This window comes from Dreissena polymorpha, chromosome 16, assembly GCF_020536995.1.
Source record: "Dreissena polymorpha isolate Duluth1 chromosome 16, UMN_Dpol_1.0, whole genome shotgun sequence".
Taxonomy (NCBI): Eukaryota; Metazoa; Mollusca; class Bivalvia; order Myida; family Dreissenidae; genus Dreissena; species Dreissena polymorpha.
In genome coordinates this window covers 49,364,540-49,430,191 of record NC_068370.1, presented here as the reverse complement: position 1 = coordinate 49,430,191, position 65,652 = coordinate 49,364,540, and the positions used below count along the sequence as shown (strand labels likewise).

At 35.7% G+C, this 65,652-nt stretch overlaps 3 protein-coding genes and 1 long non-coding RNA gene across 4 annotated transcripts; 1 reads left to right on the top strand and 3 right to left on the bottom strand.

Moving 5' to 3' along the window:
- Positions 1–12,877: 12,877 nt before the first annotated feature.
- LOC127861616 (ribonucleoside-diphosphate reductase small chain-like) lies at positions 12,878–16,967 on the bottom strand. Its single transcript, XM_052400274.1, has 8 exons — positions 16,773–16,967; positions 16,459–16,488; positions 16,159–16,203; positions 15,723–15,980; positions 15,360–15,493; positions 14,831–15,059; positions 14,345–14,563; positions 12,878–13,568 (listed from the first exon to the last, which is right to left on the bottom strand). Exons 1-8 carry the CDS (start codon positions 16,851–16,853, stop codon positions 13,407–13,409), a joined length of 1,158 nt encoding a protein of 385 aa, XP_052256234.1. The 5' UTR covers positions 16,854–16,967; the 3' UTR covers positions 12,878–13,406.
- A 360-nt stretch (positions 16,968–17,327) lies between these two features.
- LOC127861617 (O(6)-methylguanine-induced apoptosis 2-like) lies at positions 17,328–45,606 on the top strand. Its single transcript, XM_052400275.1, has 9 exons — positions 17,328–17,563; positions 19,481–19,602; positions 22,099–22,197; positions 23,546–23,731; positions 25,762–25,876; positions 33,094–33,197; positions 34,456–34,520; positions 40,292–40,485; positions 44,290–45,606. Exons 1-9 carry the CDS (start codon positions 17,476–17,478, stop codon positions 44,355–44,357), a joined length of 1,041 nt encoding a protein of 346 aa, XP_052256235.1. The 5' UTR covers positions 17,328–17,475; the 3' UTR covers positions 44,358–45,606.
- Positions 45,607–52,018: 6,412 nt separating this feature from the next.
- LOC127861628 (uncharacterized) lies at positions 52,019–53,097 on the bottom strand. The gene is made up of 2 exons (XR_008040301.1): positions 53,037–53,097; positions 52,019–52,347 (listed from the first exon to the last, which is right to left on the bottom strand). It is a non-coding gene; the product is annotated as an uncharacterized LOC127861628 (long non-coding RNA).
- Positions 53,098–62,452: 9,355 nt separating this feature from the next.
- On the bottom strand, positions 62,453–64,873 carry LOC127861623 (neurensin-1-like). Its single transcript, XM_052400285.1, has 2 exons — positions 64,727–64,873; positions 62,453–63,602 (listed from the first exon to the last, which is right to left on the bottom strand). The coding sequence occupies exon 2, from the start codon at positions 63,568–63,570 to the stop codon at positions 62,851–62,853; it is 720 nt and encodes a 239-aa protein (XP_052256245.1). The 5' UTR covers positions 63,571–63,602; positions 64,727–64,873; the 3' UTR covers positions 62,453–62,850.
- Positions 64,874–65,652: the final 779 nt, after the last annotated feature.

Genomic DNA, 65,652 nt, shown 5'->3' with positions numbered 1-65,652 from the left:
CATTGCCCGGAGCAGGTTTCGAACCAGTGACCCCTGGAGTCCTGCCAGAGTCCTGAAGTAAAAACGCTTTAGACTACTGAGCTATTCCGCCGAGTACACACTTTTGACGTATTTTATACCTTATATAAGCAATTTTCGTAGTTTCACAAAATTTAACGACAAAAACAGAACTCTCCAAATTATTCAATCGTTTCGCGTTGCAACGCTTTATAATTTTTAGGTTTTAAAATCGTCAAAAGATGCATATAATATATATAATATAATATATTAGAGCATGGTTAATGTTCAGTATTACTGTTTCCTCACAAATATCATAACTAAAACGAAAACTTACGAATCTGAAACAACTTTTTTCAATTTTGTCAATTTACCAAAGCGTGAAAAGATCCCTTTAAGGTAAACGCGCACCAACAGTGCGTACGTATGTGCACTCATGTGCTCTCGTAGGACGTTCTTCACGCGTACATATCAACAGGGTCAACCACGTATTAAAATGCGCTTGTATTCGCTGACGTTTCGCAATAAAGCGCTAACAAGTTTCTAATAATACTTTTAGTGTGCGCACGAAGTATTCTTTCGTCCAGGAATGTTCAGGAATGTTCGCATAAATCGCCTTTCTTGCGCTGTATTTGATATTGACGGAATATCCTGTATTAGTCTAGTAGGAACGGAGGTCCACGATGCACGATTGGAACTTTTTTTCAAATATGCTGATGATGTTCTACATTGTCTTGGGTAAAAGAACATTTTTGTTCCCAATAAAAATTTCATGCCCACGGGGTCTAAATCCAAGATGGCCGCCAAGATGGCCGACCAGAAACATAGGAAATGCCGTTTTTTCGCAAATGACACAAACAACATATATTTTCCATGATTTTGGTAAGCTTTTTAATTTATGCCATTGAGAACATATTATTCTTATTAAACAAATAAGTTTTTTTGGTGAAAAATTAAACATTGTATGAAAAAAATGACTATATCAATTAAAGGGGCCTTTTCACAGATTTTGGCATTTTTTTAACTTATTCATTAAATGCTTTATATTGATAAATGTAAACATTGGATCGTAAAAGCTCCAGTAAAAAATCAAGAAAAAAAAATAAAAAAAGGAAAAGAACATTGCCCGGAGCAGGTTTCGAACCAGTGACCCCTGGAGTCCTGAAGTAAAAACACTTTAGCCTACTGAGCTATTCCGCCGAGTACATATCCATGACGTATTTTATACCTTATATAAGCAATCCTCGTAGTTTCACAAAATTTAACGACAAAAACAGAACTCTCCAAATTATTCAATCGTTTCGCGTTGCAACGCTTTATAATTTTTAGGTTTTAAAATCGTCAAAAGATGCATATAATGGCTATATTAGAGCATGGTTAATGTTCAGTATTACTGTTTCCTCACAAATATCATAACTAAAACGAAAACTTACGAATCTGAAACAACTTTTTTCAATTTTGTCAATTTACCAAAGCGTGAAAAGATCCCTTTAAAAAAAGGTAAAAAAAAACAACATGTGTTTTTGTCGTTATAACATGTTTCAATTTGTATCTGAAAAACAGTTTAGATACAATTATTATCTTAACTACATTTATACACACCTATGGGACTAAGAAATATAAATATATAATATTTCTTGTGAATTTTATTATATTAATGTGATTTGTAAGACGACAAGAAAAGTGGGTGGGGTAAATGACAAATATAAAGAAAAAATGCCTAATGTGCATATTGATATATTTTGAGATATACAAGGCTTGTTAACTTGTTATGTTTATGTATTTGGATCTTTTTGATACGTTTTAGTGTATGCACATTGTTATGATACCGGTATGGTGGCATATAGCAGTTGAACTGTCCGTCAGTCCGTCCGTCTGTCTGTCAGTCCGTCCGAAAACTTTAACATTGGCCATAACTTTTGCAATATTGAAGATAGCAACTTGATATTTGGAATGCATGTGTATCTCATGGAGCTGCACATTTTGAGTGATGAAAGGTCAAGGTCATCCTTCAAGGTTAAAGGTAAAAAAACACTGCATGATTCTAAGATTTTATTTGAAAATGCTGATGATAATCTACATTGTGTGGGGTAAAACATTATTTTTATTCCCACTAAACTTATTGATCACATGGTTTCTAAAGCCAAGATGGCTTCCTAGATGGCTGCCCATAAACCTATAAAATACTGTGTTTGCACGAATTGCGCAAACAACATCTAATTTCGACCGTTTTGATTAGCTTTTTAATTTAAGGAATGTATGACATATAATTAAAAACTTATACAACAATAAACTGTTTTTGATGAAATACATGAATATTTTATATGAAAACATGATTAAATACACGTTAAATTGGTACACAAAATGGTTGTTTTTGCGAAGGACATTTTCAAGTATTATCTGAAAGCTTTTTGGATGAAATTAACATGTCAACTGCATATATGAACCATAAAGAGACTTAGGAATAAAATGATATATTATTTTATGTAAATATAATCCATGATTATTATATATGAAAATAAACTTGGATGAGGCAAATGAAAATCTGAAGAAAAAATGCCTAATGTGCATGTAGATGTATTTTAAGATGATAGATCGTTTTTTAATTTGTTATGTTCACGGACATATGGGTTTATTTTCGTACTGATTAGTGCGTGTACATTGCATGTAAGTAGAAGCTAATTATACTAACTCATCAAAGTATTGTTAAAAAAGAAAAACAAGATCATATAATTGTATGCACATAGCATAAGCATTAAAATCCCTCAAATGAAAAACACTGTTGTAAGATGTCATTTAAATAATCCAATAAAACACATTGTTTCGAAGCAAAGATTGTTATTTTTACACGCACAAAAATCTGCTTAAGATGTTTATATTTTTTTATTTTTTGGGAGGGGATGAGGGTAAAGTGTCAATGCTGTTTGCTAAAACTGAAACACTGCATAATACACAATGGCGAGACAAACTCTTAGTCTTTACTAAATTATGAAGTTTCTTTGTTGTTCTTGTAACGTATACTTTCCTTTCTATGTGAGTATAGGAAACATATTGCATTCAATCAAGTAAGTAGATTAAATCTCATTAAAGGGGCCCTTTTCATAGATTTTGGCATGTTTTGAAGTTTGTCATTAAATGCTTAATATTGATACATGTAAACATTAAACTTTAAAAGCTCCAGTAAAAAATCAGATATAAACTTTTAAAAAGGAAAAAATAAGTAGCCGCAGCAGGGCTCGAACCACTGACCCCCGGAAACCTGAAGTAAATACGTATTAACCAACTGAGCTATCCTGCCAAGCATACATAAATGCGTATTTTATACATTATATAAGTAATCTTCGTGGTTTCACAAATTTTTAAACGACAACAACAGAACTCTCCAAATTATTCAATCGTTTCGCGTTGCAACGCTTTATAATTTTTAGGTTTTTCAAAAGATGCATATAATGGCTATATTAGACCATGGCAAATGTTCAGTAATACTGTTTCCTCACAAATATCATAAATGAACCGATAAATTGCGAATCTGAAACAACTTTTTTATGTTGTCAATTAACCAAACCGTGAATAGATCCCTTTAAGTTGAGCAACCAACCCAGTTGTGCCTGTGTGTTTTTTGAAGTTTATGAAGTCCTTCCGCGCATGAGGTTAAATAATGTGTGGACCCGGAGTTGGTTCCATAACTTCTACTAAATGAACTCACTAGACTGTCCTTTAAAAATCAAATAGGAAACTAATAATAAATTGTAAACAGAGCTAGATTTGTATGTGAATTTATTGTGTATCTCTGATTTAGAAGAATGGTATGCGTCGTGAGTGAAAAGCGGTCATCGTGCCATGTTCAAAACATGCTTTTTGCGCCATACATGCACCGTTCATCGACCGCATGTAAACGTTCCCTTGTAACACAGATGCGCATCTACCACAGGGTCGATTATAGGCCTTAATGGTCGGTCAAAGGCTTCAATCATATTTAAAAAAAGAAACACATGGATATTTTGAAATATTTCTTTAATTTCTGTCTGCAAGATCCATGTTGCAGGGAATGGAAGTTGTTGAAAATGTTGCAACCTCTTGAAAGTGATAATGTTTAATAAGTTGTTTTTATTTTTATAAGATCATGTCTTAAACTTAAAATTAGGCAATTGAATGAAATTCTACGAATATTTCTGTATACATTAATGTACAAAACCATACAATCACCTTCAATATGGAAATGTGAGCAGTTTTTTTAAGTTATGACCGTGTGTAGTTTTGAAACAAAGAATCGCAACCCAGTTGAAAACATGCGGACCTTTATACGTTATGATGAACATCGAAGCAGGGGATCACTATTTTTGCCTATGTGAAGAAAACAATCCAGCCAATTATATCTGAGTAATGATATCAAGCAGTTGCTTTCAAAACATTCAAATCGTAATATCAACTCAGACATTGATTTATTACCGACCTACAAGATATGTTTGCATTTTCCAAAAGAGCGGGAGCCTATTCCAATGAGGTGACGCTAAGAACAGAAAACAAAAATAAGTTATTCCATAATTATACAGAACATACATACTTTCCATTAGAATAAGCGAGTTTTAATAAACAATGCCCCCTCTCAGTCAAACCAAGTCAGCATCCTGAATAAAAAAGACTGTTCAATATACAATCAATAACTGAATCCCGAATATTTTTAAAAAAAACGTTATGCATCTGTTCTTTAATAAGACTGTTTATGACAAAAACATGCTACTTCTCTCTGACACGAATATTTTCATACCTTATTCAAACGGCCATTTTACGAAATGGCACGATTAAGTAAATCATAATTGAGTAATAAGTACAAAACAACATTGCAAAAATATTTTTATCAAAGAGTGCAAACGTCATTCTTTCAATTAAGACCAATATTAAAAGCACATTTACCATATATTTCGTGTGTTTTTTTAGTGTTGGGGGATTAGGGGCAGATTTGCCCTATAAATACGTTTAATTCATGCACAAACCTTATGATATATATAGTCTATTGTTAAACAGTTGTTGATGATAACGAAAGATAACACAAAAATAACAATTTACTCAGCCAATGAAGTACGCGTTTTCTGGATCATCTTGTACACCAGCATAGATGTGACATGAGCATGTTTTTTTGTAATATTTACGTTATAAGAATACCTCAATATATCGTTCTTACGTCTTTTTAACTTGTGAGATCAAGATTTCTTGCTCGAGAAAATGAGTTAGTAAGTTGCGGGAACAACAGAGCTAATTTTTGGTAACAGCATTACCATTTGTGAAAAAGAAATAAATGGTTCCATTAAGGTATTAATGTTAGACAGCTAGACAATCAGAACACTTGTAATTTGTTTAACGTATGTATAAAACGACTTGTACAAGGAAAACTGTCATGACTCTGTTACTGTATGATATGAATAGACTAGGCTCGTATATTTAAAATGCTTTTCAAACTGCGTGTATGGTGATTGGTCGTTACCAAGAGTATGTTATCTCAATCATTAGTGTAAGATATATCATTCTAAACAACTTATTAAGTTGTTCCCGTGAGTCAGCTATGTCGTCACCACCACAAAGGTACTCCTTCCCGAGACTGGATAAGTCGTTCCCACAAGTTTGTCTCCTTCCTCGCATTATTATTGAAGCTCATTTCTCACATTATTTCATGTATTGAAGCATTTGAAGAAATATACTGATAATCGGATAGGCAATGATTTGTTAAATAGTGTTAATTATCTCGAAGAAATAAGCTTTACAAAATGTGAATACTGACATTTAACCACTCGAGAGTACTAGTATTTGTTATATAAGAATTTGCTTAATAAATTCCGTATTAAAATAAAGCGACATGGTTTTATCGACTGTATTTGAAAATGAGTGTCTTGTTTATGCATACAATTCAATAAACACCCGTTCGAACGAAGACGCCAGACATTGTGTTATGATGTCTTTTCTTTCTTATTATAAAGAATAAAGGTATTATCATTATAGGCATTGTCGGCAAAACACTTTGTTCGGAATACCTGTATGCCAAAATCGACTCAAACATAACAATATAAAGAAGTGAAACTCCAGCTGCTGGAGCAGTATTGAATTTTCATTAAAAACGATTAGTTGGTCATTTATTTAAGGCAAGTGAAGTAGAATAAGTAGGATGATTTTAAACATACAAATGTACCACATGTAAATTGGACATGTGTGCCTCCTCCGGTTATAAGCGCCATATCCGTAATACGGGCTAGTCTTTTGGAAAAAAAATGCAAACATATATAGTGGATCGACCAGAAACCACATTTTTTGCTGACTTTACAAATTGTATATGCTGATGTAATAGGTGGGTTGCAATTTCATATTTCTGTGCACTTAAAAGATAAATGAATCTTCGCTGAATTGCAAAACATTGACGGACTTACACATAAGGTGCCATATGTTGAAAAATAAACAAGACACTGTACTCATGTCATTGATGCCTAAATTATAAAAAAGGTATTATCATTATAGGCATTGTCGGCAAAACACTTTGTTCGGAATACCTGTATGCCAAAATCGACTCAAACATAACAATATAAAGAAGTGAAACTCCAGCTGCTGGAGCAGTATTGAATTTTCATTAAAAACGATTAGTTGGTCATTTATTTAAGGCAAGTGAAGTAGAATAAGTAGGATGATTTTAAACATACAAATGTACCACATGTAAATTGGACATGTGTGCCTCCTCCGGTTATAAGCGCCATATCCGTAATACGGGCTAGTCTTTTGGAAAAAAATGCAAACATATATAGTGGATCGACCAGAAACCACATTTTTTGCTGACTTTACAAATTGTATATGCTGATGTAATAGGTGGGTTGCAATTTCATATTTCTGTGCACTTTAAAGATAAATGAATCTTCGCTGAATTGCAAAACATTGACGGACTTACACATAAGGTGCCATATGTTGAAAAATAAACAAGACACTGTACTCATGTCATTGATGCCTAAATTATAAAAAAAATCACAAACTTAGCGACACCTTGGAAGTATAATCGGCTTGTGGATTTAACCATCGGAAAAGCCTGTGATCAACGACTTTCATAGTAATCCGAATTAGTTAATGCACATCATTGCTGTGTGTGATCAGCTGGACAGGCTACGGTTGTTCAAAACTTTAAGATAAACGTCTGTTAAGATATACTTAAGTCCCAACACATATTTTTTTTAAGCAATGCTTTTTTCAAATATTTTCAAATAATTCCAGAAAACAAATTTGCTACAAATTAAAATATATATTGAATAGTTAACAAGTTAGTCACATTTATACTTTCATGGAACAATCAATGGCAGTAAATTTGTTTTTTGAGCTACTTGTCCATGCATAGAGAGCAGAGAAATAGGAGATATGGCGACATAAATTTCAAGGGAATGGTACCGGTTAATTTTGGGGAAAGCAACATTTTTTTTAATTTATGGTTGTTTACAGTTTATTATTAGTTTCCTATTTGATTGTTAAAGAACGGTCTAGTGATTTAATTTAGTAGAAGATATGGAATCAACTCTGGAAAGTATACGTTACAATAACAATAAAAAAACTTCATAATTTAGTAAAGACCAAGAGTTTGTCTCGCCATTGTGTATTATGCAGTGTTTCAGTTTTAGTAAACAGCATTGACACTTGACCCTCATCCCCTCCCAAAAAATAAAAAATACACATCTTAAGCAGGTTTTTTGTGTGTAAAAATAACAATCTTTGTTTCGAAACAATGTGTTTTATTGGATAATTTAAATGACATCTTACAACAGCGTTTTACATTTGAGGGATTTTAATGCGTAAGCTATGTGCATACAATTATATGATCTTGTTTTCCTATTTTTATTAACAATACTGTTATGAGTTAGTGGAATTAGCTTCTAATTACATGCAATGTACATGCACTAATCAGCACGAAAATAAACCCATATGTCCGTGAACATAACATGTTTAAAAATGATCTGCTGTCTTAAAATATATCTACATGCACATTAGGCATTTTTTCTTCAGATTGGCATTTGCCTCATCCATGTTTATTTTCTTGTATATAATAATCATGGATTATATTCACATAAAATAATATATCATTTTATTCCTAGGTCTCTTTATGGTTTATATATGCAGTTGAAAAGTCCAAAAAGCTGTTCAGGTAATACTTGAAAATGTCCTACGCAAAAACAACCATTTTGTGTACCAATTTATCGTGTATTTAATCATGTTTTCATATAAATTATTCACGTAATATATTTCATCAAAAACAATTAATTGTTGTAGTTTTTTAATAATATGTTGTACATTCCTTAAATAAAAAAGCTAACCAAAACGGTCGAAATTAAATTTGTGTGCGTATTTCGTGCAAACACCGTATTTTGTAGGTTTATGGGCAGCCATCTTGGAGGCCATCTTGGATTTAGAAACCATGTGATCAATAAGTTTCGTGGGTACAAAAATAATGTTTTACCCAAAAAAAATATAGATTCTCATCAGAACTTTTAAATAATATCTTAGAATCATGCGGCGTGAGCCCCTGAAACTACTAGAGCTCATTGTGAAAGATTTTATACCCATTGTTGATAAATGATTTTTATCTTTATTTTTCCAATTATAATAAAGAGAACGTGAAATTTATGTTTACAAACAAGAAATGTGTTTGTCAGAAACACAATGCCCCCCCCCCCCGTACTGCGCCACTTTTGTTTAATTATTATTCTATCCATTTAACAAATATTACTTCCCTTGTGAAAATGATCTGTACCTGCCAAATGATAAATAGAAATTATCTCCCTTTAAAGCTTGTTACTTTCCTTGGTGTTTTTTACCTTTAACCTTGAAGGATGACCTTGACCTTTCACCACTCAAAATGTGCATCTCCATGAGATAAACATGCATTCCAAATATCAAGTTGCTATCTTTAATATTGCAAAAGTTATGGCCAATGTTAAAGTTTTCAGACGGACTGACAGACAGACAGACAGACGGGCGGACGGACTGACGGACAGTTCAACTGCTATATGCCACACTACCGGGGGCATAACAATGTGCATACACTAAAAAGTATCAAAACGATCAAAATACATAAACATAACAAGTTAACAAGCCTTGTATATCTCAAAAATATATCAATATGCACATTTGGGCATTTTTCCTTATATTTTTCATTTACCCCACCCACTTTTCTTGTCTTGCAAATCACATTTATATCATAAAATTCACATGAAATATTATACATTTATATTCCTTAGTCCCATAGGTGTGTATAAATGTAGTTAGGATAATAATTGTATCTAAACTGTTTTTCAGGTACAAATTGAAACATGTTATAACAACAAAAACACATGTTTTTTTTAACCTTTTTTTCATTGATATAGTCATTTTTTTCATACAATGTGTAATTTTTCACCCAAAAAACATATTTGTTTAATAAGAATAATATGTTCTCAATGGCTTAAATTAAAAAGCTTACCAAAATCATGGAAAATATATGGTGTGTGTCATTTGCGAAAAAACGGCATTTCCTATGTTTCTGGTCGGTCATCTTGGCGGCCCTTTTTGATTTAGACCCCGTGGGCATGAACTTTTTCTTGGGAACAAAAATGTTCTTTTACTCAAGACAATGTAGAACATCATCAGCATATTTTACAAAAAAGGGTTTCAATCATGCACCGTGGACCTCCGTACCTTCTAGACTATATGGTCAATCGATTAGGCATGGTTTGATTCTAAAGCCGATAGTAATTGACATGACGATTGCGATGATGCGACAGTACCATGACGATAACGTGACAACGCGTCAGCATGATGACATTAGCGCGACAGTACGATGCGTAATGGGCGACACTACGATAATTACCGTTATATCTCGTAGTACGCATACAAGTACATTATAGAACGACAGTAGAGTGATAATAAGGCGAAACAAATTCGTATTGCCATCATCTGGTTGTCGCATTTTCGTTATCTATTACGACGGTGTTGACGCGTTATCATCATCGTAGTATCGGAAGCCGGTACCTCTTTGTACAATGTCATCGGAGTTTTTCTCATCACAAAAGTTTGTAAGAAATGTCAATGTGATCATAATTGAAAAGCGCGTGTACAACTAGCTATGCCTATCAATGTCATTGTTAGCGCATGTGAACTTCTATCGAGTGCACATTTAATCCTCATTACGTTAGCACGCGAGCGTATGTCAGAGTTTATTTACAGGTTATAGCTGAATAATCACCTCCAGGGACTACCTTATGTGCTTACCTAATGAGTTCGACCATGTCATATTTATGTGCGCACTTGAACGTACGTGTGCACCTTAGCTTATGTGCACACGCACTTTTCCGCACTTGAGCTAGTTAATGTTAGCACTTGAACGTCCTTACGCCCACAATAAACTTGACGTGTGATGTCGACATGAGCATTTTAACATGCGCACTTTGACATCTCATTCACTTGAGCGATTTCACGGGCACTCGCTATTTGTAGCGATCACTACGTACATAAACATTACACCAGCAAGTAAAATTCTGAATGTATGCACTTGAGCGCCCTTTTTCTTCACAGTTCTTTTTTAACCAGGTTTTCCGAAGGAAAAAACTGATTATTAGATTAACGAATGTCGGCGGGCGGGCGGGCGGAACAAGCTGGTCCGGGCCATAACTTTGTCGTTCATTGTGAGATTTTAACATCATTTGGCACATTTGTTCACCATCATTAGACGGTGTGCCGCGCGCAAGAATTGCGTCGATATATCCAAGGTCAAGGTCACACTTAGAGTTCAAAGGTCAAAAATGGCCATAAATGAGCTTGTCCGGGCCATAACTATGTCATTCATTGTAAGATTTTTAAAACATTTGGCACATTTGTTCACCATCATTGGACGGTTTGTCGCACGAAAGAATTACGTCAACATCTCCAAGGTCAAGGTCGCCTCGACTAAAAATAGATTTATTTTGAAACAAATGTGGTTAATTATAAACAATCAGTTCAGTTTGAGTTGTCCCCCTTTATCAGACTTTTTTTCTAATTGAAAACCTCGTTTTGTGACAATTTTCTCCCTTGTCTTAATGATTCGATTTGAACGTGCACGTTTGCGTAAAGCATTCGTGTCTTAAAGGTTGGACGTGTAAACTTTACTATTTCGGAATAATCTATTTAAAAACAAGAGCTGTCACCATAGGATGACTTATGCCCCCTATAAACGCTTGGTAGAAGTTATGAGCGTTTTTCGAAACCTAAACGCGGATTTCGAAACCTAAACGTACAAGGTCACAGGGGTCAAAATTTGTGTGCGTATGGAAAGGCTTGTCCATATACACATGCATGCCAAATATGTAATTGCTATCTGAAGCGACATAGAAGTTATGGGCATTTTTCGAAATCTAAACGCAAAGTGTGACGGATCACTATTTGCCCTCCTTCGGGGGCATAAAAATGTCTTAGAATATCAAAATAAATCAGAAAGCCCGTGACCTAGTTTTTGACCCAGCATGACCCATATTCGAACTTGACCTTGATATTGTCTTGATACAACTTCTGACCAAGTTTGGTAAAGATCAGATGAAAACTACTTCAATTAGAGAGCGGACACCATGCTAAATCCGTGAAATGACCCCGTGACCTAGTGTTTAAACCGGCATTACCCATATTCGAACTTGACCTAGATATTGTCTTGATAAAACTTCTGACCAAGTTTGGTAAAGATCAGATGAAAACTACTTCAATTAGAGAGCGGACACCATGCTTAATCCTTCAAATGCATTAAGTGACCCCGTGACCTAGATTTTGACCAGGCATGACCCATATTCGAACTTGACCTAGATATTGTCTAGATACAACTTCTGACAAAGTTTGGTAAAGATCGGATAAAAACTATTTGAACTAGAGCTTTGTCACAGATTGTCACAGACGTGACGAATACGCTCACATGCCGCATTGACACAGAATATGTCATGCTCAATGTTTAAAAAGCACTAAGTGACCCCGTGACCTGGTTTTTGACCCTGCATGGACCATGTTCAAACTTGACCCAGACCTGCACATCATCTAAATACAACTTCTGACTAAGTGTGGTGAAGATCGGATGAAAACTTCTTTAATTAGAGAGCAGACACCATGCTGAATGTGTAAAACGTACTTAGTGCGTACTAAGTGACCCAGTGACGTTTTTGACCCGGCATGACCCATATTCGAACTTGACCTAGACATCATGTAGATAAAACTTCTGACCAAGTTTGGTGAACATCGGGTGAAAACTACTAGAATTAGAGAGCGAACCGTTAATACGGACCGACAGACAAGCTCACTCCTATATACCCCCTACACTTCGTTTAGTGGGGTATAATTAGATAGCGGACACAAAGTGTGACAGACTGATCTGTCTGACAAGACGGACTGACGGACAGTGCGGCGAAAACTAAGTCGATCCGGCTTTATCTTAACGCGACAGAAGTTTAAATAAAGGTGTTTTCTAAATAATCCAACAACCGGTTTATTATATTTACACATTGCAATAGAGGATCTTCTATGCACTTATTAGTATTTGGTCATTTAAATTATTACTTCAGTGACGTGTGTATATTTTATTATTCGCGGTTCAGATAAAAAGGAAATAGTTGTGAGCTCAACTAGTTTCCACTGTTTAAATTGCTTATTCACATCTGTACTGGTCAGTTATCCGCTTCTGACCTCAAGTACGCTGCATAAGTTTAGAACTTTAGATAACACGCAGATCAAGTTTTCATATGTAGGTTTTCTATGGTTGTTTTTTTTACCCCATGCTACAGTTAATGTTGTTTATCCCTTGCCAAAGACTATACAGCAACACAATTCACTTGTGATGGCAATTAAAATGTGATCGCAATAAATAAGAACACTGTTCTTATTCGTACATATTTAATATATCTATATAATCAAAGCATTAATACATTTGGACATGCATATTAAAACTAATAAAACACACACATGAATAAATAGATAGGAACGTGTACCCGCATAAAACAAATCTAATTTGTAGTAAAATCACTTCTTTTCGATGATTATTTTTTTACACAAGTATTAAAAGCTATTAAAATAAATTATATCGTTTATAAGGTCTAAAACTTAAGATCCTATTAAGAACTTTATACAGTCACGATTTTAAATGGCAAACTGGTATCTCGAGAAATATTAAAAACAATTTGCTATTATTGCACTGGAAACATGTAGGCACTAAGAACACACTACTGCTGGAAAGAACAGGTCAATTGTTGAGATCATTGAAGTCATGAACATCCATTTCCACTGTAATCCTTTGTCCAACTGTTGGTCGCACGGGGCTGTAACTCGGGACTGTCTTAGTACGTCACTCATCACGGGGATATAATTATGTCATTGGAATAACTCCGTCGTCTAGAAGTCTGCGTCGTCTAGAAGTCTGCGTCTAGAGTGAACTGGTGGTTGCTTGTCTCTGTAGTTCCAGACATGATTCCCATCTTCTGGTATTCTCCAACTCGTTTCTCAAAGAAGTTGGTCTTTCCCTCCAGGGAGATAAGTTCCATGAAGTCGAATGGGTTCTCCTTGTTGTAGATCTGAAATGTAACAATTATGCAGAGTAAAAACTTTTAAGTCTAACACACAGACAAATGATAAAAAAAAACTCTGATCTTGTTTAAAAAAAATGAGTAAGTAAACATATCAGTTCTTTATAAAAAGTGTAAGGTTTGAAAATGAACTTAAAATTGTTAAACATTCACGCTTTTCTTTTAGGTTAATTTTAGCAGTCACACTGCCTAAAATTTCAGGGGGTATTCCTTTGAGAGTCATGTACATTTATTCCCAAATATCTGTGATTTGTTTTTATAGCTGTCAGGGAATGTCTAATCCGATATCAAGATGTATATAATTGAGCAAAACAATCCAAACCAATGCTATGAACTATGAACCAGCAGCGCCTTACAAAATCCTCTCAAAGAGCGCGACATTATGTAAACAAGAGCACAGCATAACGGGTGCAACACTCCGCTGCGAAAGCTTGTCAGAATTTTTTAAATTTTTTCTGAGGTCACAGTGACCTTGACCTAGTGACCCAAAATGGGTGTGGCGTGTAGAACTCCTCAAGGTGCATCTACATATCTACATATGAAGTTTCAAAGTTGCAGGTGAAAGCACTTTGATTTTAGAGGCTATGTTAAGGTTTTAGCACGACGCTGGCGGACGACAAACAGGCTATGACAATAGCTCGGGTTTTCTCATTTCTTCATTTAAGTAAAATGAAAACAAGTTTGACAATCTCTTGAATAACACAACTAATCAGAGCATAGAATAATTTTGAGAACCTATAAATTCCTTGTAGTGATCGTCTCACCTTGCTGCACTTGAGCTCCACCAACAACCGGTCGGCCACAAACTCGATGTACTGCTTCATCAGGTCGCAGTTCATGCCAATGAGCCGCACTGGTAGAGCGTCAGTGAGGAACTTCTGTTCAATCACCACTGCCTCTCGGATGATCTGATGAACCCTCTCCTGACTGGGCTTGTTCACAAGATGGTTGAACATGAGGCAGGCGAAATCGCAGTGCAGTCCCTGCAGCAAACATAAACATGTGAGACCACCTATCACAATAATTAAAAGAGAGTGAAATTATGATATCCGTTAAGTGTTTATACATTTAAGTTAAAAATTTACATTTATATACTTTGCAATATGTACAACAAATGTGAGTGTATGTTTGCTACCTTCACAATTTCAGACCAATACCTTCCAACAAACTATTAATATTTTAGCATTATGCATATAAAACCAAGTGAAAAGTGATCAGGTAAAAATGTACGGTCAATTCCAATATCTAACCTCGTCTCTGGAAATCAGTTCATTGCTGAAAGTCAAACCAGGCATTACTCCTCTCTTCTTCAGCCAGAATATGGACGCGAATGATCCGGAGAAGAAAATGCCCTCGACGGCTGCAAACGCAACCACTCTCTCCCCGTAGCTTGAATTCTCATCACTGATCCAACGCATGGCCCAGTCTGCCTTCTCCCTCACACATGGCATGGTCTCAATAGCATTGAACAGGAAATCCCTGAAAAACAATGAGAAAGCTTGGCAGTTATTCACATGCTAAGTGCACTTTCCTACATTCTAATCAAATTGTCAAGTCATTTATTTATATTTACATAGTTTTCCAGATAAAGCAGTAAGAACAACTCCCAGTTTTATGGAGTTCTCTGAAGTATATCCATATGAAGAGTTTGAGAGTCTGTAGTGTATGTATTATATCACGTAATCAATTTAATTATCAAAGCAAAAAGTTCTAGTTTCTACTTCACAAAACACTAAATTTTTACAGAAGCCTGGTATGATATTCCACTACTTAAATTACCTCTTAGCTGGGTCCTTAATGTAGGTGTCTATGAGGAGACTGTACATTTCAGAGTGGATGTTCTCCATGGCGATCTGGAATCCATAGAAACATCTTGCCTCAGTTACCTGGACTTCCTTGCTAAATCGCTCAACCTGCAAATAATGAAGACAAGTTCAGCAACATTGTTTCATGAGATCCTCACAAGTGTAAGAAGTGAGCCATGATGACATGAAAATTCAAAGTTTCACAAGTTTAAGTTAACCACTTAGGTAAAATAAGTTTAATTATTCATTAAAATATTCACAAATTTATGAATACCAGAGCTTTATAATACATCATTTCAAAATTAAAAGAAACATTTTGCTTAATTTTTTATCTTACCAAATTTTCATTGACGATGCCATCACTAGCAGCAAAGAAGGCCAGCACATGTGAAATGAAGTGTCGCTCATCCTCCTTCAAAGCGTCCCAGTGGGCAAGGTCCTTTGACAGGTCCACCTCTTCTGCTGTCCAGAATGAGGCTTCTGCTTTCTTGTACATCTGCCAGATGTCGTGGTATTGCAGGGGCAGGATAACAAAGCGACGTGGATTATCCCTCAACAGCGGTTCATCTTGGTTGTTCTGGATTGCTTTTTTTGTCTACAAATAAGTCTTACAATTTACTTTCCGTATTCAAATTCTGTTCAGTAACCAACTTGATATTAACGGATACCAAGATCAAAACATTGGGATTTAAGAAACATAACGTTTTTTTCCATGTGAACACCAAGAACTTAAAAGAATTATCTCTAACATTCAACTAATCAAATTCACGTACCTCAGTTTTCTTAGGTGTCATAGCTTCGTTACCCCTCTGTACATTCTGCAAAAAAAGAGCCATACAAATTAATTATTGGCAATGAATCTGAAGCCATTGAGAAATTTGCAAAGGAGCATTCACCTTTGAATAAAATGCCTACAATCATTTTATTTCACGTTATCGCACAGTTCTGAGAACAAGTCTTACGTAGAAAGCCAAAAAAACAAGCGTATATTGGTTTAAATAATACTTAAACAAAGTAAAGCAGTTGGTGGTATAAAAGGTTGAACAAAAAGATGTCAAATGAATAATGCATACCGTTATTTCACCGAAGACCTTGCGTTGCGTCTGAAAAAATCAAATATCAGCAATAGTATTTATCATAATGCCATTACTAGCAACAAAAATAAGCGATACAAATTTGGAGCATCCAATGATCCATATTTCCAAGTTTGCAGTCTGTCGATGAACTTAACAATAATATGCAGATGCACTTCTTACAATTACTACAAAAAGACGTGCATTTCTTAATTCTATTATAAACTGACAGAAGCCCATTGTTTGTTAATCACGATTTTACCGTGGCATTTCGCGCCTTATTTCTAAAACTATAAACAAGAATAAAAACTTACCTGGTTTTCTTCAGACACTTTCATTTTGTTCAAGCTGAATGCGATGTCGTTTTCTTTGTGTGCTACTGTTGTTGACAACATTTTGATCAAATCTTTCTGTTACAATTTAAAGTTGTTCTAAAAATATTCTTCGCCGCTTCCAGATGACAACAATGCACTGACGCTCCCACCCAAATTTTCACTTCATATTCAGCGCGCAGTTTTTGTCCAGCCAATCGACTTTGTTGATCTGCATGTACAAGCAATTTTATTGGTTAAAGCTATTTATATAGACTCTTCCATGAACGGGGTATTTAGATATGTTACATAAACGGATCGAATTATTTATTTTTATAATTTTATATAATTATTTTATAATAATACTAGGTTTTGAAATTTACGAGTTTTTTATTCTACTTTTATCACCAATAATCAATGTAAAGTGGATAACAAAAGTTGTTTACAATTGGCCCTGCATGATTAAATGGACTTTCCTATTTTGTGTTGCTAGGCAAGCTCGTAAAGTCGCAGTGATATATGGGTTTTTTCTCAATTGTCGTTTTCTTGTTCTTAAGAATTTTTGTGCTCATTATAATTAAATAAATAAATAAATGTTCACTCGATCTAACATTTGACCTTACTTGTGCTTTGGCTTTTAATAATTGATAGGTCTACTTTAACACGGAATAGCTTCCGGTTACAATTGTAATAAGGTTGTTTACAAATGGCTGCCACTGACTCAATACGAGTGGTCGACGAAGATTATGTTCGACGTATACATAGTCGAAACCCTTCTGGACACTTACATAAAGGTTAATTGATTAATGCATAAGTAAAGTTTGGCTCTAGTGCTTTCGTATCATCTTATGTATACTAATACAAAAGAATTATTCCCATCAAGTGATCAGACTCACATCACTCATGCAGTCATGAATCAATTAATGAATTATTGTATGCGAGTACCTAAGACTAAGTGGCAATTATCTTACTAGGATTAATGGCATGGGTTACAAATAAATGATGTCTTTTGTTTAGTATAATTTCTTTCATACATTTATTGGAGTTTACAGATCTCATCAGCATTGTCTGCAATTAAGTGAACTTCATTATTCAATCATGAATTTACTGTTGAGAAAAGCCAGCGGCTTATCAGTAAAGTTTGGGGAATGCTCTGTTGCACAGTTATATTGTATCATGGGCAAAACAGTTGTTCTTTCCTCTGACTCTTCCATATACTTTCATAGGTAAGGTGGTCAACATTTTTGTTTACTACATTTGGGTATGTAGTTTCGGCTGAACAGGAGTTCCGAATCAGTAGCGTTATTTACTTGTCTTTACGAAAAAAATACATTCAATATTGAAGTGAAGCTGATATAATCCTGAAGTCCATCCATTCTCTATCAGATCGATCCATTTAACACAGTTTTTGAGCACAAATTGATGTTCTGCGACCCATTAATTTTGTAACAGGGTGGATAAATTTACCTACGCACCACTTACACCAAATTGAGTCCAGACTCTTTTGTGGAATGCCAAAACTTACATGTACGTTGGGTATTACATATTTTGCTTTAAAATAGAATTCAATCGCTTACTTAAGATGATCATTAGGTTAAATACTGTAAGAAGTTATTAGAAAAAGATCAGATTACCCTTTTATTCTTATATATAAGGCAGGTTTTCCGAGTCATAGGATCAAAACACGGGGAACATCACAAACAAATTGGATGTATCAAATCTATGAGAAATGTTTTGTTATATTGATATTTTAGTTCCTGACTTCACTAGCCTGTCGAACTACCAAACCTACAAATCTGTGCACGAGGCAATCTTCATTTCAACACCACTGAACATGTAACACCTTCAAAACCTGTATAACCAGTTTATTCAATCACACAACTATAATAAATACATTTTTCTTTTCCTTTACTTCTTAAAATTGCTTAATCAGCTGATCTGCAAGCTATTTGAAAGTTAAACATAATTTTGAATTGGTCCCCAGCATTGGTAATAGTTTACGTCATGTGATCTGGAATACCTGTCATTGATTCTAAACTTGTGTTCTGACAGGACTTGGAAATTCAATGTTTACATATTTATGAATGGATAAATTCCAACTTTTGAAACTTGTGTAGGATAGGGGACATAAATCGGCTTCCAAAGAGGTATAACACTCGCAAATTAGTGTAAATTAGGATTCTTAAACGGCGTTTGTTTCATTAGTGATCCGGAATTCCTTCATGATTGTATCATGCAAGTAAACGCCTAAGCCCATCTTAAATAATGATGTTCAATGCTCATGACAACACTCTTCCAAAGCAGCTAAGCTGTAAATTTCAATGTATATAATTCAATGTAGCAATTCAATTCAACCTTAAACACTTACACAAGTTTAAGTTTACAATCCTATAGATTTACATTAAAACATAAGTTGCAAGTTGGGCCAGTAAAAGGAAATCTTTCTTGCCTGAAACATTTTTGCTTAAAGTATTTTTTATAATTGTACATTTATACAATGAAGCTGTTAATTAATTGAATATGAGTTTAGTACCATAATCAGACTATAAACCCCTTGCCTTTATCTTTAAACAATCAAAATTAATGCACACAACTATAACAACATCGCAAACTTTTGCATTTATATTGGGATGCATACATTTGAAGGTAAGAAGCTGTGTTCTAAAGTTGAAAGAGGTTGTAACAAATAATTTGGGTCGGTTTGTTTTCAGGTCATGGCATTGTAGCAGCCACTTCTTCTATTCCCAGTAGATACCAGACAATAGTTACTGATAATGCTGATCGGAAAGGATTTGGACAACAAGCAAAAAGATTTCACTCAGAAAACTATTTTGTAAGTTTTATTGCATGTTCGTTATTTAAAATATATAAATGTAACCGGGTAATATGCATCAAATTTGTTTTAGTTAAAATTAAGCTTACCAATAACTTAAATTAATAAATTATTTCAAGAGAGGGAGTATGTGGAAACTTAACCTTTCCCACTCAGCAAAGAGAAAATGGCTATGTGCAAAAATCATAAAACCAGAACAACCTGTGAGTAACTTGCAGTCTGTTTAGTTTGTATGCTGTTTCTAGCTCATCAGTATCTTATGGTTGGAAATGAAGCCTTTACAACTTGAAATTGAGTCTTGTAAGAAAGGTCTTTAATAACATTTAACTTTCCAAGGGATTACACATGTGTCACAATACATATCTAAGTTGTAAAGGGGTAAGTCCCCATAACCATGAAGACACACTGCAAAATAAAGAAAAGTGTTGTATAAGGAATGACTTACACTTGTTGCACATTAAACTGATTTGTTTTGTTTTTAAATAATAAGTTTATAAAAAAATGTCCAGGTTTTGAGTTTGGTTCAAATTAGACGAACATCTAAAATTGACAGATCAACAGAACCCTAAGTTACATAAGCAATTCCTTCTAGTTACATAAGTTCAAATTATGTAAGTAGTCCCTTTGTCATGGTCGAAAAGCCAATTATTGCATAAGGGAATTCTATAAATAAGCATGTTTATATATAGATACTTGCTAAGGGTCAGTCACAGGTGAGTAAACATTCAGTTACATAAGTTGTAATTATGTAAGTTCCTTTGTCATGGTTGAATACCCAGATGTTACATAAGGGTAAGATCTATAAATAAACATGTTTATATATAGATGATTGATCAGTAACAGGCAATTAAACATGCAGTTGTATAAGTTGGTAAAACTAAGCATGGTAAAAATTCCTTTGTATGCTTGATTGGCAAGTTATGTTGCTATCAGTAGTGTTGTGTAGATATATCGAGGTGATAATGACTGATAATTGACACTTATATGGCAATTCAATACAGAAATTAACATAGCAAAGAGGCTGTAATTGCAGGTCTTTTTTTGTTGCTTAATTGATTAAAAAAAGGAAGGATAAGATTTTGTCCAGTTAATAACAACTTAAAATGGGAATTTTTGTAACTGTAAAGAACATGTATGCAACATTAAAATTAACTTGCAAACATTATGTGCCAAAGGCTTTGGTATGCAGTTTCAAAATTATGCAAGATTTCTTTCAAGAGCTTCGTTATTATTGTTTCCATACATTTTTTTAGGGTGGGCAGAGGTTGTAAATGCAGTTATTTAAGTTGAACTGAGGTTTACAAGTTGTAACTGAGCTTGAACTGAAAAAAAACATATATTTGCACAGACCAACACATAAATGACATATTGTCAATGCCAGATAAAAAACTATAAATCTATGACTTAAATATAAAAAAATGTTCAATTGTCATTTAAAGGGGCCTTTTCACAGATTTTGGAATATTTTGAAGTTTGTCATTAAATGCTTAATATTGATAAATGTAAACATTGGATATTAAAAGCTCCAGTAAAAAAACAAGAATACAATTAAAAAAAGGGGAAAAAAGTAGCCGGTACCAGGGCTTGAACCAGTGACCCCTGGAGTCCTGGAGTTAGTCTGAAGTAAAAATGTATTAGCCCTCTCGGCTATTCCGCCGGGTATACACAGTTTAAGTATTTTATACCTTATATAAGCAATCTTCGTTGTTTCGTAAATTTAGAAGACAACAACAGAACTCTCCAAATTATTCAATCGTTTCAAGTTGCAACGCTTTATAATTTTTAGGTTTTCAAATCGTCAAAAGATACATATAATGGCTATATTGGACTATGGAAAATGTTCAGTAATACTGTTTCCTCACAAATATCATAACTAAAACGAAATTTTGCGAATCTGAAACAACTTTTTTCAATTTTGTCAATTTACCAAACCGTGAAAAGATCCCTTTAAATGGACCTTTTGACAGAATTTGGCATGTATTGAAGTTTGTCAAACAATGGTTTATATTGATAAATGTAAACATTGGATCTAAATAGCTCCAGTAAAAAAACAAGAATACAATATAAGAAAGAAAAAAAAAAATAACCCTAAACTGGACTAGAACCACTGATCCCTGGAGTAAAAGTCAATCGCTTAAGACCACTCGGCCATCTGTGCTCATTCAATTAGTAACGTATTTTATACAATGTATAAGCAATCCTTGTAGTGTCACAAAAATATAACAATAACAACAACAGAACTCTACAAATTATTAAATCGTGCGCGTTGCAACACTTTATAATTTTCTGGTTTTGAAATCGTCAAAAGTAGCATATAATGGATATTTTAGATCATGGTAAATGTTCAGTATTACTGTTTCCTCACAAATATCATAACTAAAATTAAAATGTGCAAATATGAAACATTTTTTTAATTTTGTCAATTTACCAAAACGTGAAAAGTCCCCTTTAACTGATTATGTCATTATGAACACAGTTTACTTGTTTTTGCTGTAGACTGATGCCCCTGGACCAGGAAGCTATGTTGGTCATGTAACAGTTGATAATACCTCAGTATCGCTATCAAAGAAAGGAACGGGTGGATTTGCCTCCAAGGTATGTTGTAAACATAGATTATAAGAAAAGTAAGAACATGTGATGAAATGATCTGAACCAGAATAATTTGTTTTTGTCTATCCTGTATATGAACCTAATTGGTATAAAAGTAAAATATATACTCTCTTTTTTTTTTTGGGGGGGGGGGGTATGATATTGTTTTTGTAGCAGTATACTTTATGGATATATAAAACCAATAAACATACTATATTGGAATGTTCAATGCAAAGAGAAGTAGTGATACTGAAGAATTTTAAAAGTGGAAGTTTTCCCCAATGGTCACAGTGATTGACAAGCATTTTATCACTGGAAAGGTACCTAATACATTATCCAACCATTGCAAAGGCCAATTGTCTTTTAAAACGAACAGTTCTGTTTGAACACAACAACATAAATTCTGTTTGTAATTTTTATTTTAACTTTGTTTTTTAATTTAGTATTATTTAGTTATCTATGAAATGTTCATCCAAAAAGAGTCTTAATTGAAAAAGTTTATGTTTGACTGATACTTGCGAAATATACCGGTAGGTCTGTTTGACACGCATAATACCACTTTACAATTCACTTTCCAATAGTACGCAGTAATAAAATGCTAATGTATTGAAAACCCTGCTTTTGTTTTTAGAAAAAGTCAACCCAAGTAAGGGCCCTATGCCGCTATGGAATTATAATCAACTGCCAGGTAGCTCAAAATTTCATAATGACCAAAGCCAAACGTTGAAGTCTAAATACAGTTTGGGTGCTGGGGCAGCCTGGCTGGTCACTGTTGTGCAGTTTGGTCGGAAATGGGGTTTTCCATTTATCACATTGTACCAAAGCTTGTATCGTGTACCTGGGTATCCACCATTGTTCTGTGAATCAACAATTTTAAAAGCACAACACATGATAAAAACTGGTTAAATTTTTTTAAAGTCTTCTTACATTTAAATGATACGACATGCAACACGATCATCAAGTGGCCATTTCAAAAGGTATCAATATTGATACTAGTGCACCCAAAGCATTATTAACTGTGGATGGTCTCATGCAACACGATCATCAAGTGGCCATTTCAAAAGGTATCAATATTGATACTAGTGCACCCAAAGCATTATTAACTGTGGATGGTCTCTTGCATATTCTATTTAACTAATACAGGTATTCAATTTCAAAAAAGACTTGTTGATTTTACATAAAGGGACTAACAGAAAATGTTCATTATACTATCCAAGTGGAAGAATGGTCAAGTGCATAGTGTTGGCAAGGTATATGCCCCCTATGCTAAAAATAACAAGATGGCATATTTTTGAAAGGACCTGTAAATATCCAGACTTTACTGTGTCAAAGCATTTTCTGTACACTATTTCAGTCAAAGCGCCAAAGTCGCTATTTGATGTCCAATGCACCAGGACCCGGTATATACAACTTGCCAGGCTTACTGACAACGCAGAAAGACTTTAATAAGTCTGGCACCACCGGAAATTTCCACAAACCCATTGCTGTACCGCTTGAAAATGACCCACGTCACCAAAAACCTGCACCCAATGCATATGATGTAAGCTGCAAAAGATATTTGTAAATGCAGTACTGTTTTTTTAGCTCACCTGAGCACAATGTGCTCATGGTGAGCTTTTGTGATCGCCTTTTGTCCGTCGTCCGTTGTCCGTCATGTCTTGTCCGTTGTGCGACGTCATATTTGCCTTGTTCACTCTCTAGAGGCAAATTTCTTCATGAAATTTGGTCAGAAGATTGGTTTCAATGATACCTTGGATGACTTCGAAAATGGTTACGTTTGCTTGAAAAACATGGCTGCCAAGGAGCGGGGCATTTTTCCTTATATGGCTATATATGGCTATAGTAAAATCTTGTTAACACTCTAGAGGCCACATTTATTGTCTGATCTTAATGAAACTTGATCAGAAGATTCATCCCAATAATATCTTGGACAAGTTCGAAAATGATGCCGGTTGGTTGAAAAACATGGCCGCCAGGGGGCAGGGCAGTTTTCCTTATATGGCTTTAGTAAAACCTTGTTGACACTCTAGAGGCCACATGTATTTTCCAATCTTCACGAAACTTGCTCAGAAGATTTGTCCCACTGATATCTTTGATGAGTTCAAAAATGGTAACCTTTGCTTGAAAAACATGGCTGCCAAGGGGCGGGGCATTTTTCCTTGTATGGCTATTTATGGCTATAGTAAAATCTTGTTAACACTCTAGAGGCCACATTTATTGTCAAATCTTAATGAAACTTGGTCAGAAGATTTATCCCAATAATATCTTAGATGAGTTCGAAAATAATGCCGGTTGGTTGAAAAACATGGCCGCCAGGGGGCGGGGCATTTTTCTTTATATGGCTATAGTAAAACCTTGTTAGCACTCTAGAGCCTCTGAGGCACCATTTATTGCCCAATCTTGATGAAATTTGGTCAGTGGATTTGTCTTAATGATATCTTGGATGAGTTTGAAAATAGTTATGTTTGCTTGAATAACATGGCTGCCAAGGGGCGGGGCATTTTTCCTTATATGGCTATATAAGGCTATAGTAAAATCTTGTTAACACTCTAGGGGCCACATTTATAGTCTGATCTTCATGAAACTTGGTCAGAAGATTCATCCCTATAATATCTTGGACAAGTTCAAAAATGATGCCGGTTGGTTGAAAAACATGGCCACTACAGGGGCGGGCTATTTTCCTTATATGGCTATAGTAAAACCTTGTTAACACTCTAGAGGCCACATTTATTGTCCAATCTTCATGAAATTTGGTCAGAAGATCGGTCTCAATGATATCTTGGATAAGTTCGAAAATAATTATGTTTGCTTGAAAAAAATGGCTTCCAAGGGGCGGGGCATTTTTCCTTATATGGCTATAGTAAAATCTTGTTAACACTCTAGAGGCCACATTTACTGTCGGATCTTCATGAAACTTGGTCAGAAGATTCATCCCGATAATATCTTGTATGAGTTCAAAAATGATGCCGGTTGGTTGAAAAACATGGCCGCCAGGGGGCAGGGCAGTTTTCCTTATATGGCTAAAGTAAAACCTTGTTAACTCTCTAGAGGCCACATTTATTTTCCGATCTTCGTGAAACTTGGTCAAAAGATTTGTCCCAATAATATCTTGTTATCTCAGGTGAGCGACTTTGGGCCTTTCAGGCCCTCTTGTTTTAGTTATCTTTCTATGTAGTCTGCTTATTCATATTAATTTGCACTAAAACGCATATCTAGGTCTATATAAATTAACTTGAGGTATAAGCATTATATTTTACATGCAGTTTTTTCATAAAAACCTTGTAAAAGCTTATGTAATTTTTTCAGATTTCTTTATCAAAGTTTGTGACTGTTAATCAAGATATTTTGTTATTAACAGAATTCGACAAAAGACATTACAGATTAATGAAAAGGCTGAATTGACATGTTGACTTTGCAATATTTATCTTTAATTTCACACCTTTTTCCAATAATTTACTTTATTTTTTTAAGAATTTTTATTAAATTTCTTCATTGCCGAAAAAGATACTGATGTTTTTACTTGACATTTTTCACTTCGTAAATTTTAATGTCTTATGCATGTTTGAGCAGGTTCAAAAGAGTAAATACGGTAAAAGCAACAATGTATCAGCTGACTCTGCATTTAAATCACAGTCCAAACGAGAAATGATCAACATTAAAGAGGCGTTGAAGAAACCAGGACCAGGTATTGATCGTTTGTGAAACTTCTATTTGGTGGGCGTGTACTGGAGTCATTCTGTAGGATCGGTTCATTTGTTCTTAAAAGCTGTCGGATTGTGCTTCTTCCACATTTTTCAAGTGATTAAATTAAAACTTTAAAGAATGTAATCACCATGAAGTGTAGATGTTTACAACACTTTTTCATCTTTAGTAGTGATTGACATATTCTTATTTGCCAGTGAAGTTAGATGACAAAGCTAACATAAGTATCAGTCACATTTGCTTCAGAGCTCTAAATTTTGTTTTCTATTTGGCATATTTTTATCAATATTAACATTATTCAAGTTATTTAAGCCTTACCAGTGAACCCCAATTCATTTTTATCCCCACGTTTTTCGGAGAAAAAGTGGGGATATTGTGGTGATGTGCGTCTGTCCGTCCGTCCTGGCCACCTGCTTCTCCTACACTATTAGCACTAGAACCTTGAAACTTACATACATGGTAGCTATGAGCATATGTGCGACGATGACAGTGACTGAATTTTGATCTGATCCCTGGGTCAAAAGTTATGGGGGTTGGGGCGGGGCCGGGTCAAGGATTTTCACTCATTTTTTTATGTTATTTTACATTTACTTCTTCATTTCTGCACCGATTTACTTCAAATTGATACTGAGCCTCTCTTATGACAATACGGTCAATCTCAATTATGCATGGCCCCATTACCATCCCTGGGGCGCCCCGGCCACATAGGCCACGCCCACCCAAAATTGCCTTTTTTCTATAATTTCTTCATTTCTACACCGATTCACTTCAAATTGATACTGAACCTCTCTTATGACAATACGGTCAATCTCAGCTATGCATGGCCCCATTACCAACCCTAGGGCATCCCGCCCACATAGGTCACGCCCACATAGGCCACGCCCACCCAAAATTGCCTTTTACTATAATTTCTTCATTTCTACACCGATTCACTTCAAATTGATACTGAACCTCTCTTATGACAATACGGTCAATCTCAGCTATGCATGGCCCCATTACCAACCCTGGGGTTCCCCCCCCCCCAAATAGGCCACGCCCACAAAGGCCACGCCCACCCAAAATTGCCTTTTACTACAATTTCTTCATTTCTACACTGATTCACTCCAAATTGATACTGAACCTCTCTTATGACAATACAGTTAATCTCAACTATGCATGGCCCCATCACCAACCCTGGGGCGCCCCGCCCACATAGGCCACGCCCACCCAAAATTGCCTTTTACTATAATTTTTTCATTTCTTCACCGATTCACTTCAAATTGATACTGTACCTTTTTTATGACAATACGGTCAATCTCAACTATGTATGGCCCCATTACCAACCTGGGGCGCCCAGCCACATAGGCCACGCCCACCCAAAATTGCCTTTTACTATAATTTCTTCATTTCTACACCGATTTACTTCAAATTGATACTGAACATCCCTTATGACAATACTGTCAATATCAACTATGTATGGCTCCATTACCAACCCTGGGGTGCCCCGCCCATTATAAGCCACACCCACCCAAAATTGTCTTTATCCCCACGCTTTTTGAAAAGCGTTGGGATATGGTGGTTATCTCCGCCGTCCGTCCGTTTGTCCGTCCGTCCTGGCCACTTTCTCCTCCTACACTATTAGTACTAGAACCTTGAAACTTACACACATGGTAGCTATGAGCATATGAGCGACCCTGCTATATTTGGAATTTTGATCTGACCCCTGGGTCAAAAGTTATGGGGGTTGGGGTGGGGCCAAGTCAGAGATTTTTACTCATTTTTTAAGGTTATTTTACTATAATTTCTTCATTTCTACACCGATTGTCTTAAAATTGATACTGAACCTCTTTTATGACAATACTGCCACCCAAAATTGCCTTTTACTATAATTTCCTTATTTCTACGCCGATTCACTTCAAATTGATACTGAACCTCTCTTATTACGATGTGTGTAGAATACAGATACTACTGCACAAACCACTGACTCATCAGCTGGGAACTGCCTATCATCAAGTGTTTCTATCCTTTAATCCCAGGACACTCTCCGGGCAGTGGATCCGTAGTGTTGGCCAAACACTACGGGTCAGTGGTTTAGCGTCCAGCTCTTCTCCTCTCGCATCATCCACAGCCAGTTGGATGCTTTTTCTGCAGCTTGTTCAAGTCTGCCTACAGCCCTCTTCCTGTCACCTCCCTTGATCCCAATGTTGCTGAGCATTCTCCATACTGATTGGGCTGGAAATCCTCTGCACCCTATTTCAACGGGGAACAGCCAGGCACTCCAACCGCGACTTTTACACTGTTCTTGTAGCTCAGTGTACTTTCCCATTTTCCGCTCGTAGGCCTCATCACACCTAGTCTCCCAGGGTACAGTGAGTTCTATCATCACCAGTTTCTTGTCCTTGGGAGACCATATAACTATGTCTGGTCTCTGTGTGGTATGGACTATGTCTGGGAATACCAGCTGTTTTCCTAGGTCGACCTTCATCTCCCAACGCTCTGATTCATCAAGGATAGATGTTGCTGCGGTTCTTGCCTTCTTGGCAGTTTGTCCTTCCTTGACGAATTTGATTGTTGGTACTGCCTTCTTGTTGGTAGGTCTTGTCTTCCTTCTCTCCCGCTCTAGTATGTCTGCTAGCTCCTTGAGGACTGTGTCGTGCCTCCATCTGTAGCGGCCTTGTGTTAGCGCTGTCTGGCAAGATGAGAGGGTGTGCTGCATGGTTCCTGGTTTGTCGCACAGCTGGCACTTTGGGTCTTCCACTAACCCCCATCTGTGTAGATTGACTGGAGATGGCAGCAGATCATATACGGATCTCAGTAGGAATTTGAGTCGTAGTGGTTCGTAGTGCCAAATGTCTACCCATGTCAGGTGTCTTTCTGTGGTCTGCCATTGTGTCCATGCGCACTGCCCTCCCATCCCGACTGCTCTGGCGCGCCTGTCTTCCTCTTCTGAAAGCCTGATCTCATACTGGACCATTTGGCTTCTTTCTTTCTTACCGGCAGTGCTCCAGCGTTGTGGTTTTGAACTGCCCAGGCCTTGTCTTCCTATAGCTGTGGTGCCTACGATGTCTTTGTGTCGTAGCCTGCTTTCTGCCTGGGCGACTGCCTGGCTTGCTGACCACTTTCGCCCTGTGCGTGTCTCGATGCCTGCCTTCCATATCATGTCATCTGATGACTCTTTGAGGGTTACCACCAGTCTTCCTTTGGCAACCTTGAACTCTTCAACTAGTGAGGTCATTGGGAGTTGAAGTTGGTTGGTTCTGCCATACAGTCCAATGCTGGTGAAACTAGGAGGGACACCAAGCCATCTCCGGAGATGCCGCTTGATCACTCTCTCGAATCCTTCTACAGTGGTTGTAGCTATCTCGTACAGCATAAGGGGCCAAATAAGCCTAGGTAGTAACCCATGTTGGTAGAGCCATGCCTTAAACTTGCCCGGGAGTCCTGTCTGGTCTATAAGCTTCAGGCCATCTTGGAGCTGGTTTTTGACTCTAGTGATGTTATTAGTGTCCTTCAGGCTGGCGTCGTACCACTTGCCGAGGCACTTGACTGGACTGTCAATAATGGATGGAATGTCTTCCCCTTGCACCTGTAGAGTGAATCTTTTGGTGACCTTTCCCTTCTTGATAATCAGGCTCCTTGACTTCTTGGGTTTGAACTTCATTCGTGCCCATGTGACCGTGTCCTGTAGGGCTGTTAGTACCCAGCGGGCCTGTACATGTGTGGTGGTAGTGATGGTCAGGTCATCCATGAACCCCCTGCTGGATGGGAGGTGTATACCTGACGCTGTTTTTGGTCCTCTGGTTTCCCTCTTCGCGGCATTGATGATCAAGTTCATGCCCATCACGAATAGTACAACTGAGATGGTGCAGCCAGTTACTATCCCCTTCTCTAACCTCTGCCATGGCGTTGTCTGGTCACCGATTGAGAATCGAAGCTGTATGCCATCAAAGTAGCCATTTATGATACCCTGTATATGCTCTGGGATATGATAGTGCTTCATTGCTTCTTCAATAAGCTTGTGTGGTATGGAGCCATAGGCGTTGGCGAGGTCTAACCAGACGACTTTGAGGTCATTGGCGTTCACCTTTGCTTCACGGATGATCTGACTGATGGCACTGGAGTGTTCAATGCAGCCAGAGAAGCCCGGAACCCCCCCTTTCTGTACTGATGTGTCAATGTACTGATTGGTTGTCAGGAACGTGGTCATTCGTCTTGCCAGGACAGCGAAGAATATTTTCCCCTCCACATTCAACAGTGAAATGGTTCGGAATTCGGTCACATGTTTGGAGCCCTTTTCCTTTGGAGTAAATATTCCCTCTGCCTGTTGCCAACAATCTGGGACTTTTCCTTTCCTCCATATCACCTTAAGTAGGGTCCATAGTCTTCGTAGTAGCATCGGGCACATCTTGTATACTTTATAGGGTATACCGTTTGGTCATGGTGCGGAGCCGCTTATTGCTTTCTTCACTACATCAGATACTTCCTTCATTGTTGGTTCTTTTATGTTTAGTGGAATTGTGGGTTCTGGGACTGGTTCAATTCTTGGACAGCTTCCTAATGGATTATCTCTTGCTGGATCGGAGTGTGTGTCCTTTAGATGCTGTTGTATCTCTTCCATACTGCTTTCAAGCTTCCCAGATTTTTCTTTGTCTAGGAGTCCTTTGGAAAACTTGTATGGATTGGCTATGAACTCAGCTCGCCTCTTGGCTCGCTTCTTCCGCTTGTCTCGGAGTTGTTCTGCCTTACGAAGATCGGTCAGTTTCTGTCTGAGTTCATCTCTAAGCTGCTGAAGTCCGGGTCTTTCCTCTATATTTGCTTTTTGGTAGGATTTCCTCAGTGACTTCAGCTCTTTCCTAATCTCTGTGATCTGTCGTTGTCTTCTATTTGGCTGTGCAGGGGTTCTGGTGGGTTTCCGTTTCACCTCACCAAATCGTTCTTTGCCGATAGAGTGGACAAGGTTGGTCAGAGACTTCAGTTTCTTCTCTACTGGCCCTTGGAGTGTTGTTTCCAGGATGGTGTTGAGGTCTTCATCAAACTGTTTCCACAGGTTCCTGTCACTTGTCTTGGGCCATGTAATTCTAACCTTCTGAGCTGTGGCATTAGTATTGGAAGCTGTATTTCGGGTGTTGTGCTGTGTGTCTGTGTTTGGCCTCAGGTCTTCTGGAGTACCTAAAAGCTCTAGAAGAGGGTCATCTTCTTCGAAGATGTCGCTGACTTGCGAGACAATATCAGGATCTGCTGAATTGGTGCGTGGCTTCTCAGCTGCGTAGAGGTCCCCAGTACTGTGGGTTGAGTCCTGACTAGGATCCTCCAACGTCTCACCAGATGTAAAATCTGAGCGTTGCCGCTGCCTTGCCGTGCTCCCGCATGCCGTTCTCCCTTGATGAATACGCAAGCCTCTAAGGTTCTTGCACACCTTTCCACATCTACACTTCACCTCTGCCTTTGTTCCGGTCAATGTCGATTGGACTAGCCGTGTCGTTGTCGTTGAATCGGTCTGATCGAGTCTCTCATCCTCCCCCCATCTCGGGAGACTCTGGGGGTATTCTTCTGTATCGGAGTCTGTAGCTTGATAGTGGGTGTCTTCTCACGAAGACTGCAATCTGGGATGCTACCCCGTCATGCCCCGGGTCCAGTCTGTTCCTGGTGTCATCTGTCTCTCCAGTGTCACTGTTCTATTCTCAGTCGTCATCCAGTCTTTCCTGGAAGTCACTGGTTGCCCAGATATATGATGTGTAGAATACAGATACTACTGCACAAACCACTGACTCATCAGCTGGGAACTGCCTATCATCAAGTGTTTCTATCCTTTAATCCCAGGACACTCTCCGGGCAGTGGATCCGTAGTGTTGGCCAAACACTACGGGTCAGTGGTTTAGCGTCCAGCTCTTCTCCTCTCGAATCATCCACAGCCAGTTGGATGCTTTTTCTGCAGCTTGTCCAAGTCTGCCTACAGCCCTCTTCCTGTCACCTCCCTTGATCCCAATGTTGCTGAGCATTCTCCATACTGATTGGGCTGGAAATCCTCTGCACCCTATTTCAACGGGGAACAGCCAGGCACTCCAACCGCGACTTTTACACTGTTCTTGTAGCTCAGTGTACTTTCCCATTTTCCGCTCGTAGGCCTCATCACACCTAGTCTCCCAGGGTACAGTGTGTTCTATCATCACCAGTTTCTTGTCCTTGGGAGACCATATAACTATGTCTGGTCTCTGTGTGGTATGGACTATGTCTGGGAATACCAGCTGTTTTCCTAGGTCGACCTTCATCTCCCAACGCTCTGATTCATCAAGGATAGATGTTGCTGCGGTTCTTGCCTTCTTGGCAGTTTGTCCTTCCTTGACGAATTTGATTGTTGGTACTGCCTTCTTGTTGGTAGGTCTTGTCTTCCTTCTCTCCCGCTCTAGTATGTCTGCTAGCTCCTTGAGGACTGTGTCGTGCCTCCATCTGTCAATACAGTCAATCTAAACTATGCATGGCCCCATTACCAACCATGGGGCGCCCCGCCCACATAGGCCACGCCAGCCCAAAATTGCCTTTTACTATAATTTCTTCATTTCTACACTGATTCACTTCTAATTGATACTGAACTTCTCTTATTATAATACGGTCAATCTCAAACCTTGCATGGCCCCATTACCAACCCTGGGGCGCCCCTGGGTCAAACATGCGGCGTGGGGATACGCGTCGGCCTCTGCCGCGCCATTTCTAGTTCCTCTTTAAAATTAGCCACCCTTATCAGTACTATGTGCCCATACAAAATGTACTTAGGTTGTATTACACTAATTCCATTTTCCTTAGGGTCTGATTATAAAACTGCCACTTTTAAAGCATTTTTATTGTATTTCCTTTACATCAAGCTTTGCATTACTGGTATCCCTTTAAAGATAAATTTGCCCTCTTTCAAACAATGCCGTCAAAAATATATGGTCACAGCTGATTAATGCTGTACTTGAATTCGATTAAAGGAAAGTTAGAAAAAATTTCACAGCCGATCAGGTGGCCAAGGAGGGCCACCTGGGCCAGGTGTAAATCAGATGATATCCATATGCGGTTATAAGGCTTTTCTGTTGAACAGATTACCAGCTACCTAGTTTTTATTTCTTTTGTGACATTTAATTGCCAATACATATTCCAGACAACTCTAACAAATATTATACCTTACTATTTGTGTAACACATTGTTATGGAAATATTATGGTGAATATTGTGCTTTTTCCAGGTCAATATGATGTCAATGACGCATTGTTGCATGACAATGTAAAAGTTCCATTTTCAAGTTTTAAGTCAACGAGTAAGAGACAAATGGCACCAGATCCACCAAAGGTGAGAACATATTAATTGATAATCCTTTTATGATTATTTTTTATCATACTTGCTGATGTTTCTACTAAAGACAAAGAACACAATTATGTTGCTGAATCACTAAAAAGACGCAAAAATAATCCACAGTCATGAGAGCTAGGCCAGTTATCCAAAGCTCTTTAAAGATAACTAAATATCATTCTTAAAATTAGTGAAATTCCTTAATTTTCTCTGGGTATTTTGTGTTTATTTTTTAACAATCTACAGGGATTTTTTTTGCTAAAAATTACCGCCGATTTTTGGCTGCTTCCCAATAGCAAAAATGTACGTTTTTTCCCAAAAAGCTGACCAAAATTTCCCCCAGAAAAGCCAAATTAAAAAATAATATATATTTTTTTTAAGGAAGATGTCTTATGACTTATCATTTCTTATCTCTAGATCTCAACTTTTTATTTAAACATTCTACAAAATATATAACTTTAATTAAGTTCTTTTTGTCAATAAATAATACCCAAATTTGCCACTTTTTCAATTAAAACATTCCCAATTTGACCAGACTTCTTTTCACAAAATGGCTAGAAAAACCTGTGAACATGCACTTAAAAACAATCTTAATTCTGTTACTTATAATCATATTTATAATGCTTTTTCCCAATATCATGGTTTATCTCACTATTTTTCCCAATTTCATGGTTTATCGCACTAATTTTCCAAATTCAAATGGCACAGGCTGTAACAAATAAAAGCAAAAAATCACTAATCTATACTCATAAACTACTATATTTTGCTAAACAGATTGATGTTGAATATCAATAAAATATGTAACATGCAATTCTATTATAAAGTAGGATCCTTGTTATAATGGTGTGCAAAATTTCAGCTTAACATATCTATTGAATTGTAATACAGCTTCAAACAATTCATGTTACCACTTAAATGTCCCCATGTAAATTGATATGCAGTCAACCATGTAAAAACATTCCCCGAGAAAACAAGATGTTGGCATGTTCCGATTTATGTAAATATACGTTTTAATGGGGATGGACAGATCATGAGAAAACTTGATTTCACAATTATATCTCTTCCTCCTTTTTTAAACTTTATTATAGTTAGGTTATTGGTATTCCAAATTTTGTTAAGGTAAAAAACTTAATTTGTGAACACTCTAGAGGCCACAGGTTTAATATTAATCAAATATCAAATCTTCAAAGTCAGGTGAGTGTGGTTATTTAGTCCTCTTGTCATTAATTTCATTTCGTAATTCATAAAATATTTTCAGGTTCCTGGGCCAGGTGCATATAAACCAAATGAACCAGTTGATCCAGCAAATAAACAGTTATTTCCGTGAGTGTCTTCTTTTGAGTATTATTGGACCATTGAGTTTACTTTCAAGGTATCAAGATGAATTATGAGAAAAGTTAATACGGTAATTTAAAACGTTTTTTGATTATTAGTGAGTTCTTTTGTATCGGAATGTTTTGTGTTCATTTTTGTCACAATCTTTTCTGCATACCTGCAGATGTAAGTCACCATTTTTAGCTGGGCTGTTTTCGGAGAAAACCCGAGGTATTGTCATAGCCAGCTCGTCGTCCGCTGTCAGCTGTCCACCGTAGGCGTCGTGCTAAAACCTTTATATTGGCTCTAAAATCAGAGTGCTTCCACCTACAACTTTGAAACTTCATATGTAGATGCACCTTGATGAGTTCTACACGCCACACCCAATTTTGGGTCACTAGGTCAAAGATCAAGGTCACTGTGACTTCTACACACAAAAAATCTGACAAGCTTTCGCAGCCGAGCGGTAGGGGACTTTTATTGCTTGGCAATAGTCTTGTTAAAATGGGAGAGAACTTGTTTGGAGCCAAGATTTTGTGTCCACTCTGCAACTATTACCTCTCTTGGAGGATTTCAGTATCTTTAATTTTTGGAATATTATTCTCCATTACCAGACAATGTGCAGTGTGCAACTGTCTTGCTCCTTGTTGAAATATGAAGGTCAACATTCTTTATTGTCCCCTACCGGTGAAACCGGAGGGGACTTATGGTTTGCGCTCCGTCTGTCTGTCTGTCAGTCCATCACACTTTCTGGATCCTGCGATAACTTTTAAAGTTCTTCATATTTTTCCATGAAACTTTAAATGTGGATAGATGGCAATATGGAGAATATGCACATCATTTCATTTTGTTCCTATGTCAAGAATTTTGGTTGCTTTGGCAACAAATATATAACAATAAATTATTATTTTTTACTGACAATGGTGGAGTTTCACAGGCAGGGGACAATATTGCTTGGCAATCTCTTGTTATTGTCTTTAACTTTTGAATTTCTCATAGATATGATATTACTTCGGATAAACGGTTTTGACGGTTTTTATAATGATTTTGGAACAAACATTTTAACTTTCATAAATCAACAATAAACATGTAAAACCTGTCCCTGTAAAGGTTAAGCTTAGAAGTAAACAGGAAAATTTTAAAATATTCTTGTCTTGGCCATAACTTGGAACAAATGTTAACCATTATAAGATGACATGTCACTTGTAACACTCGTCTCCCTACCTTAAACGTCAACTTAGAGGTTGATGTTCAAATTTGGAAACAGAAAAATATTATGGGGGCTTGAGTGTTCGATCAATACATTTTTAACCAGGTTTTCCGAAGGAAAAAACTGGTTATTAGATTGGCGAATGCGGGCGGGCTGGCTGGCTGGCTGGCTGGCTGGCTGGCGGGCTGGCTGGCGGGCTGGCGGGCGGGCGGAACAAGCTTGTCCGGGCCATAACTATGTCGTTCATTGTCAGATTTTAAAATCATTTGGCACATTAATTTTGTTCACCATCATTGGACGGTGTGTCGCGCGAAATAATTACGTCGATATCTCCAAGGTCAAGGTCATACTTTGAGTTCAAAGGTCAAAAATGGCCATAAATGAGCTTGTCCTGGCCATAACTATGTCATTCATTGTGAGATTTTAAAATCATTTGGCACATTTGTTCACCATCATGGGACGGTGTGTCGCACGAAAGAATCACGTCAATATCTCCAATGTCAAGGTCGCCACGACTAAAAATAGAATTTTTTTTAAAACAAACTTACAAAGGGGGTTTATTTTGTTTGTTCATTTCAAAAGTTCAGTTTGAGTTTTCTCCCTTTATCAGATTTTTTTTTCACAATGAAAACCTGGTTTTGTGACAATTTTGTCCCTTGTTTTGTTGATTGTTATTTCCATGAATACTAAATGATGTGGCATGTGCAATTCCTATTTTCACATGTAAAAGGTCAAGGTCAAATCTCGGGTCATCAGTCATGGATTTTCATTTCTGCTTGTAACTTTAATGTATTAATGTTTGTACTTTTTTAAAAAACAGTTTACTGTTAATTTATGTCGTGCCTCCCCCCGGCCTCCCCTGACAAACAAATACTTGATGGCATATGTATGACAGTCACATCAGTGTTGCTACGTGCTTAAAAGATATCTTTGGACTTAATTTCCATTGTGACAAACTGAAGATTTTCCCATTAATTAATGACTTCACTGATATGTTTAGACATAATTCTATGACCTTTTGTTAGGCTTTATCAACGAAATCCAAAAAAATTCAATAAATGCTTTCTTTCTTGTTTAAATCCTCACTCAGATATATGATTTTTTTTTTTATAATTTACAAATTAACCCTCATACTATAGGAATTAGATTATTGCTTTCTGAGTTGAGGTGGGGGGGGGGGCTCCATAGCCCATCTTCAAGAAGCAACTGCCTCTCGAAACCTCTGTCTCAGACAGTGTCTCTAGAGCCTTGACATCTATGATGATAGTGTGCTTGCTGAGTGTCAATTACAGTAAAAACTTTTAAAATAACACCTTGTATCAACAAATATTTTAATCCTACATTTTCACTGTGAAAAAAACACATTACTTTCACCCATGTATGTACAGTGGAAGCCCTCTAAACCGGACACCCCCGGGATTGAGAGGAAATTCTGTTTAGAGAGGATTCTGGTTTAGAGGGGAAAGTGACTACTTTACTTTCAGAACGTCAATTACATAGCCTAATTTTGAAAACCACACACTTTCATCAAATAGTAATAGTTTATATATATATATAGGGATGTCAACGAATATCCAAATATCTGGAAGAAAAAAAAGAAAAAAAATCAAGTAATTTCAAAGACTTTGTATTCGTGAATTTTGCTTCAAACATTGTAAATAAAGTTGTTTCTCGTGTCATAATGTTTATTCCAGTAGGGGCAATAATGCGTCGCTATGGTGATGACAGTATACCGGTCATAAATCCCGCTAATTGCATAACAAAGACAGTCACTTTGTGTCAAAATTATGATAGGTGCAAATCGCGTCGGCAATCAAAACACCGACCTACACTTGATCCAATGATTACATTTAAAATTATCAAAGATTAAATGAGTAAAGGAAAAGCCAACTTGGTGTAAAAACAAATAAGACAGTATTGCAATTAAAACACCTACCCGTCTTGATCTAATAATTCGAATTACATTTAAAATGATCAAAAATTAAATGAGTAAAAGAAGATCCGACATGGTGTGAAAAACAAAAAAAGATCGTATGGTTATAATCATGTTGTCCAATCAAAAAAGCTTTAAGAAAATAATTATCTCAACCTCTAAAGAGTATTTGCATATCGTATGGTCCAAACTTTAATTAATTACTCAATATTCAATCAGGTATTATACTTAAAGAAATGTTTTTGGTATTTCACCCTCATTTAATTGAAAATATATTAATTGCTACACGCATAAAGTAAATCTCTGTCCACGCAAAATGCCACCTACGCCTTCTGCTGCTTGGAAGTATTTCACAAGATCATCCGTTGAAGTTGCCGATCCGAGTGACTTTTAAACGTGGCAACTTTAAAAGACTGACTGGTTAGTTTGTTAAACAGGTTCAATTTGTGTTGTGGCTATGTAAATTATTCGTTTAAGTTCAGCTTAAATTATATTTAGATCTAACTGTTTTGTCATGTAATTATTTTGTCGTCATGTAAATATTATGTTTCTCGTTTTATTGTTGATGAACAATATTAAATGTTTAAAAACAGTTTTTGTCATTCAATTTAAACAATAAAAAGTAATCAACAAAATCAGCTTCGAATTAGCGACGGCAACGCTGTGTCAATATTTAGTCACTTTCGGTGAACTTCCAGTAAAAAGGAAAGTAAAATTCATGGAGTAATGGTACAGTAAACAGAGTTGATTTTTTTTCCAACAGATGTTGACCGAATATCCGAATATTCGTTTGGAAGGGTGACCAAATATTCGAATACCAAAATCTCGGTATTCGTTGCCATCCCTAATATATATATATATATTATAACATTCATTCATATTGCATCACATACAAGCAACACATTGTTAAACCGACTTTTGTTATGTGAAGATTTTTTTTTCCGAATGAGATATGTACACAGACTTTTATTGCACGATATCCCCGATTGTCGACTTTCCTACCCCATATTTTTCTGACAGCATCTTGAGTGTCGGTTTAGGTAACATCTCTGCCTGTGATCAGTTTGTCTTCTAGAGATGAGTCCACGCGCATTCACTTAAAAGGAGGTTCGGACATTTTTAGTCTTAATTATCTTAATTGCGAATTTGAATATCTAAATGAATATCTAAATGCAATTGCTTAAAGAACTCTTCTAATCACCATTGTATATGACACTAAATTAACAATTGTAATAAACAGTTCAAAATTAATTTGGATTTAGCTTATTAAAATTAGCATGGCTTCCTACATCAAAAACAAAACACACTAAAGAACCCTATGTTTGTTATCAGTACATATAATCAGTTTAATCACTTCTATTCATCAATATGTACATCTTTCATCATAACTTGTAGGTCTCTTGAATGTTTTGCGATTTTTACAGTTTGCTAATTGTTTGATCACCTTAATTAATTTCACGCATCTTTAATCCGCTTATCACAAGTTTTCGACTCTAGGTCTGAGGTGAAATAAACTGGTCCAGACCGGTTTAGAGAGTTACAAATACGCATGGAATGACCCAATTTTTATCCAAAGAATGACCGGTATTCGAGTTCAGGGGATTCAGGTCTTGAGGAGATATTTAACGCATGGTTTTATAGGGGAAAAAGGGGACTGGACAATTTGTCCGGTTTAGAGAGGATTCCAGTATAGAGAGGATCTGGTTTAGAGGGTTTCCACTGTATTGATTTTTATGCCCCCCTTCGAAGAAGAGGGGGTATATTGCTTTGCTCATGTCGGTCTGTCGGTCCGTCGGTCTGTCGGTCGGTCTGTCTGTCGGTCCGTCCACCAGGTGGTTGTCAGACGATAACTCAAGAACGCTTGGGCCTAGGATCATAAAACTTCATAGGTACATTGATCATGACTCGCAGATGACCCCTATTGATTTTGTGGTCACTAGGTCAAAGGTCAAGGTCACCGTGACCCGAAATAGTAAAATGGTTTTTGAATGATAACTCAAGAACACATACGCCTAGGATCATGAAACTTCATGGGTAGATTGATCATGACTTGCAGATGACCCCTATTGATTTTCAGGTAACTAGGTCAAAGGTCAAGGTCACGATGACCCCAAATAGTAAAATGGTTTCCGGATGATAACTCAAGAACAATTAGGCCTAGGATCATGAAACTTCATTGGTTCATTGATCATGACTCGTAGATGACCCCTATTGATTTTGAGGTCACTAGGTCAAAGGTGAAGGTCACGGTGACCCGAAATAGTAAAATGGTTTTCGGATGATATCTCAAGAACGCATATGCCTAGGATCATGAAACTTCATCGGTAGATTGATCATGACTTGCAGATGACCCCTATTGATTTTGAGGTCACCAGGTCAAAGGTCAAGGTCACGATGACCCGAAATAGTAAAATGATTTTCGGATAATAACTCAAGAACGCTTTTGTCTAGGATCATGACACTTCATAGGTACATTGATTGTGACCCGCAGATGACCCCTATTGATTTTCAGGTCACTAGGTCAAAGGTCAAGGTCACAGTAACAAAAAACATATTCACACAATGGCTGTCACTACAACGGAGGGCCCATATGGGGGGCATGCATGTTTTACAAACAGCCCTTGTTTTTCCTTGCAGGCGTAAGCACTACCTATGTATATCAGCCCCTGCCATGCCTCTGCCTGACACACCCCCCTCTCCAGGGCCTGGCAGTTACGAGTTAAGGGACTTTGAGGGCCCTAGCAAACACTATATGTCAGGGGCCGCCTTTGTGTCGACAACGAGTCGTTGGACTTCAAACACCATGAGAGTTGGAGACATGCCTGGGCCAGGTAGGCTTTGAAATCTCTTCTTGCTTAATTTAGCCACGGGGAAAACTGGGCTTAATGGATGGGCGTAAATTTTCCTCCCACATAAGCCTTATCTTGGCCAAAATTTCCTGTTATTATCAAATCTTTTGTTTTAAGGGAGTTTTTTCTTATTGAAAATCCAGTTTAGGCTAAAAGTGTTGTCCCTGATTGGCCTGTTTGGACTGCACTGGCTCATCTGAGATGGCACCCTTTTAGTGCGGGAACCGAATTTTGAAGGCCTTTGCAAACAGTTTGGATCCAGATGAGACGCCACAGAATGTGGCGTCTCATCTGGATCCAAACTGTTTGCTATTCTGATAGTATTCTTTGAAAAAAATCGAAGAAAATGCTAATTTTAGAAATTCAGCAGACGACATTTTAGCAGAAGACAAATTTCCCAGCATGCAAAGGGTTAATGCACAAGCATTAAGCTCAGTTTTCCCAGATCAAGGCTTTATTTGTTGATATTTGTTCACTCAAGTGAAATATTGGTACTATTTATTTTTGTTAAAAATAACTTTTAGCTAATAACAAACATTACAGTAAGTGTAAACTTTAACCTGTTAAACAATGGAACAACTATTAAAATACAATGACATTATAATGCAAAGGCACAAAAATTCTGAAACAAAATAACGATTGTTTTCCCACTTCAGCAGTGAGGGACTTGTTTTTTATCAAATTATGTCAAAATACGGAACGTCTTTTTAATGATGTCAAGGTACACTGCAGTTTATTACTGCTAATATTTGACGCATAATATTATTCACTTAACCCATTTATGCCTTGTGTATAGAAAAATGGCCTTGGCAAACAGCGTAGACCCAGATGAGACGCCTCATGATGCGGCGTCTCATCAGGGTGTGCGCTGTTTGCTTTAAGGAATTTCTGTAAGGAATATTCTAAATATAGAAATAAATATACTAGACATCCCTAATTTTGGAAATAAATTTAGAAGGATGAGAGAGTCCACTAGGCCTAAATGGGTTAATATCTTTTATATCTTATCTGTCCTGCCTCTCTGTCAGATGTTTGTGTTGTGTGAACTGTTGTAGTGATGTAACTTTGCAAACATTTACTAAACTATTAAGGTTACATTATACTAAATAATCGAGTCATGTAGGGCTGTACTCTCTAAAAAAATAATCATAGTTTACTCGAAGGCATGTTTTTCACTGGAGACTATTGTTCGGGTTTTATCATTTTGAGATATTGATAGGGCGGGATTAGTTGTTCACTATTTGATCCCTGAAATATAATAAATTTATAGCCTAAATTAATCAATTGCACTGAAAATAGTTACATTTGCACTAGCATAGGTTATATTCCACTAGAAAGTGGCAAGAAAAAAGAAGGTGCAAAAAACAGTTGATTTTGATTTGTGTCACGTTCTTTCTTGGTTTGTACATGGCATATCATTTTCAGCTTAGAATTCATTTTATAATGCCCTTGAAGAAAATGTATGGTTATGGGGTCTCTTGTGCAAAATGTTGCATTCATTTCAGCTTTAAGTTGTGGCGTTTACATTGAATAATATAGGGAAAGTATCAAGTATATTGTGACATTTATTATGATCTCAGGAAAGGTACATAGGGTTTTGTTACAATTATTGCAATATGGATGCTTCTGCGTCTTTAAAATGTATTTTAATTGTATTGTGTCTGGATGGTGTTGATTACAGACGGATTAAGGATTTTTTCACAAGGTCAAACTATTGTTAGACGGAATAAAATTGTGTTCTTTCTCTGAAATGGTGTTCTCCAATAAACATTCTTATTATAGTTTCAGGACATGATATTTTCTTTGAGAAGCTTTTGTTACTTACTTTTTTTAAAGGTTTACACACACACACATTTTTTTAGCCTAAATGTTTTTATTTAAAATTTCAAAATTTAGATCCCTTCCTGCAATAAAATTGCCATAGTAACTTGAGTGGTTGCTTACAACGCCAGCTCTAATTAATTTTCCAGTTATAAATGCAAGCAAGTAATCCATACCTCTCTCCCACGTAAGTCGATATTGATATCGTGAGAGACTGGATTGGTAGGTGAGACCCAGATAATCAATATGACGTCAGCCATACATGTTTTCATAAAATGCCACCACATCTGGCCATTCAAATGTACTCCTTTTACTCACAGTTTTGTGTCTTTTATCTGTCACCTTTGCAGTACATGAGCATTAGGTAAAGGGTATTCAGTGCTATATAACCACTCCAGTTGTTTGCTTTTGTGCAATTCTGGTAAGGTTTGTTCCTTAGATTTAATGTTTATGCAACTGAAATTTGACAAGTGAGCTTGTTTGAAATAAATTTGATTATCATTATCTAGATGATCTCAGGAAAGGGTACATAGGGTTTTGTTACAATCCATGGTCCATCAATGGTCTTTCAATTCAGAATTTTATCATACATATTTTGAAACATTAGAATGGTGTCACACTCATAAGTTTGTTTTGATTAGTATATACTGATAATTTTATCTAAAACTGGGCAATGTATCAAAGGTACTTGTTCAAAGATTTATTTTTTTTTTAAATAAATTAACTTTGTAACAAAACTGCAATATTTGGAATAGCTTTAAAATAAAACTGATAACAAGATAAAAATACAACAAAAAATGGGCCTGCCCTGTGGTTTGAACCTGGGATCTCTAGAAGCAAATGCTTTCAATGGTAAACCGTCTTTTCATTTTTGATGGAATTTTTGCTATGTTGTAATAAATGATTTTGCTAAATTATGAATGAAAAGTGAATCAAACGCTTTTATTGTTGAATTTTGATGGATGATTATCATGTAACAAACATCAATTTAAAAAAAATCTTAATAAGGAGTGTTATTTTGCTTGTTGGATAATATTTATTTGTTCCTTTTCATAATGTGACAAAAAAAATTAAATAATCATTAATCCAAACTGAACTAGAAATGCCGCGGCCACGGCAGACGCGTATCCATGCCGCAACTTTTGACCCAGGGGTCAGATCAAAATTCGAAATAGTGCACTGTCGCACATACACTCATAGCTACCGTGTGTGTAAGTTTCAAGGTTCTATTGCTAATAGTGTAGGAGGAGATAGTGGCCAGGACAGACGGCAAAAATACCACATAATACCCTTGCTCCAATTCGGAGTTAGGGATAATTATTTCCTCAATAAGCAGACCATTCAAATGGAAATAATACCTGAAGTTTTAAGTTACAATGCAGGTTGTTAAAATAAGCCTGAGGTATTTGTACTTAAAGAAAATGTTGACAATTGAAATCAAAATAAACTTTTTAGCTTTCAATATCTTTATTGGACGATTTTTAATGTTATCTAAATGCATAAATGCCATGAGAGCTAAGCAGGATTGTTTGTTAAGACGTAATAGGGATGCTGACGCTATCAAACCTTCAGTTATTGACAAACATGAATTGTCCTTATAAGAACTGGCCTAGAACCATTCATCTTCCGTGGCAAGTAGCAAGAAATGTCTTAACTGGGAAAATAGAAACGTTGCACATATTCATCATCATGGGGGCGTAAGCACCTGTCAATTTGGTTTCTATTTGTATCTTTGTCAGCAGAGTTTTTGATCTGTAATAAGAAAAACCTGTTCGACTTGTGTCAAAACGTATTAATAAGAGTTATGAACTTATAAACATAGCAGCAAAATGTTTGAAAAATAGCCTTATGTGAGGGTTATTGGGTCCTTTAGAAAACTGTATAGTTTGCATATATATGATGTAACTAATTGTTTGTGTTTTTTTATTTCTTTAATTTTACCGGGTATATGTTTATATATTTCAGCTCACTATAGACCAGTCAGTATGGGAAAGCAGTCATTTATCTACAATGCAGGGGCAAAATGGATATAGTTTACGATTGCGGAAACATTGAGGAAAAAATCTGAAGAAAATATATAAATTGGAACCTTATGATATTGGCACTTTTTTAACTAGAAAAAAAAACATTTTAACTGGAATATACGAGTATGTGCATTTTCTTGAAACCTGTAATTACCATAAAAATGGGTACCAGTAATCTGTAAATAAATGTATTTATTTTAGAACTGTGGTGTTATGTGTTAACAATCTGTTCCTTTTAAATTGTTAAGTATTATTTGTAGTTTAAATGGAATCCAATTATTATTATTACATCCACAAATTAAGTTCATTGGGTGTGTGTGGGAGTGGAAGACATAATGTGTCAGTCTGTTGTTTTTCATGGTTTCCTGAAACCATGGTTTCCTATAAATTGGTTGACATATTGAAATACCTTTTCAAATTAATGTGTAATATAATTAAATACAGGTGAAGTTTTATTTTGTTACAAAGCACAAAACAGACAGGGTAAATGCCCTTTTTCGAATACAATTCTTACTCCAACCATTATAATTGACACAAAAATATTTAATTACTTCACTTAAATGTTCTTTATTGTTGTATTGTCGTTATATAAGCACTTGAAAAATGAATTAAAATAAACTAGGGTATTTTGGCATGAGTTTAAAATTTAAATTCTGGTTTCTGTTTATTTGTATTGAACTTCTTTTCATACATTTATTTGATTCAATATAAACCATTTACACCTTTAAATAAAGGAAATATTTTAGTTTTTTAAGCGTATAGCTCAAAGTATCAATGTAAGTGGAGGTGATATAATGTTCAATATTAAATATTGTTTGGTTATCATCTGGGTTTCTTTGTAGGTATAGTAACTTGCAGTGTAAAAAATGGACAATAAGCTCAATGAAATGTAAATATTATATGGCATGTATAACATTTAGTTAGGTGTTTGGTCCATAAAGTATGGTTATTTTGTTGCGCTTAAAAAATTACTGGTTAATCAACACTTTTTGAAAAACAAGCACTAAGCATTAGTTATAAGCAATTCTCTTTATGGGCAGTTTAGTAAATGTTATACTTAATGTGCCTACTTGATGTTGTATTGTCTTTAAAGTCTGTGATACATTCTTATGAACTCTGTGGTAAAGTTTAACACAAAATTATACAATTATCTTATATTTATCATGTTTTACCATTTTATTATTAATAAGTGTGTTTTAAATGATAAAAATGTAATATTTATGTTGAGATATTTTGTCATTAAAAAGACGAAAATATTGGACAATTTTGATGTGTTTGCATGAATGCTTACGTGATTATAAGCAACTTTTTCCGCCATCTATTTATCTGATTAAAGATATTTAAGTCAATAATAACAATAATAATGTTGTATAAATGATGTTTCTGCGAAAAATGTTTGAGTTAAAAATCGCAATGCACCACATTTCTACAGAAAGATACCGGGGAAGGAAATTAATTGAGCAACTCTTAAAAATAAACAGAAAAAAGCAGCTATAACTAAGTATCATGTAACAAGTGCGGGAATGTCCGGAAGGGAATGCACATCTGATTGTAGGTACATTTAGTGAATAAAAACATTTTTTGCGCACCAACAACATCGAAAAACATATGGAAAGAACGTTTGTTTGTTATTGCACTTACCACTCTCACCCGTATATCACATACGTATAAACGTCTAGTATGAGCTACTTAACATTCTTGGAAATCGGAGTGTTTCATAAAGGTGAGAGAGAAAGGGCGTGCTTACGAGCAAAACAAAGGATGGTTTTCAGATCGTAGGAGAGTGATAATGAACATCTATGGTGGATGGCAAAACTAACAATACCATTTGACAATGGTGAAAGGCCATACGTCTTTAGCAGAGGCTTATTTCGACGCAAACGCCTAAAATGTACACCCGTACGCTGTAAATAGCGCTTGTCGGAGATTGACTCGCATAACCAAAATAACAAATTTTACATTTTTAGAAACCGTCAACAGCGATTGACGAAAAAAGAAAAGTTCTCAAATACCGTGTTTTTTACAAGTATTAGTACATATTGATTAAAATATCACGACTGGTATATAACATTACTTGAAAAAAGTTCATATTTATATTTTCATATATGCACCGACTTAAAATAAAAATTGTATTGTATTGTATTCAGTATATATTCGGTTATAAAATTTCGCGATGTGAAATCGAAAGTACATAACGATATACGCACTATAAATAACGCAAATAGATTGATTAATTATATATATATATATATATATATATATAAACAATTCACTACGCATTCCTGGGTTTACCACGTGACGATGATGATCAATTTACCGGTACTTCGCGTTTTTTATAGTTAACTGGTAATTACCTGGAAGACATACCCAGTAAAATTTATTACCAAATATACTGAACATATGAAAACTTAACAACTTTTTCAATGAATGTAATATACCAGTCGTGCTATTTTAATCAATATAAACTAATATAGGGTGTAAATAAATACGGTATTTTAGAACTTTTCTTTTTCGTCAATCGCGGTTGACGGTCCCTTTAATGTTACAGTTCAACAAACAAAACGCGCGCGTTCAAAATTGTTTAAAGTGATATTATGGGCATTTTTCACTGTTGAATTAAGCTGAAAAGAATTAGTTAAAATGTGGTAACTGACCAATTATCTACAGCTCATCTTGCTACCAGTTGTTTATAAAATATATATATATATATATATATATATTATTTTCGATAGTTTACATGACTCGCCCAGTCCTCTAAGCCAAAATGATTCGTAAAACAAAATTGTACTTTGTGTCGTATGAATTAATCTGCATGAAAACTACATTTAGATTCACATCATACATCGAATCATTTCTGTCGTCAGTTGTCAAAACAAAAGTACGGTTGATATTCAAATGAATCATTTTTCTCTTTCCGGGATATTGTTTTAGTATGTTGATGCTGCATTAAAAATATAATATAAGAGTAGATGAACTGAAAGCACCAAAAATAAACAAAGGTTGCGATAGGCACCTATACACTGTTAGATGCCCATAATATCACTTTAAATGGTCAACACGTGTTTTCAAAGTCCGATGAATGGATGCATTATTACTGTCTTATTTAAACCTAGGTTGGCATGTGTGAAGGCGCCAAAAGGCTTGGAGTTCGCTTCTTGGTTGGTGGCTTTGGTTCCTATTACCCATGACATTAAGTCTATACATATAAATTATATGCCATGTGCATGCCTATTTTATAGGCATATATGCCTATTTAATTTGATGCTAACATATTTCTTTTACTAGAGAGTGATGTTTTTCTAGACAGTAGTGAGATATAGGCCCAGGACCTGTAGAAAGAAATATGGGGACGCAAGGACGATCGGGAATGTCTAATATCAGTAATACTAGTAAGGAATACCAGTGATACTAGTAAGGAATACCAATGATACTAGTAAGGAATACCAATGATACTAGTAAGGAATACCAATGATACTAGTAAGGAATACCAATGATTCTAGTAAGGAATACCAATGATACTACTAAACTAGTAAGAAAATACTTGAGTATCTGAAAAGGATTGATGGACGATTACTTAATGTTGAAACGAGGCTTGATTCCTTAATGGTATTTAAAAAAAGTTTGACAATTTTGATATGGAACTTAAAAGGCTATGGACTGCAATTGAGGATAGGAACCGGAAATAGGAGGAAAGAATCGCAGTGGAGGAAGCTAAAGGTGATTCAATGGACTTTGGCCTAGGTATGGTAAATAGTAAGATTACAATGTCAAAGAAAACCAATGACAGGCTTCAAGAGTATGTGACGTATCTTCAGTCACACTCGATGCGGAACAATCTTATGTTCAGTGGCATTCCGGAAGCTACAAGCGAAAGCCAAGAAGACGCAGAAACCAAGTTGAGAGGTTTTATACACGAGAAATTGAAGATCGCAAAGGACATTGTTGATAAAATAAGCTTCAAGAGATTGCATTGAATGGGGCCTCAGCGTGAAGGTGAAGGTAGACCCAGGAGTATTGTAGCCAAGTTCACTCTGTTTATCGAGAGAGAGAGCTCGTACGGCGCCAGGGGGGGGGGGGGGGGGGCGCTTGGAATGCGAGGGGGTGAGCTGCGCATACTTTCGTGGCACGCGCATGGGCTTACTGCTTTTAAACGAGGCAGCGTATATTTGTTTAAACATTATAACTATCTGGAGTGATCAACTGAGTGCCACACAACATTTTATCCGCAAGCATGTTTTCACAAATACTAAAAGCTCTGACATAATATAGTAAGCTACGATCGTATTCATTTTAATGTTTTCGGTTGAAATGCGGCTAAGAATTGTTCCGAAAAACATCCGCGACATTATTTAAAACTCTTTGATTTATTGACGATCGTTTACAACAAAAAAGACCAATTAACACCAGTGTCATGTACCTGTTTAAAAAAATACATTTATTTTTCATGTCATTAAATTTATTTAGTAACAGAACCAACCTAATGGGCTCTACAAACCAACAGTGCGTTTTAAAACGCTGTGGTAGTAACAAATAACGGTGTTCTCCAAATTATCGATGAAAAGCGTTACAAACGCGTTACTATTTTACCCTCTTCCATTGATTGTTTCGTTCATACGAACCGATATTTGGAATATGTATTCAAACAGAGGGAGTAATCACGTGATGATCTAAAGGAAGTCAAGATGGCGACGTCCGTGCCGAAACAGGTATTTTTCGCAGTTTTATACCCTTTATTACTTTAATTTAATTATTTGATGCCGTTCACTTTCCAGCCATATAAGCAAGTAAGTTATTAGCGTTTATTTCGTAGTAATATTCGCTGATATCTTGACATTACTTCCGCAAAATTTATTAGCGGGAGCCTTTTGCCATATAATTTGTGATCTTTGCTGAGTTTCATTTATTAAATTACTCTCCTGCATACAAACACAGACATATTTGTATTTAAAATCCATATACGAGTATTCGTTTAATGCTTCTTTCTGTGTTTTGTAAAAAAATAGATGTGTACGAATCGTTCTTAAGTAGTAAGAACTTAAAAGGTTTTACGATCTAAATGGGTCCCGCTTTTGAGTTGATCACAAAGGGATCTCGATTTCAGCCGAAAAAACGTTAGCTCGTTGAATGCTTTTCTGGTGTAAAATTTAACGTGATAGAAGTATTTTGACTAGATACATGTTAACTAGGACGAAACTAGAAGCTATTATCAACCAAAACCAAACATAACTTTTGAATGCCGCTCTCATTCGTTTCAAAATTACGCATGCCTTTCAGTTTTTTATATCCTTTTTTACAGGAAAACTTGTGGCCGATCAAATTGCTTCCACAGGAATCATAACTGCATGGGATGTAAGTATGAATTAGTTCCAATTATTCTTGTCTGTAATTTATTAAGCACCATTACAAATACACGTTTTATTTTACACAAATACAATTTATTCTATGCATGCATTATATTTTCATATAAATTTCATTATTCGATGCACGGCGTTTCCTTATAAACATATTACTTAATTAATCATCAGAAACCTACACTCAATTCAAATTTATGAGACCTTAATAACCGATACTATTTATTGAGTTCTTCAGGATGTCATTTAAAGACTGAACATTTAAAAGGTAATACTTATATGTTCATGAGAAACAGTCTTAGTCTATAACTTTTACGAAAAGCTCTTGGTACGAATAGATTTTACACGGAGCAGTATTTTCACAAGCGTGTATACTGCAGTGGCTTCATTAGGAAGAGCATAAGTACAGTATGTTATATATGAATGTCGCCATGAGCGATAGTAAATTTACCAATAAATGCTTTTTGTCATGTATACATTGCAACAAAATGATATGTGGTTAGTTTATTCAAATTAAAGCATTACATGGACATACTTTATAATATCTTTGGCCTTAAACGTTTTTTTAATTCCATGAATTTTGGCATACATAAATCATTGTTTTCACACAAATATTAGTTTTCAAACTATTTTACAAAATCAGTTACTAATAAGAGTACAATTTAATATTGTTTATCGATGGCAAATTTATGATATTAAATTAAAATGATAACTGTCACCTTGTTGCTGGACCGGTAAAATTACTTATTGTTGTGAAACAATAATGCAATTACATGTACGAGTTTATTGCGACAAAACGAATCTGTGTTACAAAAATACCATCAACATGTCGCTGTACGAGATGAAGGAGCAGTTGTTTTACTGATTGGAGATCAACATTTTAATTATTTCAGACGGTGGCAAAGAAGAATGGTCATGTTCAAAAGTATAGGTTCCGACACCAAGACCAAGCCAGGCAGGATTCATCATCAACTGCGAGGAGGCCTGGAGAAAGATTACGGCAAAGTTCTCCGTCTTTCGTATATCATCATGAACACTTATCTATCAAATCTCCTTCAAACATGAAATTCAAATCTAAAAGAACTTTGTTTTCACCTAGCAAAAACGAAATACAAGATTATACGACAAAATAAAAGTAACAGGTAATGCATGCGGTAACGAGTTTGAAGACTTATCCATAGAACATGTAGAATGCCATCAAATACATAACATACCGACAGGTTATCCAGAAACGAAGGCGATGTTGGAACTTTCAGAAACACAGCTTCTATGTGTTACAAAAGACCGCATGTCAAATGAAGAAAATAATGGTACTGAATCAAGAATACTAAATCTATCATTAAAGGTCATGAGAACATTCTATTACACTTTTTTGAACTTGTTGAAATCGTTAATATATACGTGTATATGCACTAAATCATTTTGCTATAAGCCTGTGTAAGTTATATATTTAGAAAAAAAGTCATTATGTTTTGTTACTTTAATTAGTTTCTTCATTCACAACATATTATCAAATATTTAAAACAACAAGCTATATCATGGGTTGTATTTCAGATACATTTAACACTGATCAGAAAAAAATATCCATTAAATACTGACAAGAAGTTTTAAAAACATTCGACACGACCTCAAACAATATTTGTATTGTTGGTTGTCAATTTTATAATATAACAGTAAATCACAGTTTTAAATCACCTAAATCAAAATATAAATGAGATTAACTTTTTATCCCAGCTTTAAATCACATAAATCAATGTATAACTCATAAGAGTTCAACAATACTCACAATTTTCAATAACATTAAACAATATATAAGAGCTTCTTATTTAAGAAGCAGTAAGCATAAATTTAGATTGAGGCATATACATAGTTTTAACAGTATCGGCATGCATGTTTAGTGCTTTATTGTTGTTGTTTTTGCCTTTTTAGATGTGTGAAGATGCTTTACTGCATTGGCAGGCGCTGCACGACCCTCGAACGCACTAGCCGTGTCATCCTGGAGGCATTGTTTCGACGTGTGCTTTGAGCAACACGTTTCGCACATACAGTTTCATGAATTCGAATTGTGCACAATAGCCACGTGTTATATTACCTGTTGGTGTGTCGCAAACAGTTTCCCACACTGGAAACATGCCTAGCGGACCGCCTCTCCGTGAATATGATTTCTTTAAAAACTAAAATAATGTAAGATGTAATGAGTTAGCAGTTGTCAGATTTTCAACAACTCGAGCTTATTTAGCTTGTGCGCTAGCTGTATACATTTGTGAGAACGTATGCCTATAAACCACTCACTGTTCTGAAAGATGAATATAAAGCTCACAAGGTTATAGACTTTAAACAACGAAAAAAACATCATCAATATTCATCATACAACATATTCACAAGTAATAACAGTAATAGAGTTGGTAGCAACTTGTCTAATGTATAACAAGGTAACAAGGCACCAACACAGCTCGAGATCTTTTTTTACATGATTGCTAGCAATATATGTTCATTTTTAGTTTGTCCTTGTCAAAAAACATCTTTCCGCAATACGGTATGGGGATTGTCGTTTGTGTTACATGACGCCCGAAGCCACTCCTTGACTGGAACTCTCGGCCACACTCAGTCCAAAGACGCGTCGTGTTTGAGTTCGATTCCATATTCGCCTGGAAAATTCGCTTTCATATTTGAAAACATACTTTGTTCATTATTTACAGTATTTACGTGTTTACATTTTAACATTACATGAAATATTTGTAGCAAAACCTAGCAAAATAAATCAACAACTGAGGGTGACATTTCAATTTTTCCATACTATACGAACATGTATTATATTAATGTCTAAATACCAACCAATGTTCACACACGCGCACAAGCATATATATTTGCAATCTGTGTGAATACCGTGACTTACACGAGCTCAAGAAAGATAAATATCAAATAAGACATTCCGATTTCATATAAACGGGACCCATTTTTGATCATTTCATCATCTGAAACCCATTTAGATCATGTACAATTCTGGTTCATGAAACTTTATAAGACAGGTTTTAGACGTCTTCTCCATACCAGACCGCTATATAAACATAAAAAGAACACTCGTATACGGATTTTAAATCTAAAAATGTATCTTTTTGTATGCAGGAGAGTAATTCAAAAGTGAAACCCAGCAAAGATCACAAATTAAATGGCAAAAGGCCCCCGCTAAGAAATTTTGCGCAGGGTAAAGTCGAGATATAGCGTGAATATTACTACGAAAAAAATGCTAATCACTTTCTGGCTGCTATGGCTGAAAAGTGAGCGGCATTAAATAATTAAGTCAAAGTACTAAAGAGTTTAAAACGGCGCAAATTACCAATTTCGGCACGGATGTCGCCATCTTGACTTCCTTTAGATCATCACGTGATTACCCCGTCTGTCAAAGTAACGGGATATAATTGTATTGTTTAAATAAAATACAAGCTTTTTTTTCAAATCTATAACACCTTTTTTATCAAAATTGTCTTTTTACCAAACTGTAAACAAATCCTTCAAGCTATTGTAGTAACAAACTCAAGCTCGTTTGTTACTTGTCGGCTCGGGTACTACTTAAAGGTACCCTGGGTACAAATAAGTATTCCATAAAGTACCGGGATACGAACAATACAGTAAAAAGCATCCCGGAGTATGGGTACTTTGTAGCATACTTAAGAGTACCTAATTGTCCCATACTAAAATATATATAACTGATTTCTTAACCAACTTCAGATACTTAAGTGATTTGAGCCTTATCTCCACATGATAAAAACCTTATACGAAAGACCGGAAGAAGCAATCCAAATGATATTGAACGTACTTATATTGACAACTTACGAAGCCTATGTCTGGAATTGCCTCCTACGCTATCTCGTACGTCACAATGTCCCAATTATGCGAACATATGTACACGTATAACTCGATCGCTGCAATTTCCGGGAAGTCTAAGATAGCACAACTGCGTAAACAGGCCGGTCATTTTAGACGTCCCGAACAGATATATGATTAGTTGCTGTTATGGTTTATGTTATGATTCGTTATAGACACATAAACTGAACCTGTGTTATGTTTCGTTATAAATATATAAACTGAAAAATTCGTTATAATTATCGAGACTGCAACTTTGATTCGTAACATATATTTGTACTGTATTATTATATTATTCGCTTTAAATATCTACACTTCATATATGCTACCATTATTTGAGATGTCGAGACTGAACATGTTTTAGTATTCGTTATAGATATCGAGAATTTAAAGACATCGAGGCGTAAGATAATTTTATGGCACGATTTGTAATAGATGTCGACACGTCACACACTTTTTGTAATTATTCGTTATACATACGAGACGGTAGATATAATATGATTCATTAAAGATATCTACGCGTCACATACTTTCATGTTATTATTCATAATAGATATCGAGACGGCAGATATGTTGTGAGTCGTTATATCTATCGAGACGGCAGATATGATATGATTCGTTATATATATCGAGACGGCAGATATGTTATTATTCGTTATATCTATCGAGACGGCAGGTATGTTGCGATTCGTTGAAGATATCTAGACGGCAGATATGGTACGATTCGTTATATCTATCGAGACGGCAGTTATGTTGTGATTCGTTATAGATATCGAGACGGCAGATATGTTGTGATGCGTTATATCTATCGAGACGGCGAATATGGTATGATTCGTAATATATATCGAGACGGCACGTATGTAATGATTTGTAATAGATATTGGAACCACCCATATAACAATTATTTTAATACATATATGTTTTAATTTCACGAATGGTATGAATTTGTTATAGATATTTGGACTGAACATAGCATTGGAATCGTTATACATATATATTGACTGTACATAAATTACGAAAAGTACATCTCTATATATTCTGCAGAAGGGTACCGGTCCAAGCTCCAAGATTACCAACGTTCTTAAGTGCACTTGTTCACATTTTGGCAAAGTTATTATTTTCGACAAAACTGCCATTGATTAAACATGTATGCTTTATATTCAAACAACTACCATAAAAATCCTGACTAAGAATACTGTTTACAGTTTTTGTTCATTTATAAATAATCATCAATCAACATCGAAAAAAATATATGTGGCTTTCGCTTCATTTCGATATTTTTCTAAAGAAGTGTATAAGAAAAGCGTTTAAATATGCACCTAGTTTCCAAAGCCTGAATGATTAATTGGTAGCACATTACATTTTATTCCCAAACGTACTGCTTTCGAATCCCGGTGAAGGCAAAAATACGTTTCATCATACGTGTTTATTTAGACCATTGAGTTAGATGGTCATTGCAATTAATGACATTTTGAAGAAAAAAATCCCTGAACAAAAGCTTTTATGACTACATGTTTGGAATACTTCGACTTAAAGATTAAGAGTTGAGATTAGTTGACAACGTTCCGTTGAGACTAGCTCAAAAATGTGCGGACAACTTATAATATTCGAATGAAGATTCATTTGAACTGTGCCTTTTGTTGACTTCACCCTAAAAGATCAAAATAAGAATTTTAATAAATAAAAAGTTAATGGTCAAATTTTCTCAACCGTTTATCGCATACACTCATAAATTTGTTACATATATTTAAAATTTTAAATGTATGTGAAGCAAGAAATATCCTTTTTTTTAAAGATAATCGGCGTATAGCCTGACTTTGAAATAAAGGAAGAAAGATTAAGTTTCTAAACAATTAAATTGAAAATAAAAGTTTAATTGGTGTTGTTGTTTTTTCACTTGTTCGTCGCATATCCATCGCATGAAATGCGAGTTGTTAACTGCACGTATATGAACACAACACAATCGTGTTCGTAAATAAATATTATACTACTGGAGATCACATCATATGTGTCCCCACGAGGTTTTTTATGAGTTTATTTCTATACGGTATGTTAATTTTTATTTACCCACAGTTTTCTTTCGACACATTCAGATCACACTGTCAGATCCCGGTCATGCAAAAATGGGCGTTATGGCGTTTCGGCCAGCGATGCTCAAGCTCAGCCTGCGTAATGGCGCACTCTGGTCAGGAGCTACGCTGACCGTTATAAAATCATGGCTCAGCCTGCGTAATGGCGCACTCTGGTCAGGAGCTACGCTGACTGTTATAAAATCACGCAAGGCTTTATTATGGAACGCCAATGCTGCCTTCTGATGGCACTGGTCTTTATGTTCTGTGCATTTACTAAGTTGTTTTGTGTAAACTACATTTTGTCCTGTAGAAACATCATTTCGTTCTGTGCATTTGTCATTATGTTGTGTGCATTTGTCATTATGTTGTGTGCATTTGTCATTATATTGTGTGCATTTGTCATTATGTTGTGTGCAATTGTCATTATGTTGTGTGCATTTGTCATTATGTTGTGTGCATTTGTCATTATGTTGTGTGCAATTGTCATAATGTTGTGTGCAATTGTCATTATGTTGTGTGAATTTGTCATTATGTTGTGTGCATTTGTCATTATGTTGCGTGCATTTGTCATTATGATGTGTGCATTTGTCATTATGTTGTGTGCATTTGTCATTACATTATGTTGTGTGCATTTGTCATTATGTTGTGTTCACTTGTCATTATGTTGTGTGCATTTGTCATTATGTTGGGTGCATTTGTCATTATGTTGTGTGCATTTGTCATTATGTTGTGTGCATTTGTCATTATGTTGTGTGCATTTGTCATTATGTTGTGTGCATTTGTCATTATGATGTGTGCATTTATCATTATGTTGTGTGTGTTAGTCATTATGTTGTGTGCATTTGTCATTATGTTAGGTGCATTTGTCATTATGTTCGGTGCATTTGTCATTATGTTGTGTGCATTTGTCATTATGTTGTCTGCATTTGTCATTTTGTTGTGTGCATTTACTAATTCGTTCTGTACTAACGACATTATGTTTTATGCATACATCATTTCATTATGTGCCAACGTCGTTATCATGTTCGGATACGTTACACTGGGCAATAAAAGAGAGAGCACCGGTGTGCACTAAAAAAGGTTACATTCCACTAGAAAACGGCCGAATAAAAAGTTGCAAAAACATTTGAGTTTGACTTTTGACAAGTTTTTCTTGGTTCGTGCATGACATATCCTTTTTTTTATTGCACAAATCGACTCCGCTTAGAATGGCCTTTAAGAAAAGGTATGGTTATGGGCGCCTCTATGTGCAAAATGTTGCATTAATTTTCAAAGATGTCGCTTTTACATTGAATTAAATAGGGAAACTATTTAGTATATTGTGACCTAACCACGTTGGAAGGCGCTCTCGCAGCTGTTGGCCTAAGCGCCATTTTACCGAGATTGATAGGCGAAAAAATTGATTTCAAGATAATGAAAGAAATGTCTGATTGTGAATTTAGTAGAATCGGAGTGGAGACCATTGGGGATCGCTCAAGATTGCGACAAATAGCAACTGGTGGTAGTGATACAGTTCATACAAGCCACAGTAGCACGCCAGCACCATCAGCAACAGGAAATTGTAATCAAGATAAATTTTACGAAGAAATTTAAATTTGATGTTAAAAAGTTTTTTCCAATAATTATAATATATGAAAGTTACATCCCTGGTTTTCGTCTAATACTGCCATAATTTGTTACATCCTTTTGTTCTAGTCATTCTCAGGGGCGTAAAAATGCGGTGTGTACACCTAAATACAGCAATGTATACATTTCTACGTAATGTGGCGAAATGAGGCATAACGCTGTATGAAGAATGTGGGGAAGTTAGTGTAATGTATATATCTGTCAGTTACTGGCCAAGAAATGAAACTAAAGTGATTTCCAACAAATTAATTCATAATAAACGTGCTCATTTCAGTCTCAGATTTTACAATTCATTCTAATGTTAAAGACCTTAGACCTTCTAGATCTACGTAATGTACAAGAAAAAATAACGATGTCAATAATTAATTGTTATATGTTAAGGTTTTATTCTTCAAACTTTTAATGGCCCAAATAGGTTAATACCTAAATGTTTGTCAATTCATTTAAAGTTAGTTTTTTTTTTTTCTTTCAAATTTAGATAAGTCCGGGGTTAATTATAGTTAAAGCTACAGCTCCCGCTACAGCTATCTAAATATATTCATAGAAATATATAATATATATCACTTATCAGTATAGATCTAGTAGTGCCTTATTAGTATTACACATTTTTCTCATCGTAATATATTTTACTATTTCTACTTTTTCTTGATGAATTGCTTTCACTTTAATTACCTCGATAATAGGCAAAGATTTTACTTTTTTATTTCAATGTGATATAATGAAATTCATCAGTAGGGGTTATCATATCAATTAAGATAATTGTTTCTATAATATTTGTATATTTTACAACGTTTTCTTTGCATTTATATTCTGATGAAAATATATTATTCACGGTAGTTTTTTTTATAAATTCTATTTACCCGCATGAAAAGTAACCAACTTGGCTATAGAAAAGGCTTGATAGGGTACATGATATATGTATTGAGATATATACAAGATAGAAAAAAAAACTTCTTAACATCAGATTTAAATTTTCTTCGTAAAATTGATCTTGATTACCAAGAAAAAACTTGTCAAAAGTCAAAATCGACTGTTTATGCAATTTTTTTTCGGCCGTTTTCTAGTGGAATGTAACCTTTTTCAGTGCACACCGGTGTTCTCTCTTTTATTGCCCAGTGTAACGTATCCGAACATGATAACGACGTTGGCACATAATGAAATGATGTATGCACAAAACAAAACGTCGTTAGTACAGAACGAAATAGTAAATGCACACAACATAATGGCAAATGCACACAACACATGCACACAACATAATGACAAAAGCACCCAACATAATGACAAATGCACACAACATAATGACAAATGCACACAAAATAATGACAAATGCACACAACATAATGATAAATGCACACAACATAATGACAGTTGCACACAACATAATGACAAATGCACACAACATAATGACAAATGCACACACCATAATGACAAATGCACCCAACATAATGACAAATGCACCCAACATAATGACAAATGCACACAACATAATGACAAATGCACACAACATAATGACAATTGCACAAAACATAATGACAAATGCACCCAACATAATGTAATGACAAATGCACACAACATAATGACAAATGCACACAACATAATGACAAATGCACACAACATAATGACAAATGCACGCAACATAATGACAAATGCACACCACATAATGACAAATGCACAGAACGAAATGATGTATGCACCTAACAAAATGTCGTTAGTACAAAACGGGTTGGTAAATGCACACAACATAATGACGAATGCACAGAACGAAATGATGTATGCACCTAACAAAATGTCGTTAGTACAAAACGATATTGCAAATGCACATAGCATAATAAAAAATGTACAGAACAAAATGATGTTTCTACAGGACAAAACGTAGTTTACACAAAACAACTTAGTAAATGCACCTAACATAAAGACCAGTGCCATCAGAAGGCAGCATTGGCGTTCCATACTTTATGGTCTCATTTGGCAGCTTATGCAAGAATTCAAACTGGGAGGTATGGCCGTAATAATATTCATCGCAACGAAAGATACTGTGTATGTTGCAATAGTAGAGATATTGAAGAGGATTTTCACTTCGTTTGTATTTGTCCATGTTATAGTGTTTTACGACAAAAATACCTTAAACGATATGTATGTGTTAATTCATCTGTGTTTAAGTATAGCCAATTACTGACTTCATCCGATAAAAACGAACTTGTCAAGTTGTGTAAAAATATATAAAAGAAGCATTTGTAATTCGCAGTTCATTGATTAATAATACCACATAAGCGGTATCACCTACAAATCTTTCTGTCATTATATGTTTAGAAAATTTACTATATGCATTTTCTTCATTTGTATTTATTTAATATATATTTGTTTAGTTTTTTCATTTGTTGTGAACTTAAATATAATAAAAAAGTGACATACTTACTTTAATAATGTATATATCAATACGATATGCTTATGTATAAGTCTAAATAAAATGTCTGTTCTGTTGTACTATTGCAACGCAGGCCGCATCTAGCATAAGACCAATATTCGCTAGGCGAAGGTCATTAAATATCACATTGCGCCTCGTAAATGGAACATCATAGTACATTCTTTTCGATATAAAATTTAAGTCAAACTGTGTAATTTATAGCGTACTAGCTAAGTTCGGCAGCCTAGACAGACTTTCAGCAACGATTTCCATACGTGGTGACCGAGTACGGCAAACATTTGTGGTTACATAATTAAACGGCTTCCCTGTTATCTTGACACTTCAATTTTGCTAGACATAAGAGTTCGGCATTGGCTTGAAAACAATTATATACTCGGTGATTTTCAATTCGGTTTCAGAACGACAAGAGTACAATAGATTGCATTTTTGTGCTAAATGCATTGATAATTGAGTACCGCTTGTTTATCGAGAAAACCAGCAGCTGCATTGTGCCTTTGTAGATTGTAAAAAAAGCCTCCGATCTCGTTTATAGGAACGGAATTTTGTACAAACTTTTGCAGTATAATATATCATCTAAATTTGTTAAAATGATTAAATCAATTTATGGTTGTGTTAAGTCTTGCGTTAAGACGAGTAATGTGAGTAGTGTTTCGTGTACACTGTGTAGTAACACACGTATAGAAAATCAATGTAATGACAAAATTAAAACTGCCTATTCTCTTTATTAATATTTGATAGTCAGACTGTTGTAAAACAGGGTGAGCCTTTATCACCATTACTATTTAAATTGTTCGTAACCGATATATATATATATATATTTGCAACCTATATATATATATATATAATAACTATTTGCATAATGATTCTGATGCATATGTAAGTGTCGACAACATAAAATTATTCACGTTGCTATTTGCTGACGATACAGCAGTATTCTCTTACTCAGCAACGTGAATACAGCGTCTTTTGGATAGGTTGCAGTACTATTGGGACATATCTGTGAACACCAACAAGAATGTAGTTATGGTTTTTAATAAAGGCAATAGAATTGAAAATATTGATGTTAAATATACTGATATTAAGCTCGAGGTAGTAAATAAGTTTACTTATCTCGGTGTGACATTGTCCACGAACGGAAATTTCTTTTACAGCGCATGAAGCCTTATCTAAACAAGCGTCTAGGGCAATGTTTTCTCTAAATAAACTGTTTTCTAAAAGCTCATTTAGTATTGCTGATAAAACGCGTCGTTTTGATGCTATGATATTGCCAATATTGACCAACGGTACCGAGATTTTGGGATACCATCCCAGCCTAGACATAGAGAAAGTCCATTATAAATTTCTGAAACAGACACAATTATTCGACCACAAACTTCTTTCACGGCAGTGTATGGAGAGCTGGGTTGTTTTCCGTTAGAGTGTGCAAAAATGATGCGTATAATTTAATTTTGGTTTAAAGAAGAATCCAGAGTCGTTACTTAATAAGCTGTAGATTGAATTGGTGACAATAATTCGCATATTTTTAACTGGGGTAATAAACTCAAGATATTGCTTCATGAATTAGGATGGTCTTTTGTATTCTAGATATGAGATAACCATTAGTGATGTTCATTGTTTCTGTCTTCGTATAAAGAATATCAGTTTACAAACATGGGCCAGTGATATTGATAACTTGCCGTAACTTGAAACGTATCGTTTATTTAAATCAAATCTGATTTCGAAAACTATTTAGATAGTGTTGCAAATGTTAGGGATAGAATTTGCTTGACCACACTTCGCTGTTCTGCGCACTCACTATTCATTGAAGAAGGTAGATATAGAAATATTCCAAGAAGCGAACGATTATGTACAAGGTGTTATATGGGTGTAATTGAAAATTAATACCATTTTTTTTGTAAATTTGTTCATTATATAGAGATTTAAGAAAACTGTTTGTACCTAAGTATTATCTACACTGGCCTTCTATTATGCAATTTAAGCAACTTATGACTACTTCGAATAGGAATATATTAATCAACCTAGCTAAATTTACTAGAATCGCCTTCGATCTAAGATCTGGTCACAATTAGTATTAATTAAGTATATATGTATATATTGTATGTGTTATTTTGTGTTGCTGTTGTTTTTGTGTGTATAGTATTACGGCAACCAATGTCACCACCATAAATCTAGTTCATGTTGTCTACGAGTTGCTTTCACTTTTCATTTGTTATTATGGCCAACATTTATGTAACAATTCATTAATTATCATTTCATGCCCATTTAATATATACCATACTTGTCATCAACATGTTGTGTTAGCATTTATTTACGCCGCTATTACATGTCTTATGTATGTTGTTTGGCTATTTACTTATGTATTTGCCAAAAAAAGACTTGATTTGAATATTTCGGTAGTGTGTATTTCTCTATCGTGAAAGTAATTGTTATCAACGAGTGTGGATTATGTCTTCCCCTGACGATTTAATGACCGAGTACAGACCTTGAAATTCTGCGATATAGCTTTAACCCTTAATTGTAAGGGGGCAAAACTTTGTGTCTATGTGTCAATCAACATGCAGAGAGTATTCCGAAATTCCTTATACTTAAAAGTGTTTGCTCCTATACGCTCTACACCGACGCAGTGATGTGACCAAAGTTCTGGGGGATTTCTCTCGAATCAGCCAATGAACTATTCGAGTGTATTCTTTCGGGTCTGTTGCCGTTATTCAAATGACATTTCAGAAGAACATTTGGGTTAAACAGCCGAACAATAACTAAGCTATATCTGGTAAACACGTACTTTAATTAACAGTCCATTTGTGTTCATTTTGACAATGTGGGAAATGCATATACAACCCTGATCATTAGAGCAAAGCTATAAAGCTATAACATGCGATAAATGGCCATGTGGAAATAAGAAATTGGTTCAATTAAATCATTTCAAAAGAACTCATTGATTCTGAATACTAAATACAAGTTGATATGTCCTTCAAACAGAACCAATACCATATACTTGGATATCATAATGAGAATTTGCTTTTCATCTCCGATAAAAAAGATCTTTCCAGATCTTTCAAATCAATAACAAGTTGAACAACATAATTAATCATGATAACAAAGTCTGAAAAATTGCCCCCCCCCCGCCCCAATTGTCACAACTCCCGCTGCACGCATGCGCGTGATCAGTCCTGATACTCGACCAAGCCCTCGTTCGTCACTACCGCTTCAGGTACGCTCCGTAGTGGCTGAACGCTCTTCACCTTGGCCGATTTAGGAATGCTCATTTCCACGGGACTCAGCGGCGCGGTTTCCTCGTCAATTTTCACGTTGAAATTGTCGTCTGCCGGGTCCTCGTCGCAGTATGACGTCAGAAAACTAGGGAAGAGAAGCGCCATGGCTAACGTCATGCCGCCTACACAGAACAGGATCAAACCGATGAGTTTGCACACGTCGAGGGTCGTGTTAAACGCCATAGCACTCCTGTCAACGTACCCTTCATTGTTCTCCTCGTCGACCTTGAAGAAAATTGATTTCTGCGGAACCAAATAACCAACAAGTATTCCTATTATTCCGAAGATTAGCAAATTAACCCCTAACCACATGAATATTTTCCACCATATCTGGGGACAGCGACGTTTTCGCGGGTTCGGATGTAACAGGAATCGGAAGTCGTCTTCGTCTTCGTAGATCGAGGGGTCCTTGTAAGTTGTTTCGTAGAAATCGTGGAGGTACGACTTAACGCCAAAGTAGTCCGGGCATTTTTTCTTCGGAGTCGAAGTTCGGCTCGATTTTCGGCTACTTGACTTAGACGGGTCGTCGTGGTATTCCTCGGCGATATCCGGCAGCTGTTCTCTTCTCTCACTGACACTAAGTAGTCCCTGTTTGTCGTCTGCAGCTGCCATTGTTAATGGCCTAGGGTTTCTCAACTGGCCATCTGTAAAAGGAATATGCACTGCGCAATAATAGACATATATATATATACTGTTTACTTTTTTCTACATGGAAGATCACATACATGTCTATTCCCCTAGTTCTGTATGCATGTGACATATAGTGATTTCATGTCTGTACTTTATTTCGGCCGTTCGGCCGTACAAGTTGATTTTACCGTTTCGTCTATTGCCAAAATCCCGCTGCTTTTACTGGTACTTACATAGTTGTTTAACCTATTTATGCCTAGTGGACTCTCCCATCCTTCTTAATTGGATACATTTACTTCCAAAATTAGGGATGTAAAGTATTGTTATTTCTATACTTAGACTATTTCTTACAGAAATTCATTTAAGCAAACAGCGCAGACCCTGGTGACGTCATGCGGCGTCTCATCTGGGTCTACGCTGTTTGCCAATGCCTTTTTTTAGACGCTAGGCATAAATGGGTTAAAGTTTATGTCACTATAACGAAACGTACGCTGCAATGTTTGTAAAAAAAAACAACTGAACACATTTAAATGCATTTGCTATACATTAAATGTCTTGCTGAATTGAGTTTAATCTGAAATAATCGAATGGTTTACCCGACCCTTGAACATTTATTGACCTTTTAAGACTATTTTTTGTGTTGTTGTTTGTTTTGGTTGTTTGTTGTTGTTGTATTTTTTCAAAAATAAAAAATGTGTTTTTATTTTCGGCCATGTTTTTTTGGTTATGTTACTTAAAATAAACATGTTTGGCATTATTTTCGGCAAAAGTACACTTCACAAACATGACACAAATCGTCACGAACACATACTGGTTACAGACAAGCAATACTTTCTTGTCTTGACATATCTCCAATTATATATTTTTCTTTGCTGTAATATAAAGAAGACTATATGTGTTTGTCCTTGTGTAAATTGTATTGTTCTCAAATATGCTTGAGGAAAAATCCACTCTCTACGAGGACAACGTACAGACCGCGACCTTGATTTGTCCAATATATTGCACTAAATTGCGATTTTAAGACCGCTGTGGTTTGTACAATTCAGAGAATATTGATTTCGCGTCCCTCAGTAATTAAACAGAAAGTATAGGTTTGTTAAAATGGAAGACTTATTTTCTGAAATGCAGTGCCACTCACCGTTAAGTTTAACTGTTTTAAATCCAAGTAGATCCACGCGCGTGTACACTTTGCTTGGAAAATCAAACCATTTTGCCGTTCTATGAAAGCATATGGTATTGAAAGACTGTTACAACCGTAGGAATGGCAAAACAGTACTCGTTTCTGTGGAAATCAATAACTAATGGAGTACGCATGCGTGCGACACCATCATGAAACCACGGTGAACACTTTATGGAGTATCGAATATCGGGAAATAACTAGTATTATTGCATGAACTATTTGAGTAGCGGTTGTCAGTATTGGTCCGTTTCATCACAAATAGTTGTTTGAATTGCTATATTGAACGTAATAATACTGCTATAAGGTTACCACGATATCAAGGAAATTGCAAACACGTTTTAGTAGAGTTTCTTATTTTTACGACAGATTAAAAAAAAATATCTTATTTTTCCAACGAGTAGCTTCCATAAATTGCTTAAGATCAACATCACATCATGTTTGAAAGCGATTAAAATAAAAATACCAGTTCGTGGGAAAATGATTCTGCTATAAATGAACTAAAACATGCAGAATCATTAGCCGGATGTGACGTCATTCGGATATAAAAGCATACACCAGAGAAAATTGTTAAGTGTCGCTGATACTATCAACGTCTCTTGCACTATATATGCGTTAAGTTGCACAAATATTTCATTGTTTTATTTCAATGAAACATATTTAAGCTACAATCGATTGGTGTATAACGGATAGCTAAGGACTTCGAGTCTCATTTCAACGTAAACACCATGCATTCAGTAATTAAACCATTAAACCTAGGTAGACACATGTCTTTCCTATTGAAACATGCCAGCGGTTTTAAATTTCCGAAAAAAATATTATTTGTTTACAGCGCGAATTTCATGGTACACTGATTCAGCCATTAACGGATCGCCTAGGTCTTTATA

Bases quoted from the DNA above. Each gene is read 5' to 3' on its own strand.
- LOC127861616 (XM_052400274.1), bottom strand. From the start codon at position 16,853: ATGTTGTCAACAACAGTAGCACACAAAGAAAACGACATCGCATTCAGC. The intron at 16,204-16,458 runs GTATGCATTATT...CTTTTTTTGCAG, and splicing joins AGGTCTTCGGTGAAATAACG to AATGTACAGAGGGGTAACGA. The intron at 15,494-15,722 runs GTAAGATAAAAA...CATTATTTGCAG, and splicing joins GCATCGTCAATGAAAATTTG to GTTGAGCGATTTAGCAAGGA.
- LOC127861617 (XM_052400275.1), top strand. From the start codon at position 17,476: ATGGCTGCCACTGACTCAATACGAGTGGTCGACGAAGATTATGTTCGA. The intron at 19,603-22,098 runs GTAAGTTTTATT...TTTTTGCTGTAG, and splicing joins TTCACTCAGAAAACTATTTT to ACTGATGCCCCTGGACCAGG. The intron at 23,732-25,761 runs GTAAGCTGCAAA...ATGTTTGAGCAG, and splicing joins CTGCACCCAATGCATATGAT to GTTCAAAAGAGTAAATACGG.
- LOC127861623 (XM_052400285.1), bottom strand. From the start codon at position 63,570: ATGGCAGCTGCAGACGACAAACAGGGACTACTTAGTGTCAGTGAGAGA.